Raw genomic sequence first — 69,274 nt, 5'->3', positions numbered from 1 at the left:
AATAGGCAAAGGCAAGCACTTTCATATAGTTTCTCATAAATTTTCAATAGCAGTAGACGGAATAATTGGAATAGACTTCTTAAATTTAATTGTCTATTGGTTTTCAATCAAGACAAAGATATTTTCATTTTAAGACCTGATAATTTAAATTTTCTCATTAAAATTCCAATTCTTCAAAAATGTAGACTTATTTAGCAAACTGAAGAGTTTATTGCCGACATATTATGAATAAGGCAGGGATAATAAGTAGGAATATAGGCCCTCATTAAATCGTTTTAATATTTTAGAATTGCCGGTTAGGCCCATGCTCCTAAATTTCTTTAGAACTTTTAATGGGGTCCTTAAAAAATAATTCTGTGTCCTTAAATCCGAATAAATAAATGAATTGTGGGAAAAATTAGAAAATATAGGGTGGTGTGCCACTAATGACCAATTTTGTTACAATCTGAAAATTTAGTTGCGTCTTTAGAGATCTGCGGGCGTAAATACTGATTAATACCACTAAATATATAACAAATACTATTACAATTTAAAAAATTGAAAAAAACAATCAGATCTGCTACGTGCGCTTCATCTTTGACCTCGGCAAACAACAGTTACAGCAAAAACTTAAGTAAAAGCCTGGGAATCCACAAAGAAGCTTTCTCAACGAAAATAAAACTTATGAAATATCCGACCCTATAAAGGATATATGTTCTTGATCAGCATCACCGTTTCTACGCAAACTTGTCTCCCAGTTTTTGTCATATAAAGTGCCCGAAATAAGTAAGTAGGACACTACATTTTATTGGCTTACAAGAAAAGGGTTAAATATTTTAATATTAAACTTCAAACATTATAAACAAGAAAGGAAGCTAACTTCGTCAAGCCGAAGTTTGTATACACTTTTATTTTTTTAAAACATTTTAAACATATGCGTATATGTTTAAAAACTGTGATGATTTTCACCTCAATTATTCGATCGTTCGTATGGCAGCTATATGATATCATTTTCTGTCGGTTTTTTAACATTGTTTAATGTCGTTTAAACAACAACTTCTTTTCGCTGTCGTTTGCTGCATCTCGGTCACAAACACACGAACACAGTGCACGCGGCCGGCCGGCCGTTTGTCTTTTTTTGGAGCATTTCGCGCTGTGAAAGAAGCACATCTGCGTTGTGCTGCAAACATTAAACATAAAGTGAATCGCAATTAATTGTTGGTAATCGCGTATATTGCATACATATATGTATGTGCTACGAAAAAATTTCGGTAAAAAGAACAAGAACAAATTTAAAGGTTCCGTTACGTTGTTGGCGATGCTCGGTGTATTAGCATTAGCGCGGCAATAGGCATAGGGTGTTCCCTGCCCTCTGAATCCGGTCAGACATTTAAAAAAGGGTTAACCCAGGAGACGCGATTCAGCCTCAAAATGATGCTCCCAGTAACATCGAGTTTTACCGAGCCAAAGTGCGTTCCGTTTTGCGGTAGTTAAACTGCTGGAGCTAGTGAGCAGTTTGATGAAGCTGATGTCCTCGCGCGGCTGGAATGGGTGAACTCCACGAACTTGGAATTCGATTCGGCACAGACTTCGATGGAACAACTGGTCTTTTCGGAGATTAGTAAAGATACGCCGTTTGAATTTTCCGCAGTCTTAATGGACTTAAAGGGAGAGACAAAATCGGGCCTTAGCAGTTCTTTGCAAACTGCATTTGCCGAGTTCCACAGCGGCCAATTCTACATGATTTGATATTATAAACAATGCGGATCTTTCTTTCAGATTTAGGAAACCTCGATTGCCAAATCTAGAGATTGCTCGTTTTCAAGGATCGTACTCAGAATGTCTGGACTTTCTTGCAACTTTTACCACGGTCATTGGAAATGATGACGAGCTAACTGATATTGAAAAATTACAATATTTGAGGTCCTCTTTAGGCGGCGTGGCTCTGGAAACCATACGATCGAACCCTCAAATGAAAATTATCAAAAGGCTTTAAATTTACTTATTAAACGATTTGATAATAAAGTTTTACACTTTCAGGCACACGTTCAGGGAATATTCGATTTAAAAGGTGTCGATATCAGCTAAGGGTCGTCGGGAGCTCAGCGATTGGATGAATTCGCATCTTCGGGCAATCCGTACCCTGGCCGCTACTCAACAAATTCTGATGATTTCTCATTCAAGGGATCAAAGGACCCGTGAAAAATGGGAAGAAGATTTGGCAATCGCTGAGCCAAACCATCTGGTGTGAAATAGCATGCATAGATATAACCCAAGTGTACTGATTACTTCTGATACTTACTCAAAACATACAATTTGCCTATTCAGCTAGGGATCATTATTTGTCAAAATGATCCCGATTTTTTAGATTGAGTTCCAATCTTCGACATAGAGAAGTAAAGCAAATCGACCTTTGCGTCAACTGTTTTCGCAAGGGCCATAGCTTGCAGCAATGTAAGTCAACTCATTGTAAACATTGTCGCATGAAGCTCCACTCATTACTGCACGATATTCCAGAGGCATCCATACCATGGACCTCAGTTCCATCTCCATCATCCGACCCATCTATAAGTTCTCAGCCATTACCATCAAACTCATCAGCACTAGTGTCACCATTTAACGCTTTCTCCACCACAAACCATAAATACAATGCCAATGGATAACGTGCTGCTTTCAACTGCTATAATCTGCTTAAAAAATAGAGTTGGTGCATTTATGCCTTCCCGAGCAATATTAGATTCAGCTTCTCAGTTAAATTTTATAACTTCGCGCCTAGCTAGCCAACTAAATTTGAAACTTAGACAATCGCAAACACTCATTTCTGGGATAGGGGAATATTCCATGAACTCTGATAAGGCAGTCCATATTCTGGCGCAATTACGGGATGCAAGCTATCATTCGTCATTCGCAGCTGTTGTGACCCATAGTATCACTGATTACCATCCAATTTTACAGGATGGAGAATGCCACAAAACATTTCGCTTGCTGACCCTTCTTTCAACCAATCACAACGAATTGATCTTTTAATTGGCGCTGGTCTGTTCTTCAAAATATCGGTAAAAATGAAAATTCAAAACACCAAGCTTGGTTGGATTGTTTCTGGAGGCATGTCAAGTAAATCGCAAAGCTCTCTGCTGCCATTGTCAAGGATCCTGCTGATCATTCAGAAGATGATGATGCTGCCGTAGTAAAGCGGTTTTGGGAGATTGAAGACTGCAGTTCAGCAAAACCATCGATGCTGGCCGAGGACTTACGTTAGGGTGGAGAATGGTCAATATTCGGTTCGCCTTTTATCCACTTCAGGGTTCCAATCTTGAGGTGATTCCTACTGTCTGGCCCGTCGTCGTTTCAAAAGTTTGGAATCAAAACTAAATAAAAACCGCAATCTGAATGCGCAGTATTCGCCATTTCTACAGGAATACATCAACTTAGGCCACATGTCTCTCGCATTAAGGGATCCAGTGGTACTTGAAAGCAATGCCACTAAACTTTGAGTCGTCTTTGATGGTTCTGCTAAAACTATATCTGGATAGACTACTTGCTTCTAGCAGGACCAACAATTTACAAAAAATCTTTAATATTTTGATTCGGTTTAAATTTTTTTAAAGTAGCTCTTTGTGAAGACATCTGCAAAATGTCTGCGTTTTCAGACCCTGATGACTTTTTGCAATGTATCATTTGGCGAGAAAACTCCACAGATAAATTGAGTGTTTATAAACTAAACACGGTAACGTATGGAATCATGCATCAGCTCTCAGTTGGCTAAAAGAGCGATGCATCAGCTCTTCTATGATGAAGAGGAATCATTTCCAGTTGAAGCAAAAATCGTTCGTAGAGATTTCTATGTGGGCGATCTAGCGGCGGCAATTCAGTTGAAGAGGTGAAAAAAATCGTCATCAGGTAAAGAAGCTACTGGCGCGCGGCCACTTTCCGATCCGAAAATGGTGTTCCAATAAAGCGAGCGCTCTTGAAGGAGAGTCTGATCTCGATAAAGAGCAACTGCTTAAATTTCACGATGCGAAATTTTATGACCCGATTAGTTTAATAGCACCCATTGTTACAAAATCCAAAATTTTTTTGCAAACTATTTGGAACACCAGCATGGACACATACACTTCTCCTTGTCGTTGTCGGACGTGTATTTTTATCGCTCCTCCATCTGATCAAATTTTACCCGTGTAAACTACATCGATCAAAGCCAAGTTTGGTCATTTTGACTAGTTTTCGGTGATCGTAATCACAACGAAATGTTTTGATCTCAAAAACACAGTGACTTATACGTAATTTGCATAATTACATTATCTGAAAACATTTTGCGTGTTTGCTTTGTTGCTCTACACTATTCTTGAGTTTACCGCCAACTTTTACACTTGTGTTTTGTAGTCGGTGCACTTGCTTGCTCATGGTTTCGTCGCGAACACTCACATCGCGCCTAAAGCTTATCGCCGACCCAACTGCAAGTTGCGTTTTCTACATTCTACGCGGTTTCTCTACGCGTATATATCAGACTGCAAAATAACATTTTACTATGTCTGCCTGCTGCATCTCTTTTAAAAATCGGGCAGGCTGAAAGCCCACCTAGAAGAGTTCTCTGCAGTCAGGTGCTGCAGAAACTGAAAATGAAGGATATGGAGGAAACCCCGGCCCTTCTTGGTCCACCTTCAAGGACCTGATGCCCTCCAAGCACCGGTGTACGATGTTCCATGATGAGCTGTGAGCTATCGCTCCTGTTCTTGTTGTTTGTGCTGTTTTAATAAAGTTCTCTTAGCCTCCTGCAACTTAATCTCCGCCTGCAATGCACTTTGGAAAATGCTTTCGATAATAGTAAAAACACTATACAACACAACACAAACCACAACTAACCAAAGATTGCAAAAGTTAAACTTATTTAAAAAATGTTAAACCTTATCTTTACCTTAGGTTACAAGTTAAAGGCGAGTTATTTTAAATGGTAAAATCTCCTCTCTACATCCACCAATTGGTTACTGGCTGTGTGACAACATTGCTCACCCTAAATGTGCCGACCCTGGGCACAGTGCTGGAATTATTGCTAACCGGACTAAATCAAATTCTAACCTGGAATGGACCTGCCCCAGTTGCCATCATATTAAAGTTGATATTATGGTTTTCAAAAGGCAAACCGATCTGAAGTACCAGTCTTTATTGGCCGGTTTTAAGCACTTACTCACTCGGTTTTAAAAAGCTGAATCCAACTTTAAAAACCGTTTGGCTACCAGGATGGCCTCTACTGATGTTGTTGACGGCCGCTTCACTCGCCGCTGCCTATTCTGAACCGCCCGATCGACTTGCACCTTCTGATCCGCAACTCGTCAATATTGACCAGGAGTCTACGTCTTGTGCTGCTGCAGTTGGTTCTGGACCTTCTGCGGGACCACCGCAGTCAAACTTATCTGGAGTCGCTCATCTGGAAACTAAGCCCTTATCGGGCGTTGCACTAAAAAGGCATATTTTTGTCTCCCGCCTTAATCCTGGTGCTTCTGAAGATGACGTCAAAAACTACCTGAGCAGCAAACTGAATGTTTCTCGTGCCGAACTAACCGTCTTGAAGTTCAAGTTTAGGCAAAGACGTGGACTATCTGAGGAACATCTTAATAAGGCTCTCGATGTTTCTATATGGCCTGAAAATGTTATTGTTCACGAGTACGTAAACATGCTTAATCCTCGGGTCCATGGGCCTCAGATTCCTTCAACCAACGTTTTTTAAAAAACTAAATAATTATTTTTCCTTACACTACGAGAATGCTCGCAGCTTATTGGGCAAACTTATTAAACTGCACGTCACCAGAGTCTCCTTCGATGCCAATGTGATTGCTTTAACCGAAACGTGGTTTACTTCCTCTGTGTCTGAATGCGAAATATTTGCTGGAAACTATGTTATATATTGCCGTCTTGTCTCTGAACGCATTCCGATAATTGGTACGGACAGCATATTAGAGTTTTTTGCAGTTCGGATTTCGAATCATGCTCGTATATTCCCCCTTGTTCTGATCTTAGACTCTACCTTCAGCATTTGGTTTAAGTACAGAGTATTCATTCAAGCCGCGGCTATAATGCTCATCTTATTGTTATAGGCGACTTTAACCTCCCTGCCATATCTTGAATGCCATCAACTGATTCAATTGTTCTCGTTCCCACCACGGCCCAAGAGTTTGTTCACGGTCTTATTGATCTTTCATTATGAAAAATCAACTTTATTCTATAATACTTTATTCAGCTTTCCTTCGTTCCATCATTTCCCTCTGCAAATCCTCATAAGCCCCCTTGGTTCTCTCGTAGACTCTGATTCCTGAAAAACTCCATGTCCAGACTTTTTAAAAAATTTAAGAGAACTGGACTGCAACCTGACCATTCGAGGTATCTAACTGCTCGTTCAAATTTCTTAGTCCACAATTCCGAATGTTACAATAATTATCTAAACCGTTGCAGAATAGAATTCCAAGACAACCCAAAGCAGATCTACGCATTTGTTAATTCGAAACGAAAATCGCAAAAATTTCCATCTTGCCTTCACCTTGATACGACATTGACTCCGACATTGCGAACTGATGTTCTTTTTACGGACTTCAGTAAGACTTTCGATTCCGTGAACCATCAGTTATTATTGAAAAAACTAATACTCTTAGGATTCCCGGTCCCATTGACAAAGTGGATTTCAACATACCTGTCGAACCGGACTCAGAGAGTAGCTTTTAATAGCACATTCTCTAACTTTGTTCACGTGTTCAGGTGTACCGCAAGGAAGCCACCTAGAACCCCTACTGTTTGGAATTTTCATAAATGACTTGCCTCAAGTAGTTCTCTATTCTCATGTAATGATTTATGCTGACGACGTAAAACTATGTTTGCCGTTATATAACCCCAATTCTCATGAACTTTTGCAAGCCGATCTGAACAATCTGCTGAACAATCTGTTTTTAAACAACTCGAAATGTAACTTTATGTCCTTTTATCGAAAGAGGCTTCTCCTCACTTCATTGGGTCGAATGATCTTGAACGCATAAATTTCGTAACAGACCTTGGAGTGTTATTCAACCACAACTTCTAATGGTTTATGGTCACTTTCAACCATAAATTCTCGTCCATACCCATAGTAGTGGAACCTTTCACAGGCAAAACGATTGCCAACAGTTATTTTTAAATTTGAGCCCATTTTTGCTCACTTTTCGTAAGCGTGCGTGATGCAAAACTAATTGGATGCCCATCTTTGTCCATCTTTGTAGGCATCGGTTTGAATTACAACTGGCTTTGAACTATCGGACACTGCTAAGACTGGTTCACCTGATATTATTTTAAGCAAGTCTTCAAGCTCGTTTTGATGTTCTTTTATCCCCTCAACGGGGGTATCTATTCTAGAAAGGTTTCTAAGCTTTGCTGTTCTTGAAGACAAATCTGAAATAAATTTAGCTTAATATTTAAACAGACCTAGAATTCTTAAAACACATTTTTTGTCATCAGGGGTTTTTATGTTGCGAATTGCATCTAGATGTTTTTGATGCGGCTTGATTTGACCCTCCGAAAGAATATGACCCATAAACTCAACTTCATGTTTTCTATACTGAACCTTGTCAGGGCTAAAACGTACTCCATTGGTCTTTGCGCGATCTAATACCTTCAACAATGTGTCTCCCAATATTCCAATGTCATCAAAGTATACGATTTCATTGGGAATGTCTCCAAAAATTAGTATCATATTTCGTTGAAACATCTCGAGGCACTATTGATTCCAAACGGAACATGATTAAACTTGTATCGCCCAAAAGGGGTCAAAAAGGTCGTTAATTCATAACTTGTTTCTTCTGCTGTTTCTATCTTTTGCCGTATCTGCCAGCATATTTAGTATATTATGATCCCATCATCCGACTGCTCAAAAAAAATTAAATTCAACCAAAATTAGTAAATTTGTCAATGCCCTGCACTAAATTGAGCTGATGCTGCTGCTGCTCGGCGGCAGCCAAAAAAAAGCCACATCCAATACAATTTTCATTTTTTTTTACTAATTTTTGGCTAAATTCGATTTGTTTTCAGTACTCGGAAGCAAAAGACGTTGACGGTAGACCGTCTTCTCATCGTTCCTTCAAAAAATACTGTTATGTGAATTGGCTATAAACCACACTATAAACGTTAATTCAAGCTGCTTGTCAGAAAGTTTCACTAATAGGAAACCGACAGTTTTTAAGAAAATCGCCGCCCAAAAAAATGGCTCCAGAAAGTTTTTAAAACCGATAATTAACTAGCGAATACACAGATACAAAAAAAAATTCGTTGTGGGGACAGGCATTAAAATATTTTTTAAAATCTTAATTTGTTTTTAGTTGAATTAAAAAAATGTTTGGTGGTGGAATAAGTTATTTAGAAGTAAATGCAACAGAAATGAAGCCGCTATAGCCGAAGATACAAAATTTCATTCAAAGGGTATTTTACGCTGTGTGTTTTTTTTTTTCAAAATTTTGTGCTGTTCTAACTAAAAATTAATTTTTTTTTACAAAACTCTGGTACACGTGTTTACTTATTTGTATATGCTAAAACATTTTCAGGCAAATCAAATAAGTGAAAATTAATTTTTTTTCAAAATGTGACATACTAAAAATTTTGTTATGTGGTGTTCTTGAGCCCGGGTTGTTAAAATATTCCACTTTTTTTAGCAAAGTTTAAATTTTGTTCAAAAGACGCGTCGAATGACACATAAGTTACTTGGATCCGAAGCTCCGTTCAAAAGGTATTCATAAAATCCTTTTGCTTTTTACGCATATCGCCCTTAAGATTCCTCAACTTTTTTTTTATAACAGTTTTTTCTCCATGAATGTTTTCGAAAGGGTTTAAGCAAAAAAAACTGCACCCTTTTTCTCAGTTCAGAGCAGTTAGTGAGATAAATGTATTAAGAAAATGGTTTCAGGTTAAAAGACAAAAAACTTATTCACTAAAAGTTTGTTAAATTGTAATTAATTTCTAATTAATAATTTCCTAATCCTATTCCTAATTTAAGCACACTTATCTTAAAAACAGCGAATATTCTATTAGGTGCCAGACAATTTAATAATATATTTTTATATCCTTTCAAAAAAAGCATACATATCCAACCCTAGCAGCATCACTAGAAGAGACGATCTAGCTATATTCGTCATTTTGGCCAATTAGTTTTAAAGCTATTAGTAGTAGTTAAAACGAGTAGGATCGGGCGACTATATGATACAGCTTCCGAAGGAAAGACCGGGAAAATATTATTTTTGAAAGTGGGAATAAGAAATTTGAACCCTTTACTATTTTCATTCATTCATTTGCAACTGAATAGAGCGGACGTGTTGAAGAATGTGGATGTTTTAAAGACAAATGAAATAAAAAAAAAAATTAAATTGGTGAATTAAAAAATAAGCGAAAAGATAAAACAGAAAACAATTTATCAACTCAAAAAATCAGTGATATGATTAAAACACGGATTAAAAAAGCTCAAGCACGATCTTACTCACCCTCTCTATTTACCCTCAGTGTAAAACCCCCCCACCATCAGATCCGACCATTGGCGCACCAACAACATGCAGCGATATCGTCGACCACAGCGCCAAACAAAAAAAAGTTTAGTTCGTAAATAACCTCGGTTGGTAACAAACCAAAAATAAACCGTGTCCAAAGAGACAATGAATTACGCGGGAGATCTAACGACAACAGATTTGCCCTCCTAGCTGAAAATGAACCAAAGCACCCACCAATTTACTTTAGGCAGAATAGCTCAGCAAAATTGTTGCGCTGGTCGCGGACGGAAATTTTCGTCTAAGCTAGCAGTGGAGTGGTCAGCGCCGACGTGTCAGTTAACTGTGGCCAGCCAAACCAAAGTCGTTGACCACAGTTTACGTAAACAACATCGCTCCGACCAAATTGCTGACCATGCAATGAGCCGGATGCTCGTGCGCAGACGGCAAACACTACATAGCCTCTGTTAGCTTTAAGTCAATCCCTTAGTTCTGATTTAAATTCATTAAGAGCACATCGCTCATAAAACAAACTCCGGCAACCGCCGTTAAACAATTAATCATTTGAACACTGACTGAGTCTCTAGGCCAGCAGTGAACGGAGGGCAGTTATTCTCCCAACGTAATCTTCCTTAATCATCATTTGAAGTCTTAGGCCAGCCGACTAAGAGCCAGCAGCCAACAACCAGCAGCCTGCAGTCAGCAGCCAGCAACCAACAACCAGCAGCCTGCAGCCAGCAACCAGCAACCTACAGGCAGCAGTACACCTGACGTCTACCCACACCGAGAGGACAGGAGAAGCTACCGTTCATCTCACTAATATTCTAATTGGCGCTCAACTAGTGGTAACTAGTTACCCACTGGATAAATCAAAAATTTGGAAGAAATATAAATTTATGCAGCGGCCGCACATTCTGTCACCCTGCAAACTTTGTTGTTGTTTTGATTGTCCCGCATATTGAAAGGAAATACGACCCCAAAGTCTATCGACTTTGTCTTTGTTTGTGCAGCGCTTTGGCTTATGCGCGCGAATTTCTCTGCGATTAAATCCAGCTGCCCATGAGTAATCCGTTTCTCGAATATAGAAACAATAAGCAATACTCGAGCGACTCAGAGTCCGAGAGTGAGGGACAGCTTCACACCTCAACACCAATACTCAGACCCCCAGCCCCCCCTACAGAAATGGATCCCGAGCAGCTCCGAGCTGTTATACAGGCCGTCGTTAGCAATGCCCTTGCAGAACAGACCGCCCCAAGCCAGCTGTGGGAGCAAATTGAGGAATTGGCCGGGCGAGTGGCGGCAGTCAACACCACGTCAGCTCCAGCCCAGGCCACTCAGATAAGAACATATAAAGCGAGCGATAGAGGACACCGTTAAATGCAACGAACCTCTGGACGCCGTAAAGTGCTTGCCCGAATTCGAGGGAGCACAGGAGACTTACGTCTCCCGGCGGCAGGCGGCCGTCGCGCCACTACCAAGCAGTAATAATCATCACAGGCAAGGTTAGGGAACCCACCGACACGGTACTGTAGCAGCAGGAGATGGGCACCCTCAGGCAGGGAAATCTTTCACTGCTGCACTATTATGACGAGGTGGAGAAAAAACTGACCCTCCTCACAAACAAGGCACCCATGTCGCACGACGCTTTGGCGGCCGAAGTCCTGTGCGAAAAATTCCGGGATGATGCCCTTCGAGTATTCATCTCGGGATTAAAACGCAGCCTCACAGATGTCCTCTTCTATAAATTAAAAAATTCCAAGTGCGTGAAAATAATTCCGAGCCCATGGATATTGACGTACAAAAGGCAGACGTCGCGCAGAGCGCGGGCGAAACTGAGGAAAAATACACCGCCGCAGCTTCCAGTGCAACGGCCAAAATCGATGATGACGCCATCTCAGAGTATGACTCAGATGTCATAAATTTTTTAGGGGAAGATCCCTGCTGCCCGTCATCAGACGAAGAGTAGCGGGGACTGACATGAGATTCCTTATCGACACGTGCGCGTCGAAAAATTTCATCCGACCTCACAAAGAATTGAAAGGCGTTCTCCCAGTAGACTCCCCATTTACCATTCATTCAATTCATGGGGTACAACTATCACGAAAAAATGCTTCGTCTCAATATTCAATTTTAAGGCTACTTTTTTCATACTACCAGACTTTACTACCTTTAATGAAATAAACGGCCTTGACCTATTAAAACAAGCAGGGGCTTCACTCTGCCTTGCTTCTTAAATGGGGCACCGCAGTAGAGCAGATTGATTTCCATACGTGCGCTGATGTAAACTTCACCAACGTGGATTGCTCAGATGCACCGCCATTGGCAAAAAACGCTTTCTAAGAAATGCTAAATACCAGGAAAAAGGATTTTGCTAATGAGGCTTCACCTTACAACAATCGGTGGTAGCTACAATCAGAAGGCTAGCCCATATACGCGAAATTATACCCGTACCCCATGGGATTTCGTCAACAAAGAGATTGAAGATCTGCTAAAAAATTCCGAAGACGGTATTCTCTTACAACAATCCGATATGGGTTGTGGATAAAAAAGGGACCGATGAGCTTGGAAATCGAAAAATGCGACTAGTTATGGACTTCCGCAAATTAAACGAAAGAACCGTGTCCGACAAATATCCCATGCCAAGAATAAGCATGATATTAAGCAACCTAGCTAATGCTAAATATTTCTCAACGCTGGACCTCAAGTCTGGCTATCACCAAATCATACTCGCAGAACGCGACAGAGAAAAAACTGCTTTCTCAGTAAATGGGGGGAAATACGAATTCCCCAGATAACTGTTTGGCCACAAAAATGAAGGCAGCATTTTTCAGAGAACCATCGACGACATCCTACGGGAACAGATCGACAAGTTCTGCTATGTTTACGTTGACGACGTAATCATTTTTTCAGAAGATGAAAACTCTCACATCAAGCACGTAGAGTGGGTTCTTAAGAGCCTGTACGATGCGAACATGAGAGTATCGGGAGAAAAATACAGCTTTTTTAAGAAAAGTGTAAGCTTCTTTGCGTTTATAGTCAATTGTAACGGTGCTTTAACGCACCCAGAAAAGGTAAAGGTCATAAAAGAATTTCCGGAACCCAAAAGTGTTTTTGAGGTACGATCATTTCAAGGCCTAGCCAGCTACTATAGATGCTTCATTAAGGACTTCGCAGCAATAGCGAGGCCTATATCGGACATCCTGAAAAGGGAAAACGGAACAGTTTGTAGACACAGGTCACGAAACATTCCGGTTCAGTTCTCTGAGGCGCAATAACAAGCGTTTCCGTCTAAACGAAGCTTCGTGCTCTTTGGAAATAAGAGACGTCACATGCATGGATTCGCTGCTTGAGGAGCTCGCGGACACCAAAGTCCCCAAGGGCGTAAATGCCATTCATTGCGATCTGCATACGCTAGCAATGATACAGAATAAATTGGTCCGGCAATTCCCAGCCACCAAATTCTGGCATTGCAAAAACCGAGTGACAGACATTTTTGCAATTACGGAGAGACGGGAAATCATTACTGTCGAGCACAATAAGGCACACATATCGGCACAATTGAATGTCAAGCAGGTGCTCCCCGAATATTATTTTCCTAAAATGACTAAACTTGCCAACGAAGTTGTCCAAAACTGCAAAACCTGCGCGAGGGCCAAATATGGTAGGCACCCCAAAAACACGAAATCAGCGAGTCACCAATCCCGTCCCATGCAGGGGAGATGTTACACATTGATATCTTCTCAACGGACAAGAAATACTTCCTGACGTGCATCGACAAATTCTCAAAGTTCGCAATCGTGCAACCCATTCCCTATAAAACAATTGAGGACCTGAAAGCAGCACTGTTGCAGCTAATGAACTATTTTCCAAAAGCCAAAATGATCTATTGCGACAATGAACCTTCATTGAATTCGCATACGATCTTGACCATGCTGACTAACCACTTTGGGGTTGGTATCCCAAATGCAGGTTGAACGCTTTCACAGCACCCTGATAGAACTCGCTAGATTCATTCAGATTGACAAAGGTTTAACCGATACCATAGAGTTGATTTTACTAGCCACTGCCAAGTACAACAAATCAGTTCACTCGGTCATTAACAAAAGCTGACCAGCTGATGTTGTACAGACGAACTCAAAGGACTTACAGATGAAAAGAAGAAGCCGGGAGAACGCATCCCGGCAGAATAGAGTCTGTGAGGTTTGGGGAAAGGTATTGGTAAAATCCAACAGAAGGCTAGGAAATAAACTTACACCCTTGTGAGAGGAGAGAGCCGAAGAAGCGGACCTGGAGACCACTTTCCCCATTAAGGGGAGGGTGGTTCACAAGGACAATCTCAAATAATACATCCAACAATGTCCTTCTACAACCATTTTTATTACACTTTTAAGCCACTTGGCATAAATTCTTACTAGCTATGAGTTTCATTGCCACCGACATACTTTTTGGTTTAAGTTTATTTCATTGGTGGTGGGATACCTCTCTATGAGCAAAAAATAGCTAAAGTTCAATTCCACAGGATCAGACTCATATTTTATCTCTTCCTATCCTTGGCGTCCACTCACATAACTGATTATTCGCAGGCCAAGTATATTCCCATCATTGACGGCCAAATACTAGTGTGGGAGGAGTTCGCGTTCGTCACTCATACAGAGAACCTCTCGGAACATGCACGTGTAGTGGAGGAAACAGACAATATGATCAGCATGTTTCCACTGTCCCATATGAAGAAGCTTCTAAGCGTAGATACCGCCCACCTCCAGGACTTGTTGGAGTCGCTGGGCATTCATCATCGAGTAGCTAGGAGTTTAGATTTCTTAGGATCAGTGCTAAAGGTTGTAGCAGGGACACCGGACGCCAGCGATTTAGAAAAAATCAGATTTACCGAAATGAAGTTAGTTGAGTCAAGTAATAGGCAAATTCAAAATCAAAGTCGGTACCCGACAAAGCCAATATTCCAACATGACTTGAACTGAGCTTTTTCCTGACTGAGCGTCACCGGACACTAGAGGCAATTGATGACGTGCGATCGTCAGGTTCTAGTCAGTCTCAGTCGAAGGCGCCCACATCTAATACTGTGACATGTTCAAGAGGGAAAACCACCCAGTACGCACATACGCTCGTTTTCTCCAGATGTCGGTCGACGATCGGTCGGCGTACATAAAAGCCATAAAGCTGTGTTTGAATTGTTTTGCACGAGGACATCAGCTGCGTGATTGCGAAAGTACACATTATTGCTTCACGAGCCGGGGCCGCCATCACACACTACTACACCGAGGCAACTTATCCCCAGCGCTTTCAATTCCCACTCCGACACCTAGAACAAGACCAAATACACCCGTTCCCGCCGTGGCGACCGATTCCATAGAGCAAAATTACTTTGTGACAGGGTATAGATCCGTCTTGCTGGGTACCGCCATAATAGACATTTGTCACCTGGGTTCGAATTTCACAGCCCGCGCACTGATAGATTCACGTTCTAAGGCAACCATTATCACTGAGCGGCTTTTCAACCTTATTCAGTTGCCTCACCAAAATATCCATGCGCAAGTGTCAGGCTTAAACCAGACAGTATCCGCTGAATCAAAAATGCTCTGTCAGTTTACCATTCGATCGCCGAACAGGCCTAGCCTACAGTTAAACACGACTGCCTATCTTCTTCCACAGTTCGCTGGAAATCTCCCATCCTGTCCGATTCCGCAACATTTTCTACGGGACCTCCCCGACCTTCCACTGGCGGATTCAAAGTTTCATGAGAGCGCACAAATAGATGTTTTGATCGGGCCGATATATTGACATCCTCCTTCTAATCGGCACCCGTACGAATATCTGTGGTTCACTTCTTGGCCAAGAAACCATTTTCGGATGTATTCTAACTCGACCAGTTCCGGCTTCAAGGCAAAATAAGATTTCCGCCTTTTCTACGCGAATTTCTCACTGCCCTTGACAAATGACTCACCAAATTTTGGGAGGTGGAGGATCTGCCACTAAAAGTGGCAAAAGCGTCAGATTTGACATGTATGGAAAACTTCCTCCGGACTGCTATGAGAGACGATAGCGGCAGGTACATAGTAAGCCTTCCGTTTCGTGATCTTGAAAACGTAAAGTTCGCCCTGGGACACTCCAGATCCTGCGCGTTGGCTCAATTCCTAAGAAACGAGCAACGACTAACAAGGGACAGCCAACTGAAAACCAAATATAACGGCGTGATTCAAGAATATCTCGATCTCAACCATTTGAGAGAGGTGCTTCCTACCCATGATGCGACCTACTATCTTCCGCATAATGCCGTGCTCAAGCCGGAAAGCACAACCAGCCTTTCAGAGAATGGGGTCAGTTTAAATGATATCCTTCATGCTGGCCCAGTCTTACAATCCGACCTAACCATCCAGATACTGAAGTGGCGATATTTCCGATACGTCTATAGTGCCGATATCGAGAAGATGTATCGACAGATCCATTTTAACGCATCTTATTCCGAGGGGTACATTCGGGATTATGAATTAAAAACCGTGACTTTTGGAATCAATTGTGCGCCCTTCCTGGCGATTCGAGTTCTTCAGTTCAGTCATCCAAAAGCAAGCAATGTCATTCGCAATTATTTGTATGTAGATGATGTCCTTTCGGGAGCTGACTCCGCATAGGACGCGCAGCTCATTGTACGAGAGCTACAAAGTACCCTAGATTCCGCGGGCTTTCCGATAAGAAAGTGTACCTCAAACAACAAAGAAATTCTAGCTCACATTCAAAGCGATCATCTTTTGAACACAGATTTCCTCGAGATCGACACCGAAAGTACAGCTAAAACTCTCGGAGTGCGTTGGATAGCGACGTTCGACGAATTTTTCTTCGTCCCACCACAACCATCAACTGAGAATTCCCACACAAAACGCCAGGTCCTTTCCCAAATCGCCAAGCTGTTTGACCCAGCGGGCTGGCTCGCTCCATTTGTTGTGTGTGCCAATTTCTTTATGCAAGATATTTGGCTTCAGCAGTTAGGGCGGGACGATGAACTTCCAGCTGAGTTATGCCAAAAGTGGCGCAGCTTTCTCCAGAGCTATTCGCTCCTAGAGCAGGTTCAAATTCCGAGATGGGTCTCCTTTCGCCCAGAGTTTCGCGTAGAGCATAATGGATTCTGTGACGCCTCGCAAAAAGCATGGGGCTGCAATTTATGTGCGTGTAGGGATGGGGAATACTATAGTAGTTAACCTGCTCACGGCCAAGACGCGCGTTGCGCAAGTCAAAACTGTGTCGCTCCACTGGCTAGAGCTGTGTGGAGCCCTACTGCTGGTCGATATGGCCGAAGCTGTCCTTCCTGACATGCTGATGCTTACTTCGAACCTCCACTGCTGGACCGACTCCACCATTGTGCTGGCACGGTTAGCCAAGCCCACGTGTCATTGGACGACGTTCGTGGCCAACAGAGTGACAAAGATAACCCAATCCACAGATGCAGCTGATTTGGCTAGTCGAGGAGTACCCCTCCAAGAGCTGGTTGACAACCCACTTTGGTGGCATGGACCAACTTGGTTGCAACAGCCACGCAATCAATGGCCTAGCCAGGGCACCGACTTACCGGTGACCGGGATAGAAAAGCGGGCAGTCAAAGTCCATGTGGCGTGCATGCTTCTCCAAATTATATAGGGCATTGCGAGTTCTCGCTTTGTCTTATGTATGTAGAAAACAATCGCCGCTCTCAGGTTCCGAGAGTAAAGAACTTGGTGAAGGCAGTTATCAACTCCTGCAAGGTCTGCGTTATTTACAAGAAAAGATTTCAAGTCCAGATGATGATTTTTCCACTAAGGCTATCCATCTAGAGCCTACATCCGACTGAACAACAGAGATGTTTCTTGCCGCCTTCGCACGTTTCGTGTCCAGTAGAGGGTGTCCGCGCCAAGTTCAGTCCGACAACGGGAAGACCTTCGTTGGCGCTGCCACCTTGCTCTCCCGAGACTTTCAAGAGTCTGTGACTGATGCGTATAGCAACCAGTTGCTCAGTTGGCAATTTATTCATCCGGGGGCGCCCCATATGGGAGGCCTTTGGGAAGCGGGTGTCAAATGCTTCAAGACTATTTTATAAATCCACAGCTACGCGAAAGTACACCTTTCAACCCTCCTAGCGAAAATCGAAGCTTGTCTAAATTCCAGACCGCTATCTCCCATGTCTGAGGATCCGACCGATCTAATAGCGTTGACACCAGGGCACTTTCTTGTCGGCGGACCTCTTCTGTCCTTATAGGAACCCGAAGTGAAGGGGGAGTCCAAATCCATTATAAACCGTTTGCAGCACATAAAGGCTCTCCATCAGCAATTCCGTGCTAGATGGAAGAAAGAGTATCTTAAAAAGCTCCACAAACGTAACAAGTGGCAACTTCCCACCGAAAATCCTGCGTCGGCGATATGGTAGTCATCAAGGACGACAATCTTCCATCGAATGAGTGGCGACTCAATAGAATCGACACCGTCTTTCCAGGAGCCGATGGCAACGTCCGTGTAGTCGACATTCGGAATGCGCGAGTTACCGTACCGGTACCATCGACTATGCCACCGCCTAAACCTCCCCGTGTTACCCTCTTCCAAGTGGACAGTGACCGACAGCTAGCCGTTCGTTGTCCCACATAAGATGCACATAAGAAATGCAACATCAGCACAAGGCAGGATGTTGCTAAACGACACCCACTCAGCAGAGCTCCAGAAAATACCTTGTTAGCATTTACTCACCCACACATACATAATTGTAAACACATAAAATTCTTTGGCGGAGGTTTGATTTGAATCTCAAGCCACAATAAAAAATATTCCGTTTGGAACAACCAAACCTTAACTGAATATTGGATGAATAAGAATCACCGTTAACTATTTCATACTATAACTGGCGCAGCCGGACCTATCAGCCGGAACGAAAAAAAAAAAAAAAAGGACACACATACCCGGAGAACTGAGAAGGACCGAAATGATGAAAACAATTATTTGTATAATTTATATACAACAGTAAGTTAAAATAGTGATGTGATGGAAGTGAGGTGTGTGGTGTAAATAGAAAAAGAAAGGGTGCACAGATATAATAATGATAAAATTGAAAGGCATAAAATGAAAGAACAACAAAGAACATTGGCAAGAATAAATTAAATCAAATAATGTGTTGACTGGGAATCTGGTGCGACGCAACCTGGCGACCTGCAACGTCATCGAACCATTTAGTTCGACGGATTGAGTTGCAAGTAAGACGTTCGAAAGTTCGATGTTGGACGCGAACATCAAACATGCAGCTTGGGAAAAGAAACCCAGGTCGCTGGGTGGATACTCTGCCTGTCAATAAATAAAAAAAAAAAAAAAAAGGAAAAGATTGTAAAATAAATATCTATTGCAAGTGACTGTCCGCTCGTGGCTGGAATAAATGCATCGAGCAGGATTTCCAGTTAGCTTCAGCACCGTGAAAAAAAAAAAATAGTAAACAGACAAGGAAATCCCAAAGACCACTGCATCGCGCAAGGGTATTTGGTGAATCTCAAAGTTAAATATAATAAATTATAACACCTACAAGAAGAAATTTTGCCATATCAGAAACCACTGCATCGCGCAAGGGTGACGATTATGCAATAATAATAGAATATATATATATGTTACAAAAATACAAGGGAACCTGATACCACTGCATCGCGCAAGGGTATAGAAGGGTGAAAAGAAAATTAAAAAAAAATAAAAGAAACACATACACAACAATTCCAACACAGTACAAAAAATTTTTAGTAATAAAACAATTGAACAAATGATAATAACAAAATTTTACAGATAAAAGACACCGACACACACCTCACTTCTAAGGAAAAGGAATTATTAAAGACACATCAAGAAAAAGCTAAGAAAATACATAATACAATATATACATATATATCAAGATACACATATACTATATAATAAGCATAAGCAAAAAAAAAAAAAAAAAATAATAGTTGAAAGAGTAAACAAAAGAGAATTGTAAATGTCAAAAATTAACAAAGTCAAAGAGTCACTTAGACCTCTGACTAGAAGTAAAGTTATAAAAAAGGCTACCAGTTTGCCAACGATAGTTGAACAGTTAAATTTTGAGCCCTCAACTTCTAGAGCAGTGCAGAACAGGGAAGCTAATACAATGACGCATCAGGACAATTTAGGAATGCAACAGGCAACATTTGAGATGTTAGGTACTGTGAAAATTTCCGACGTGATCCGGTCGATGCATGTTTTTATGGGGGAAAAAGAAAGGATAAACGAGTTCATCTTAAACGCAGAGGAGATCCTTTTAATGATTAGAGGGATGGATCAAACACCTATGGGACTAATGATCCTTAGGCAAATAAGGAATAAAATCCAAGGAAAGGCCGATGACATTTTGGTAAAATCAAATTGTGGATTAAATTGGGATGTAATTAAAAGAATTTTGATAGCCCATTTTGCAGACAAGAGGTCAGAACCTGATTTACTGAGGGAATTAAACCAGTTGGAAAATAAAAAACTAACAGTAGAATTATTTTACTCAGAGGTATCTGATGTACATAAGGCATTGTGTAATGTTATAGACAGGACAGATACGAACCCCATCGCAATTCAGGCGAAGAAAAAGTTATATGAGGAAACGTGTCTGGAGGCGTTCGTAACAGGTCTTAAAGGCAATTTAGGTAGTGCCGTGAGGGGAAGAGTTCCGAAGACGCTCTTGGAAGCATACGAGATAGCGGTTAAGGAGAGAGACATTTATTACCGGTCTAAAGAGGTACCCAGGAGCAATAATTTTAGTATGGCAGGGGGTTATAACAGGCAGATTTTTGGGTATAATAGAAACAGAGGATACAATAACAACTTTAACAGAGATAATGAAGGATATAGGCAACAAGGAGGATATAATAGGAACCCCAGGTGGAATAAGGAAGGAATTAGGAATAGAGGATATGACAATCAGTCGACCTCTAACTCTTCAGGGTATAATAAAAAGGCAATAATGCCAAAACAAGAAATTGCAGAATGATCATCAACTGGGCCTAGAGGTGCCAAACGATGGCAGTCAGGGCAATTAAATACAGTAGAAAGAGAAGAGGAGCAGGAGTTGAATAACATTGAGGACGAGGGAAATTTTTGCCAGAATGCCTCAAAAAACAGACAGGGTATATAAGGAAGAATACCCATCAGGCGACATTACCATACGTGGTAGTTAAAGTAAATAACGAAAAAGAACTAAAATTATTAATAGATTCGGGAGCTACAAATTCGTATTTAAATCCCGCAATGGTTAGTAAAGATCAACAGCAAAAATTGAAAGAAAACCTTGTAGTTAAAACTCCAATAGGGAGTCATAAAATAAACAGTTATATAAAAGATGTCGAGCTGCAGAAAATTGCAAAAGGGGAATCGTTTGATTTCTTTTTATTCCATTTTCATTCCTGGTTTGATGGATTATTGGGAATGGACATATTAATTAAGTTAGGTGCAAGTTTAGATTTAAAAAATCTCGTATTAAGAACCAAGATAGGGACAGTTAAAGTCCATTTGAAGCCCAATAGGACCACTGACATACATATCCTGGAGGAGGCGACTAAAACAATTGTCACCTTACCAGTTTCAGTAAACAATGGTTCATTTTTGATACAAACGACACTAGTGGAAGAAGGGTTAGAAATAACCGGTGGAATTTATTATGCAAAGAAGGGACAGGCCGACCTAGAAGTTGTCAACTTCACAGGAAAAGAAAAGAAATTATACCTAGAAAAGCCGTTGGCTGTCACTGCATATGATTCCAAAGATTATGTAGAAATCGAAATGCTAAGACCATTTAAACAGGAGTATGTATGCAGGGAAATGAACACAACGGAATTAGCTGGGGGTGATGCAAGCCATGCAAAATTGGATATGTCCCATCTAAATACAGAAGAGGCGGCAAGCCTTAAAAAACTGTGTTCGGAATTTCCAAGTATTTTTCACACAAAGGGAAATCAACTGACATTTACCAATGCGGTAACTCACTCAATTCCAACAACGGACGATATTCCTATCTATAAAAAGCCATATAGATATGGATTTAAACAAAGAGAAGAAATGAAGAATCAGATACAGGAATTGTTAGAACAGGAAGTTATTAGGCACAGTCACTCACCTTGGAGTGCACCAGTTTGGCTAGTACCAAAGAAGATGGACCTGTCAGGAAAACAAAAGTGGAGATTGGTGGTAGATTTTAGGAAGTTGAATGAGAAGACAGTGAAGGATAGGTAGCCGATGCCAGTAATTGGCGAAGTACTCGATAAACTGGGAAAAGCCATGTATTTCTCGGTATTAGATTTGGCTAGCGGATACCATCAGATTGAGATGGAAAAACAGGACATTCCAAAAACAGCATTTACAATGGATAACGGGCATTTTGAATATGTAAGGATGCCATTTGGACTGACGAATGCTCCAGCGACGTTTCAAAGAGTGATGAATAACCTGATGGGAGAGTTGGTGGGCAAGATTTGTCTAGTCTACATGGATGACATAATTGTGTATTCCCCGTCCCTACAAAGTCACATGCAAGATTTGAGGACAGTTTTTAAAAGGATAAGTGGAGCAAATTTTAAACTTCAAACAGACAAATCAGAATTTTTAAAGAAGGAGATAGAGTATTTAGGGCATGTAGTGACACAAGAAGGAGTCAGACCAAACCCAAAGAAGATTGAAGCCATAAAGCTTTTTCCTTAGCCCAAAACACCAAAGGAAATAAAGTCATTTCTTGGACTTATTGGCTATTACAGGAAATTCATAAAAGATTTTGCAAAAATAACGAAACCATTAACTAAGAGACTAAAAGGAAAACAACAGATAATCATAGATGAGGAGTATACAAAAACTTTTGAATATTGCAAGACGTTGTTATGCAATGATCCATTGTTGAGATATCCAGATTTTACAAAACCCTTCATTTTGACCACAGATGCTAGCAATTTTGCTATTGGTGCAGTGTTATCACAAGGAGCAATGGGAGGTGATCGACCAATCGCATTTGCAAGCAGAACGTTAAATGAGGCTGAAGTAAATTATTCCACAGAAGAAAAGGAAATGCTTGCCATAGTTTGGGGCATAAAACACTTCAGACCGTACTTGTTTGGTCACAAATTCACAATAGTCACAGATCATCGCCCACTAACTTGGCTCATGGGATTTAAAGAACCAAATTCCAAGTTGGTGAGGTGGAAGCTGCAACTGTTGGAATATGACTACGAGGTGACCTACAAAAAGGGGTCACAAAACGTCGTGGCAGACGCCTTGAGCAGAATTGAACTACAAGTTCACAACAGTGAACTAGAGTCAACTCAGGCTACTTGTGCGGCCCATACAAGTGAACTGGAATTAAGTTGCATTCATGTGGCAGAAAAGCCACTGAATGACTTTAATATCCAGTTAATATTTGAGGTTGGGTCGACACCAAGCAGAACAGTGGTGACACCTTTTAAGAACAAGACAAGAAGGACGATAACAGAAAAGGAGTTCACAAAAGAGGAAATTGCAAAAATTCTTAGGCAGGTGCTTAAACCATACAGGTTGTGTGCGATATACACGTCAGATGAAGTTTTTAAAAAGGTAGAAGAAGCGTTTCAGAGTTATTTTTGCAGGAGCAAACTGTATAAAGCAGTACGATGTCTTACCTTCATGCGGGAAATAACAGATATTAGTGAACAAAGAGAAGAAATAGAAAGGTATCACACCTCAGGTAATCATAGGGGAATAGATGAAACGTTTTGGAAGATGAGACGGGACATTTATTTTCCAATTATGAAAAACCGAGTAACACAGGTCATTAATGCGTGTGAAACTTGCCAGACATTGAAATATGATCGGCAACCGCAAAAGGTGGTATTTCAAAATACGGAAACCCCGTGCAAGCCACTTGATATCGTTCATACGGACTTATATACAATCAACAAAAACTATGTAATAACAGTAATAGACAAGTTTTCAAGGTTTGCCGTGGGATACACTATACCGGCAAGGGACAGTTTAAATATTGTTAAATCAATAAAGAAGTTCATAGGTCAGTACGGCGTTCCTAAAAAGATCATATGTGACCAAGGCGCAGAGTATGCCTCGGTACTATTCAAGGATTTCTGTAGGCAGTACGGAATTGAATTGCATGTGACGTCATTTCAACAATCGTCCAGCAATTCACCGGTTGAAAGGCTTCATTCAACACTGACAGAAATTTATAGGATAATTATGAAAACAAGGAAGGACTTAAAACTAGAAAATGAGCATGAGGAAGTTTTAGATGAAGTTTTCCTAACTTATAATAACTCAATACACTCCAGTACGAAATTGAAGCCGTTCGAATTGTTCTCGGGGAGAACACACGTTTTTGAACGGGAAATTAATTTCGATACAGAGCACGAGTACTTAAGGAAGTTAAATGCATATCAGGAGGAAATTTATAAGGAAGTTAAGAACAGGTTGGAAAGACAAAAACAGGAAAGGACGCGAAAACTCAATGAATGAAGAGAAGAACCCATGGAGTTAGAAAAAGAGGATGTAGTTTATAGGAAGGAGAATAGAAGAAATAAGTTAACACCTAGGTTTACGGAACACACAGTAGATGAGGATAATGGGGTTACATTCGTTACAAAAAAGAAACAGAAGATACATAAATCAAAAATTAAAAAAAGAATTAAACAAAATAAAAACTAATCAATCACGGTTACAGGTGCATATTAGTCCATGGACAGACAATGGAGGTGCAAGCACTAAAACGAGAAGAGGCGATCGTAAAAATGGAACTGGGAAAGGCAAGAGTAATGGTCGGAGCGAAGATGTTTGACCATATAATAAACTTTAAGGACTATGAAGGTAATATTGCACAGATTGAGAACGCGTTGTTAGACATAGAGAAGGTTAGATTCTCAGGTGAGGCAGTTCCAGGTGGTTAAGGAAAAATTGTATCAGGTGAAGGAGAAGCTAGAAGTACTTAAACCAAGAAATAGGGTCAAAAGAGGAATTTTTAATGGATTAGGGAGCATGATAAAAATAGTTTCGGGAAATATGGACGCATATGATGAGGAGAAAATAGGAAATAGAATAAAAGAATTGAGAAATTAAACAAGGTTTCTTACAAAAGAAGCGGCCGAGCAAAGAACCTTTTATCAGGAAACCTTGAGTAGGTTTACGAAAATTACTAAGCATATAAATAAGGAGCAGGAAGATATAAATTTGTTTATAAAGAATTATAAGAATAACGTATTTAGGGAACTAACACAAGAGCACAATGAAATACATATGCTCCAGCATTTGAATAGGATTAGTTACAGTATTGATTTGTTAACAGTACACTTAAACAATATTGCGGAAAGCATATTGTTAGCGAAACTTCGCATTGTGCCTAAATTCATTTTAGCAGAGACAGAATTAGAGAGGATTATACAGTTTGTAGAGAGTCAAGGGCTCAAAATTGTTTCAAATGAACAAGTTTACGAACTAATAAATATACAGACACAAATAAATGAGACAGACATAATATTTAGGGTAAGAGCTCCAATTTTTGAGCCAAATGTTTATCAGCTATATCATGTTATACCAATTCCAATTAATGGAACTCATTTATTAATAATACCAAATTATGTAGCAATTAATAAGTATAAAATAAGTTTCTTTAACAACCAATGTTCAAAAGTTCATGAAACTTTTATTTGTGAGAGCGAAGAGTTGGGTGTTGAGACAAAAGGAAAGGAGTGCTTGAGGAAGATTTTAACGAACAAACCACCAATATGCGATTCAGTAAACCTAGAGGGAAGAGAAATGGTTTTGGCACCTGAGGATGGACACATATTCATTTTCAATGCTTTGAACTTACCTGTAAACAACACGTGTGGAGAGGATATTACAATATCAGGGGCGTTAGCAATCAAATATGCAAACTGTTCGATCGAAATAAATGGCATAAAGTATGATGGTCAAGTTATGGAACATAAAGAGGACCATATAGTACTTACCACTACAATAAGTAAGCAGATACTTATAAATAACACTAAACAGGAGTTAAACCTAGAAGTTTAACATCTTGAATATATGAGAAACCTCAAAAAAGTAGTGTACATGGGAAAAGTACAGGAAACACATTTTTCCGTAATATATGGTATGCTGGTGCTTCTAGCCATAACGGTACTGGCAATATGGAGAATTAGAAAAACAAAAACAATCTTCACCCCCAATGCTTTTCTGCACAATGTCGCTCTGGATATACCACAGATGTGGCCATCGCTCCATTCTAGGGGGGGAGGAGTTACCGTACCGGTACCATCGACTATGCCACCGCCAAAACCTCCCCCAAAACCTCCCCGTGTTCTTTGGCGGAGGTTTGATTTGAATCTCAAGCCACAATAAAAAATATTCCGTTTGGAACAACCAAAGCGAACACATCAACTGTCTATATATAAACCTTAACTGAATATTGGATGAATAAGAATCACCGTTAACTATTTCATACTATAACTCGCGCGTTGTTATCCGGCGTCCAGTAACCAAAGTGGTTCTCAATAACCCAATAAATCCACATTCCGTCATCCATAGTCCATAAGCACGTGCCACTCCAGTCTGAATCATCTTCATTCGCTTGAGATGGCCCCACGTCCACGCAGCGCCCAGGCTCTGGATATATTGTCCTACCGATGCCGACTCTGCCGGTGTATCCACCCTCGGAGAAGCGGCTCCGAGCAGTTCTAATAAACAAGTACTGCGCGAATTGCCTCGCTCGCGAGCATTCGCAAATTTAATTTTGTATTAAAGTACCCCATGACCAGGCGGCGACAATACATTACGTGGACATTAGAAAAAACAGAAGAACACAGTTCTGACCTGTGATCATAAAAAATTACTTTTGTCTAAAATACCAATATCCTTATGTTTCCATTTTACCTAAAAAAGCTGTAACAAGAATTTTTCATCATCATATTGGCTTATCATAGATTTCTTCTCATTCAAGCATAAAATGCTAATTAAAATTAACATTCCAAAAATGTGTTATATATATTACAAAAATATGTATAGGAAACGTAAATAGCCGTTAGCTATTTCGAGCAGCCGAAGAGAGCAGACGTCTACAAAACGCTCCGTCAAGCCTTTCATCTAAGCCGTGTAAACAAAACAACCTATAAGACAATTCGAGTGATACTGTGTTTGTGAAATTAGTCGCCACGCGAATAACTTGCAACACTTGCAATTGACCTGCTACCTACGGCATTAAAAAACAATTTTAATTAACCTAAAACCCTTGGGTTGTTGTTTGTGCAACTGTTTGGTGAGAGATTATATCTAGTTGCATCTTCGGAGTTAATGAGAGTTTAGCGCTGCCGGATTACAACCAATCGTAATCAATCAGTTGTACCCCTTCGAATGCAAGCAGTTCAACACAGTTAAAGCAGTGCTTCTATTAACCGCCTTACTATGTAAAAAAAGTTAAAATAGAAGCTGAAACTACAAACTACAAGGCGACACTTCGGCGAGGGATCGGTGCATATCGTCGTGCTTATAAACAACCCTAAATCTCCAGCTTTTGGGCTTTGAAGTTGCTACGCCGTCAATGAGCAGCTTACTCCTCAAAACTACTCCATTCTCAAAGAAGCGATGCGTCTGAAAAAACTTCGGCGGCTAGAAGCAGTCTTTTGCCGTAGGGGTTTGGTGCACATTAAACATCAAGCCGGAGGGGGAGCGATACCCGTCGGAAGTCTTCAAAAACTTATCGATATTGCTCCACAACAGAGTTCTATCTCCAACCAGTCTAATGCTGCTACTCAGCAAGACGCAGAACCTGAAAACTCATACCGCGACATGTAATCGTATATAAACTATGCGTATGTTCTTTAATTTTTTTTAATTAGTAGTAAATTTCACGAATGTGAAATTTAGTTAGTTACGCTTTACTTTATGTGGAGCGCTTCAGTTTGAGTATGCTATACTAGTTTTAAGATGGGCGATGAACCCAACTTAGAATTATCAGAGACTAGCAGCCATGCAATGATTAATATCCTTGGTAATCGCCATAACGGGCTTAATGTATGTCACATCAATGCCCAAAGTAACTAAAAAAAATTGATATAATTAGGAATATGTTTGTTTAATCTTATGTGGATGTCATCTGTGTTTCAGAAACATGGTTTGTCCCGGGTGTGTCTGAGCTTATTGTTGAGTGTTGTGGATATAATTTATTTAGATCTGATCCTGTTGGCCATAAAGGGGGATTTGCAATTTATCTTCAAAAAAGACTGAACACAAAGTTTATATGTAGCCAACAGGATGGCAGCGCTATTGAATACATATTCCTTCAAATTATAAGTGCCAAAACTGCATCAAAAATCTTAATTTGCTGTACCAAATAGAACTGTTCCCTACTCTGATGAAATTGATCTGTTGGCAAATTTAAGTCTGCAATACCCTAATATAATTCTAGCAGGTGATTTAAACAGCTATCAGCTATCGAGCATCACCTCTCGGATAACATGGCAGCACTAAGACTGCATTTAGTTATCTCAAGACACGCGACCCATTTCTCAAGTACCACTGACACATTATTGGACGTATTTTTGTTAATGACAACTCCAAGATCCTTTTATATGACCAAATTTCAGTTCCGGTATTTTCAAAATATGACTTCATATTTCTAATCTACAATCTTGACATTCATTATAATGACCTTTCCATAGTTTATAGGAACTTTAAAAACATAGATATAACCAATATTTCAACTGAGTTTTATTCGTATGATTGGAACTCAATATACTCAATGCCCACGCTCGACTTTCAGCTTGACAAATTCCAATCCAAAATTTTACAAAGTTTTAATAGTTTAGTTCCTTTACGTAAGAAGTCCTTCATACCTAACCCACAATCCTGGTTTTACGAAAGAATAAATAATATCATAAATATGAGAAACTTAACATACAAAAAGTGGAAGCCATATACAATAGGACAAATGATTTATATGAAAAATTCAGGAAGTTACGTACGAAAGTTCAGACGTCAATACTCACTCTAAAAAATCCGTTAATTTTTCTGATACCTCTATTAAACATATATAGTCCTACTTAAGTAATCGTCATCAATGTATAGTTTCGTCTTCGTTTTTACGGACTACGGGGTGTACCGCAAGGATCTGTTCTGGGACCAATCTTGTTTTCAATGTATATACATGATCTTTCGACTTTAGTATCCCATTTTAAAGTCCACATGTATGCTGACGATGTGCAATTATACGTTAGTAGTTCTCTTTGTCGTATTAATAACTGTGTCGGTGCTTGTAGCTCTGACCTTCAAGTGCTAATGGCCTAGCATTAACCCTCAAAAAGTCAAAATGCCTGATAATTTTGAAGAAAGGATGTATCTAGTTTCGACCACTCCTTGACAACAGCTTCTTTAAGTTCTTTTAATGTTGAAAATGGCGGTCTATGAATGTAAACTTTGCTAGAGAGTATGCCCAAAGGTTCTCTTTTTGCTGGCCAGATCAAACCCGGAACTTTTCGCTTCTAAAAAAAATCGTTTGGAGTACCTTCACACATGAATCGGAGCATAATCCTATTAAAAAGTCCAGCAGTTTTTAAAATGTTGTTCTCCAATATTAATAGGAACGTCGTCCAAGAGTTTGATGTAGTATTCTGAATTCATTTTGTGACTTACGAAGCATATTTCACTATTCCCAGCGAACCCAAATACAGCACCCACCATTGGGAAGCCTCCTTGATGTACCCAATTCGCGTCAAATTTGGGCAGCACTCTGGTTTTCTTTAACGGCAAGGACCTTTATGCGTCGTTTATACGAGTATGACATTACATTGTTCGCCTCATCCATTGACGGATTCATTGAAGCTCAGAGACAGAGACAACTGTAAGGATACTGCTTGAGATACTGCTGTCATTTTAAGGTTAAATTCAAATTATATTCTTTTGTTATATTTAACGTTTAAAGGTTTTCAGTAGTTACTTTTAAATCGTAAAAAATATTACTTATACATTTAAGCCTCGCTTTTTCATTCCGCTTTGTCTTCAATATAGCATATAGCTCCTATAGGAGCAATCGAAAAAAAAATTTTAAAAATTATAACTTTGCTGTTTTTTAATTTTTGTTTTAGTTCTTCGACATATAGTAAGGGTTAAATATTTCAGAATTACGGTTTTAATTTCATCAAAATCGGACGAGTATATCATATAGCTCCCATAGGAGCAATCGGAAAAAAAAATACAAAAAAAAATATCATATAGCTCTCATAGAAATAATAAAAATATATAAAAAATTATCTAATAATTGAGCTGCAAATCATCATAGCTTCAATGTTTTTAAACACATACGCAAGTAAATCATAATTTTAAGGTTTTATAAAATATTTAATTCTTGCAATAGCTGCAAGGGTATATGAACTTCGGCTTTCCTAAGTTTGCTTTCTTTCTTGTAAGATACAATGTTGCTTATTGATGTACCGGCCCCGGTGGTATTTTATCGAATGGTATTTTTTTTACCCAATTCCTTCTAGTATTTAACTATCGGGTATCGGGTTCTGTCAATTTTCTCATTGCTCATTGCGAAGTGCGGTCCGGGCGCGTTTTTTCTCAGGGTGAGCTGAAATTTTTACTAGCTCTTCATTGGACAGATATCGACTTTGTTGCGGTTTGAGTTGATAACAGCAAGGCTATCTATAGTAGTGAGGTCACGGGCCCGGTTCGCTCCAGGTTTTCGATAAAGTGGCCTTGAACTTGTTTGATGACCCAGTTTGGGAGAGCGGGATTGAAAAGTCGTGAACGACTTTGGCGTAGGTCAGGGTTTTACTTCAGTAGCTGCAAAAAGTCGTAGGCGAACTGTCGGAAAAAAAGTAGTCATTTATTCGGGTTTATTTTGAGTAGTTACTTTAACTGAGTAGTGGTTTAGTGGACTTAAGCTTATAAATAGCAGTGATTTTTAAAAAATTAACGGACACCGGGGACCCTATCTAAAGAGCCCCGTAAATTTAGGAGACTCGTGCCCAGAAGATACTTACCCGGCGGACCTAGCCTGGTCGGAAAGACCACGTCGCCAGTAGAGGATAAAGTCACCTACACCTGCCAGAGGGCAGCGAACCGCAGCAGTATCAGCAGCAACCCAGTCAGCGGCAGTTGCAGCAGGATCTGCAGATTTTTGCGCGAACAGCTGCAGACTTCAACAGCGGAATCAGCGCTACAAGCAGGTATATCAGCAGCAATTATACGTAGCAGCAGCCAGGGACGACTACGAAGGCCACATATGGTGATTCCCTCGGTAAGTCCGGTCCGGGAACGCATACCCGCGCTGACCACTTTGTCATCCCTGGGGCCACGAAGCACTGTTTCAGGCACTCACTGGCCAACGGCTGTCCTTCGTCCGAGCCGACTCGTGCTGGTTTTCGCCGTAAGTCGACCATGACCAAGCGTTTTTTACTGCATTAAATAAATTGTGAAATCATTAGTTCATAAAGTCATCCAGTCAACCTTTTTGTTTTATACTCACTGTGAAATCTAATCTAGAATTAGAAGCCCTTTTCCGCACCTTACCCGCGCGTCCAACTATACCTAAATTGGGTCGCGATATTTAACGAAGGATGGGATTTGTTTAGCATTACTTACCTTTTTCAGCACGTCCCTTCTTTTCTCCTACTCACGATTAGGTGACCAGTTGGCAAACGCTTCCGAATTGGTGCCGAATTTTTTTTTTATTGGCCATTTTGCCAAACATTTTTTTTGTGTCTTAATATTTCCCTCGAGTTAATGCCGCGACGGTCAATGATCGGCATTGACCACTTCTCAGCACTTCTCTTGGCGACGGTCTAAGATCGGCCTTTAGTGTTGCTAACGAAGAGAATAGTTCATGAGTAAGAATAAAATCTGAATGTATGTATGTTATAATTAATCTTGCCCGAAATTAAATGTAAAGAAGAAAGCAGGCAAGCAAGCTTTGACAAGCCGAAGCTCATTTACCCCTGCAGCTATTGCAAAAATGTTTGCTGAAATGTTTGTGTTAGTTAACTTGGGCGGGGAGATGAGCCGGTCGTAATCCACTTAGAATAGACTCCGGTTTGCCGCAGATGGGGTGTGCCTCCATAATTATAAGGAAAGGTGAGTGCGTTGTGGCAATAACACCAAAGCCACCAATTTCGCCCAATTTTAAATTTAATAAGTATAAAAACACTTATTATGAAAATTAACTAACCATAAATGGTATTTTAAACTTAGCTAGAAAATACAAATTTTATATTTTGATAGTAATCATTTTAAAACAGCCAATCTACATATGTATGCTCAATTTATTCGTTCAGCAACATTTGGCGCTCGAACATATGATCTAATATTACGGAACCTTTTTCGTTTTCGCACCTATGCATCTTTTTTATGGAGTAAGTATAACTGTAATACTAAAATCAGTGTAACCAGAAGTGGACCAAACCTGACCAAAAAATTTTGACAGCACATACCAAGTAGAGTAAGGTGACTTTTTTCGCTCACCTTACATATGTAGTAGTCTCCTTGCGCACGCTTTCCGGTGCTCATCGTCAACCCATTGCAGATCTTTATAATAAGCTTATTTGCATGCTCAAATAGCCATGCCAAGCCAATTTGAAAATAAAAAATTCTTATAAGAGCTTTAACTAAAATGGTAACAAAAAATCCGGTAAATTGAAAAAATTTTTAAATAGTTAACAAATTCGAAATGTTTAAAATTATATGAAAAACATTTTTAAAATATTATACTAAAACTAAAAAAAAAAATAAAATACTATAATTTAAAAAATTAAATAAAAACAAAATTTTTCTTAGCCGTACAATTTTTATTAATCTAAGAGCAGAGTAGATCATGCCTACCCGACTGTATAGGCCGGTATAGGATTTGGGCAAATTTTCTAATACATTTCTGACTGTACATACATAAGATTTGTTTTATCGAGGCCAATTTTCTGTAGGCGAAGTAAGCCGATGTTTTGCCTGTTCCAATGCAGTCTATCCCTGAAAAACCGTTCAGATTTTTAAAAAAAAGTGAAACTCCGATTTTCACAGAGCACATCTACCTTCCACCATCCGATTTCAGCTGATCTGAACAGCGGTGGCTCATGAAAAAATAAACAAAGATGGTTGACCTGTTGATTTTGTTTACGTTTTGACGAGCCACAGGTGCTCAGATCAGCTGAAATCAAAAGGTGGAAGGTGGATGTGCTCTATGGAAATCGGAGTTTCACATTTGTTTAAAATTCCAACCGTTTCCATCGAATGGTCCGTGTGGAAAGAGGGCATTATGGACCATCCCTTCAACGGATGGTGGAAGGTGGATGGATCTCTGTGGAAATAGGCTATAAGCTGTTATAGAAATTTGGGAAGAACGTTCGTATGTATAGAAAATAAATACAAATGCGTGGCGTTAGCAGACTGCTGTATTGTAAACAAACAATTTTTTTTAACAAGTCTTTCAGTATTTGAAGTCATTGGAAGATGTACCTGGCGGTCATAGTATTCAAAATTCGTGTGAAACATATACTTAAATAGAGCAATGACCACAGGCACGGCACCTGGGGAGTCGGACTCAGAGCTTTTGCAGCCAGTGTGGAGGGCGCGGAGGCAACCCTCAATCTACCACTTAGCAGTTTTCTTTATCGCCGGCAGTCTTGCGGCCTGGTGTTTTCATTCATTGAATTTCTCGAGTCTGAGCTGGAAACTTCCCACCGCCCACTACCTGCAGACGCAACACGAGTTTGCACTTTACTCCGTGGAGGAGGTCAACACTTTTAAGGAGTTATATGATAAGAGCATTACCGACAGCATCTGGGCGAGTTACACGGAAGCGGAGCAGACAAACGTCAAGGAGGCGCTAGGAGCCCTTCGACTGGCTCATGAAATGTACCTGGCGGGGAAGGATGAAAAGGCAGCGCGTTTGTTCAAACACGCTTTGGCATTAGCCCCCCGACACCCTGAAGTCCTGCTTCGCTATGGCGAGTTCCTGGAGCACAACCAGCGCAACATTGTTCTGGCGGATCAGTACTACTTTCAGGCACTTACTATCAATCCGAGCAACTTGGAGGCGCTGGCCAACCGACGGCGTACTGCCGACGTGGTGCAGAATCTTGATGAGCGCCGCCTGGAGTCACTGGACTTCAAACGAAATGCTCTCTCCGCCATTCACGAGTCTAAACCCGCCCTGCGGCGTGCTAAAAAGGAAGCCTATTTTCAGCACATTTACCACTCAGTAGGCATAGAGGGGAACACTATGACGCTGGCCCAGACGCGGTCAATCCTAGAGACCCGCATGGCCGTAGACGGCAAATCCATCGATGAACACAACGAAATCTTGGGAATGGATTTGGCTATGAAGTACATCAATGCTAGCTTGGTGCAAAAGTATGTTTCTTGTGTCATGCGAGTAAGAACTTATTTTCACGTTTCTCAGGTTTTGTTTTTATTTTAAAACTGACCAGGAGTTTTTATGTTTATATGCATATAGGGTCGGAAACGCTGTATAACGCAATATATCCCTTAAACTCTATCCACTAGTGGCACGTTTGAAATACTTATTTTTAATTTATTTCAGAATAGAAATCACTATAAAGGATATCCTTGAGCTGCATCGTCGTGTTTTGGGTCATGTGGACCCACTTGAAGGTGGCGAGTTTCGGCGTAATCAGGTGTACGTTGGGGGACATATACCACCCGGTCCGGGGGACCTGTCGCTGTTAATGCAGCGCTTTCAGAGCTGGATAAACTCGGAGCGCAGCACATCACTACATCCCGTCAAGTAGGTGTAGAACACCTTTCTATACCCTAGCATAAAACTAAACAGTTTCATATTCAGCTATGCGGCTATCGCCCACTACAAGCTGGTCCACATTCATCCCTTTATTGATGGCAACGGACGCACCTCGCGTCTGCTAATGAACACGCTGCTGATGCGAGCAGGCTACCCACCTGTTATTATTCCAAAGCAGCAGCGTAGTAAGTACTACCACTTTCTAAAGCTTGCCAACGAGGGTGACATTCGGCCCTTTCTGCGATTCATCGCTGACTGCACGGAGAAGACTCTTGATCTGTATCTGTGGGCCACCAGCGAACTGCCTCAACAGATCCCCATCCTCATTCAGACGGAAAGTGAAGTCGGAGAGCGTCTGGCTAAAATGCAGTCTCCATACATGAATCACAAGTCGTCAATATCAGAGTTCAATGAATTCGGGTCAGGATCGCAGCCATGAATCTACTGAATGCATTAATTTTAGCTAATTCTTTTATGTGTTATTTAAACGTTATTGAAGTTTATGTATATTTGTCTATTGTAGATTGTTTTCTGAGCAAAAGAATGACGTTATACTGTGATCAATTTAAGCTAAAAGACAACCAAATGTATGCTGTAACTAAGGCACAAACCAACTATAGTGTTATATCTACTAAATAGGATTTTTTACCCACAGACCTCGTTTTTTCGCTAACTTGAAATAGTGTAACTATGCTGAACCTGCTTTTTGGCCAAAAATGTATATAAATCTGAGTTAAAACACAGAAAATCATAATCTTTAATTTATTTTTTTAAGGACCCTAACCAAAGTGGTGATTTTAAAATGTACTATAATTTTGTTTGATATTAGAAGTTTTTGTTAAACTAATGTCAAAGTACCCAAATATTATTAACAGGATTATTCCGTAACAAAAAAACAGTTCCAAAAAAAATTGTAAGTTTTTTATCTACAAAGGTAAAAACAATATATTTATTTAGTCGAATGCTTAATAACTTCGTCACAAAATTTGATATCACAAGTTTTTATACCCTTGCAGAGCGTTTTATAATTTCAGTCAGAAGTTTGCAACGCAGTGAAGGAGACATTTCCGACCCTATAAGGTATATATATTCTTGATCAGCATCACTAGGAGAGTCAATCTAGCCATGTCCATCTGTCCGTCCGTTTCTACGCAAATTAGTCTCTCAGTTTTATAGATATCTGCATGAAACTTTCCCAAACGTTGTCTTCCTGTTGCAGGTAAAATATATAGCATATAGCTCCCATAGAAACAATCGGAATTTTGGAATTACTGTTTAAGAATGATCACATTCGGACGATTATATCAGATATCTCCCATATGAAAAATCGGAATTTAAAAACAAAAAATAAAATAAATTGTAACTTTTCTATTATTAATTTTTTTGTAGTTGTTTTGGACATATCAAAATTTTGATAATTCAGAATTACGCTTTTGATTTTATTCCAATAGGGAAAAAATATCATCTAGCTGCCATAGGAACCATCGAATAGTTGGGGGAAAATCATCATAGCTTCAATGGGTTTTAACGGGTAAGATTTTTGTATTTTTGCAATGGCTACAGGGGTATCTATACGTCGGCTTGCCAAATTTCGCTTCTTTTCTTGTTTTTTTTTAATACTCAAATACCATGACCCGGAGCCGTCCCTACAAATATAAAAAAAATCAAAGCACACAGTTTCTGACCCCTGATCTGTAGTGTCAATGTAGTGTCATTACCAGTCGGCACCCTCGGGGACTTAAATTTTTGATTTAAGGTTTTTATTTTATTAATATGGGACAGCTATATAATATAGCTCCCAAAAAAACAACCGGACAAAATTAACAAAAGTGATAAGATTGCTGTTTTTAAATTAAATTATAATATTTTTATTAATATAGTTTGTTATTTTTGAATTACGGTTTTAATAAGCTTTTTTAAGATTTCCTAGAAACGATTGATTTATTTAGCGGAATTCAGTGTTTTTGAACAAATATCAATTATTTATTTTATTATTTATTTATTTTTTTGGCATGGCGAAGCTTGCTTTTATTTATCCGTTTTTGTTTCGTAAATGATTTTTTAGAACAAGTTGTAAATTTTTAAGGGCTCTAAACAGCTGTGGCTCTTCAAAACGTAAACAAAGTCAACAGGTCAGCCATCTTTGTTTATTTTTTCATGAGCTACAGCTGTTCAGATTAAGCCTATTAAGCCTAGAGTTTGATATTGGTGTGTTTTAAGTTTATGTTTATCAATGTTACAATTTCAAATGATTTTAATACAGAGCTCATGTATTCTGTCCCCATGTCTGCTAAAATTGCCCTTGCTAATTTTTTGCGCTTTTATTTATTGCTGGAATTCCAACTAAATACTTTTTTACATCACATATAATATCATATAATATAAATATTATATATTATATGATTGGTTTATCACAGGCTGTTGCAGGAGTTTGTGTACTCACTGGTTTTTACATATTTACATATCTTCTTATTTTTCAAAAGTTCTAGAAATAGGGATGTTTTCGTAAGAAAATATTTTTAATTTGTTAACTTTGTGATTACTGGCCCCTTGTTTTAGCCTTGGAATGAATATATCTAAATCCATCGATCTGTTAGTGATCATTTGGTCGACTTTACAGGTTACTTCTTTGGATTTTTTTTTTTTGTGTGATACAATTATTTTTATTTAAATTTAGGAGTGCATAGCTTTTTACTACTCTGGCGTTGTTTGCTTCATATACCGTTGGTTTTTTAATACGTCGATTTTCGATAGTTTTTATTATACCCGTTACTCGTAGAGTAAAAGGGTATATTGTAATCGTTTAAATGTATGTAACAGGTAGGAGGAAGTGTTTCCGACCCTATAAGTATATACATTCTTGATCAGGATCAGTAGCCGAGTCGATCTAGCCATGTCCCTCTGTCCGTCTGTATGAACGTCGAGATCTCAGAAACTACAAAAGCTAGGGATTTTGGACTTGGCACGCAGACCCTAGTTTTTCCTACGCAGCGCAAGTGTTGCACTCTCTTGGCCTAAACTACGATTGTTCTGTAGGGGAAAACTAATATTGAAATTTGTCATGGAACTCGACCATAGCATTCTTTCCTGTTGTTTTTATTATTTCTTTATGCATACAATCCTGGCACTACAAGTAAAAGCTCTTAATTTAATGTGCTAGTCACGTTATGTTAAGACAAGGGATTACAATATTCTAATTCTAAATAAAAAATTAACATTAATGTTAATGTATGTTACGTAGCTTTTGTAATTAGGTGTGCGGTTGGGCAAAATTTATATTTTGTGCGCTATTTATTGGTTTTATGAAGAGCCGAAGTTGACTCCAGAGTTGAGCAGAATTCACGAAAAAGTGATTCGCAATACTGAACAACTTGGTCCGGCTTACAATTAGATTATTAGTTCTTTGAGATGCACTAAAGCTGAACTTAGAAAATAGGTAAGACGGTTTCCTTGTGCGAATCATTTTGGGGAGGGTTGTCAAAGTTATGCGATTATATACATATGTATTTAAATGCCAATATATGTAATATTTTTTAGCGTGTTCAGAAATATGGTCACGGGTTCTCATCTTAATTACATATCGTGCGATATTTTTGAATACTATATTCATCTTTTTAAAGCTGGTAGCATCAAAACTTCCAAAAATAGATATGTCTTGGCAACCAACAATCTTATTTCAATTGGAAGATATTGCTGGCTTACGTCGAGTTGTCTTAAAAGTCTGTTCGTTTTTGCCATTACTCTATTAATGTGGTCGTTTCAGGTTAAGGTATTGTTGAGTGTGAACCCCTGGGTAATTGCGTTGTCGACATAAGGTAGTGTTGTATAATCCATTTGAACCGGTTGAAAATTTTCTGTTTTGATTTTCTTCTTGTAAATCACCATTTACTTCGACTTTTTGGGGTCTAAGGCTATAGACTATTTGCACTTTCCCATTGACTAATGCACTGAAGGTCAGAGTTACAAGCAAGAACACAGTCATTAGTACAACAAGGAGGATTACTAACATATAATGGCACATCATCAGCATACAAGTGAACTTTGCAATGGGACATAATAGTAGGAAGATCATTTACATACATACATTGAAGACAAGATTGGCCCCAAAACAGATCCTTGGTGTACACCCCGTGTAGACTATCAAAATGAAAACGATCTAGATGCTGAAAAACACATGATGGCGATTGCTTAGATAGGACGATAAAAAATTAATAGAGTGGTCAGAAAAACAAAAAAAAAAGTTCGTCAGTTTATTGTAGAGAACTGCGTGGTTAACTGTATCGAACGCTTTGCTAAAATCAAGAAGTGTTAGCAGTATAACTTGACTGTTGTCAACTTCTTTTGTGTATTACTGTGGCAGCTGTGCAGCTTCTGAGGGGACGAAATCTAGAATAAAAATTGAACATTAGATTGTTTTGTTGGATGAATTGTTTTGCCTGAAATTTCCATATTTGTTCCAAAGCTTTTGAGAGATAGGGAAGAATCGCTATAGGCCTATATTCTTTCATTCCTTTGGGTATAGTGATATTTTTTAAATTTTCCACAGTTCAGGAAAGGTAGAAGATGTAATGTCAGAGTTAAAAATATGTGTAACAAGTAGTAATATTTGTGGCAGTGAAATTTTTGTAAATTGTGGATTAAAATTGTCTAATGCCCTCTTTCCAAAAAGTCCATCCTTTGGAAACGGTTGGAATTTTTAACAAATGTGAAACTCCGATTTCCAAAGACAGCTATATGGATACTGCTTGAGATTTTTTTGGTAATAAGTTCACGGTCACACTGCCTTTTTAACGTCAAATTTCAAACTTCATTCTTTTATTACATTGTGATTATCCTTTACCTCTAAATAGTAAAAAATATATTGTATTTATTATTGTTTTGTCGCTAATAGATGAGCAAAATTGTAACCTTTAAATAAAATTTTGCTCATTGATATATCGGCCCGTTGGTATTTTATCGAACGGTTTGTCTTTTACCTAATTCCGTCTAGTATTTTACTATCGGGTATCGGGTTCTGTCAATTTTCTTTATTCATTGCTCATTGGAAACGTCACACGTTTGTCATGCGCGCAATTACGTAAAATCGTAAAATTAAATGAGCAATGAATGAGGTAAACAATGTCAAGAAGCCCATTAGTGCTTAACAAAGTTTTTTTCTCGAACTCTTTCACTTTTGCGTCTATACGCGTTCTTTTACTTCTGCGTTTTTGTGTTTATTATTTTGGGTTTATCATTTTGTGTTTTCATTTGGTTTCTGATCCCAGTGTCAAATCGACTAAGGTACTTATTAATTACTTCTATTTTTTGCGCAATAAATTACATTATTGTGTTTTGTGGTTCCTGACTACGAATAAATAGGTGAAAGCTTGCGACAAGACCGATTTCTTGGCAAATAACGGTAAAAACTGATATTTTTGTTTGCATCTGTCATCTTAAAATGACGGGCCGATCTGGCAACATCACCTGGACAGGGAGTTTATCGATATAATATCGCATTCGTGTATGTTATCGAAATATTATCGGAATGATTGTTTCAATGTGCAACATGTACATATATGCAGGAAAAATTAATTAATTTTAAACCAATTTTTGACTGCAGCACTTGCATTCCCATCGTCAATACCCTAACACCTTTCTGCCTTCCTGCACCATATCTGAATAAACTATATAAACAGAAAATAATACCATTAATTAATTAATACCATTATGTTTTGGTATCCCGACGATATAAGACTAAGTCTTTTCAGATGCATCGGTCACTTTGTGATTGTTACATTAAAACTTAAATACTTTGCGATTCGTACAACAAAACTTAAATACTAGAAGTACAATGACATTACCTTTCGTTACAATTACAATACTCATTTTAACATTTACAGATTAATACATTTAATAGGTTTTGGTGACACGAGTAACATAAAGAAATGAATTGAATTTGAAACAAAATGAGATTAACATTAAAAATAATAAATAAAAATTAAAATAAGAATAATAATTAGCTTGAGCCTTTTAAATAGTTTATAAGTTCGTTTTTAAAGTGCGTTTCATTTCTTATACATTTTATATTGTTTGGGAGGTTATTCAAATAGCGAACAGCATGTATGAAAAAGTGTTTTTCCTCATCGCCAATTTTAATCTTTTGCAGACAATGTTGTTTGTTCTAGTAGACGAAGCCAGTTGAACATGTTCAATAAAGTACTGCTGCTCTTTTTTAGTCAGGAGTTTATGCAGAAATAGGAGGGTTTTTAACTTAATCCATGACTCAAAGCTTACTTCAAAAATTTTATTTGAGTAACATGTTATGTGCTCCCTGCGGTTTAAATTAAAAACATATCGCGCAATTGAGTTGAAGGCAACTTTTAGTCTTCGCATGCTTATAGCGTTGCATGATCCAAATACTTCAATACCGTAAAACAAAGTTGGTTTTCGCTACAAGCATCCTGATATTCTGTGGAATAAGGTTTCTGGAAAAGGAAAGCTGCCTGAGCATGCCATATGCTTTTCCTGTGGCTTTGTTCACATGGTCATCCCACGTTAATGTGGAATTAAATTGTATTCCCAGGTTTGTGGCTCGTTTAACAAATTATATTTCAACATTTTTTACCTAAATCTTTGGAAGTCAGCTAAAGTCAATTGATTTTTTATGAATTAGAATGCATTTTGATTTGGATGGATTGAATCTTAACCCGTTCGCATCAGCCCAATCATTTATTTTTTTAATTTCATTGTTGCTAATTTTAATACACTCACTAATTTCACTTATTGGAAGGCTAACATATAACTGGATATCTGCATGTAGGTGCACATCAAAAACAGAAATTTTTGAAATCATTTGCATATAACGAGAAAAGCAGTGGACCTAAAACTGAGCCTTGTGGGACTCCTTGTGTGAGAGGCAGAAATGAAGATTTTTGCGACCCGGAGACGACGGCCTGCACCCTGTTTGTGAGGTATGTTCGGATGAGGTTTATTGCACTTGAAGAGAAATTGTACAAAGTGCGAATCTTTGTATAGAGTATTTCGTGGTTTATCGAGTCAAATGCTTTGCTAAAGTCAAGAAGTGTTAGGAGTGTTACTTTGCTGTCATCGATTTTTTGGCGAATGTCTTCGGATATCTTTAAAATGGCAGTTGTAAAACTTCTGTGCTTTTTGAATCCTGATTGCTTGCAACTTAGAAAATTATTGTTCTCCAGGTGAATTTGCATCTGCAGGGCAACTAATTGCTCAAAAGACTTTGCAAGGAAAGGCAAGATGGAAATTGGTCTAAATTCATTTTTTGGTTTCGGGACGGGCAAAATTTTATGTTTAGCTTACATATAGACTACTTACATAGACTACTTTTTGTGCCTCGGTAGACAGACAATAGTCCCGTTACTTCTCAAAATTTTTGTAAAACAAAATCTTAAACTAAAGTTGAAAGCTCACCTTATTATGTGCAAAAAATTTAGAAACATGCTTTTAAGTACTTTCATTAAAAAAATTTTAAAAGTGTGTTTTTTCGTGTGTAATACTGGTGAAGCCTCTTAAGCGATGGTTAAAAGAATTTGATCATCCTTTTTTAACTAACCTATTTTTTACTTCCCTTATACGTCCTAATTTAGAAAAACGCTCCCGTTTGGAGTCCCCAACTCGTATTGAGTCGGTACAAAAAAAACCATGCTTGGAACTATTTTAATGCACAATCTTGTCTTGACTCCAAAGAATTGGTAAGCCGCTTAACTTTTCATGAGCCTTTCAGATCAACCCGCATTTACCATCCTCTTAACTTGCCATTGGGTTCATACAATTTTCAACAGGTAACCCATTTATGTTTATGTTTTTATGAACCACAGCTGTAAGGATCAGCAATTATCGGAGGGTGGATGTGCTCTGTAAAAACCGGTGTTTCACTTTTTTCAAAGTAAAGGCATTAAACTTGGAATCTTTGTGGACTTCATCTGGGCTTACGAAGGATAACTCAAATCCACTACCATTCTACATACTTTGCATTATTGAAAAGGAAAAACAAGCGTTTTAAATATTTTCTTCAATAAAAATAATAAGTGAAATAAAAGAAAAGATACCAACGCCCAAAAGGATGGATGAAACACTTAAAACAGTAGTCGGCAATGGCATATCTCCGGAGTATATGCTAGGGCCAACTCGGCAGACAAGCAGCATAGCGGCGGCAGAGGCCGACACGAACATTTAAAAACCGCAGTTGGCACACACACTAACATGTTTCGCAGTGCAAATTATTTACACGATAGTATGTGTGCTGATCACTGCTCTAAGGGCCAAAACCCATTTTTTCAAAGTCGTAAATATCAAGATCTTATGACGTCATCGTTTTAACATAATATCTGGGAAGTCGCTATTGACGTGTGTGGTCTAGCGTTGTCCTGATGGAAAACAATTCATTTCCTATTGGTCAAAGCGGGGCGCTTCTGGTCAATTACTTCCTTCAGACGGTCCAATTGTTGACAGTACAAACCCGAATTAAGTGTTTGGACATAGGGAAGCAGCTCATAGTAGATAATTCCTTACCAATCCCACCAAACACACAGCAAAACCTTGCCTGGCCGGCTCATCCTTTTTCGAACACGACCGTTTTCGCCTCACGTTGTCGTAAGTGACTCTTTTATCATCACCAGTCTCCATCCGCTTCAAAAACGGGGCGGTGTTGTTTTGTTTTTGATAGCTTATGTGGCTCCCATACATCAAGTTTTTTTGTGTATCCAGCCTTTGTTAAATGGTTCCAAACTGGTTTTTGAGCAATGTTTAGCTCCTGGTCATTTGATTTACTGCTTGAATGACGGCCAGACTCAACGATTTCCATTATTTTGTCGGCATTTTGACGATTGGCCTTCCGCAGCGTGCCTCATCTTTAACATCAAAACTCCCAGAACGAAATCGACGAAACCAAAATTGTGCATGGTTGGAATTTACAGTGTACAGTATAATCCATTTACATTTTCAGCTGCCTGGCTTTCGTTTTTGCATTTGTCAAAGAAAAATTTTAAAATATAGCGAATTTTTTCTTTGCCGGTATCCATATTTATCTAGCTCTCAAAGCGTTTGTGTTGTCGATCACAAAACTTTTATAATAACATTTATAGTACGAATTCTCAACTTTCTAACGCTAATTAAATCGGATTTACAACGCGAGATACAGATCACTAAAGTCATCTTTGTTTAAATAATGGATTACTTTTTACTTGACCTTATATAACATTTTATGAAGAATTGTATAAATATATTAAAGAAAATTAATAAACCTTCAATTGTAATAACCTATTATGAGGAAGGCACGAGGAAAGCCGTCCAAAATGTGTATGCCACAGTCGGTTGTTGGTGCATATATCGCGAATTCATGTTATTCAAGGATTAGAAGAAATATGTGCAAAAGAAAACCCTTGCTACAATTTATCAGAAATTTAAAACTGGCCAACGCAAATTTTCACAAAATACTGGCCTTACTATGACACAGTGGTTTTTTTTAACTGTTTTTGGCATAAGGTCAAATTTTGTATGTCCTTATATATTAAAATAGGATTGATTTTTATGTGTAGTACACTTTAATCAAGCAGAAAACATTGTTTAGCAAACTTTCTAAATTTTATGGCTGCATTTTGACCGAGTTGCCACCGATACTTTTGACTGTTTCAAATCAAACATGCAATGAGGCTTAAAAATGGCATTGAAGTCCCGATTAGAGAAAATAGTAGAAAAATAATACTAGGTGCGTACTAGTAAAGTACGAGAAAGCTGATTGCCGTTTCAAGCGTAAATTGGCTACCGATATTTCAGAAGAAAATAATAACTTGCTTACTCTTCTCTTATTCGATACTTAAGTTGCAGCCAAAAAATTTGATATTTCAGAAGAAAATAATAACTTGCTTGCTCTTCTCTTATTCGATACTTAAGTTGCACCCAAAAAATCCGAAAAAAAGATATGTCTCCTGCTTTGAATGCAATTGGAAGCAGGGAAGATATAAGTGATGTCAAAACTTTATTTGAATGAGCCGATGCCAATGTCGGCTGAGAATGCCTTGGCATTTCTATTTTAAAATGGCATCACAAAAGATCAGCACAATGATATAAAACGGAACGCAAATAGACACGGCTGCGATATATACCCGACATATCCAAATTAACTGTCGTTAAATCAGCAACTAAGACCGCAGCTCATCAATTATTTTGAAGATAAGGCAATTGTTCATTTACAAGACCTCTTAGATCACACAGCATCGCGAATTCTGGATTTACACCATTATGTCTTAGATGTACTTTCTAGGGTAATTAGGTGCCAGATGATTTTTAGTTACGGATTTAATGGCTCGAGCGGCTACTGTATATACAAACAAATTTTGCAGCGTGGTAACAATGTTTTGCGAATTTGAAATTGACTCTAAAAAGTTTAAGACATTTTGTGAATGTGTGTTTAAAGGGTATCAGGATAAATATCCTTGATATCCCATGTCGCCTACTGTACACAAAGTATAAGAACATGGGCATCATGTATTATAAAATAGCTTGGTTCCTGTTGACTGTTTTGGGGATCATTAATCTGAATCCGGAATCAAGAAAATGCAGTAGGGTTAATAACATGACAGAAGTTTTAGTCGAGCATTAGACTTATCCGATCCTTTATTATCGAAAACTAATTTACAATAGCGACGCTCTAAAAAAACCTACCTTAAGAAGTTATAGCACTCTTGAAATCAACAAATGTTTTAATATTTATAAAGATGACAATTCGGGGAGCAAAGGAGAGGAGGAGGACGAAGAGAATGCCGAAGTCCTCGAGCTGATGTTACAGCTTCGACAAAAAAAAAGGTCCCCAAGAAAAAGACTAAAAAGACTAATAATTTATATTGTAACAAAATGTAATATAATAAATTTTTTATTGTTTATAAGACTTGAAAGCTGCTAAATTATTTGATTATTATTTCGTATTAAAATTAATATTTAAACAAATTTTTACAAACTTCACAATATATTTTTTATTTAAATTATTTTGTAGTCAAGAAGTTTAACTTAAATTATAACATACATTTTTAAGGTTATGTCAGCGGCGGGAAAGCGAGCATGGTTAAATTTAAAAAATTAGAAAAACCGCAACTCGAACATCATGTACCAACTTTACTTTTGTTCTACTCATAAAAGTCGAAAGACAACATTGAAAAAGATAAGAAGATGATGAAGCAACACTGCTTTTGGAGCACGGAAAGCTAAGAGCGGCTTCCTTCCTTTCTCTGATGGTCTACAAGGATAAAGAAATTTGCACCTACATAATGCCAAAGAAAACATTTTTGACGAATAAGATGCTGATTGCGCTGACGAAAATTCAGTTGTTGGAGAACCGGTTATCAATTTGATACCAACAACTGGCGATCAAAATATATGATTTGCTTGGGCTTGATGTCAAATATTTTAATTTTTCCATGCAAACACGAAGCGACCCTATACATTTATATACTCTTGATCATTATCAAAAGCCGATTCGTTCTAGCCATCTCCGTCTGTTTGAATTTAGTAGAATTCTATAAAAGATATTGGCTTGGGATTTTACATGGAGACTCAAGTCATGCCTACGCAGCGCAAGTTTAAATTAAAATATGGCAACGCCTATTCTAACGCCTACAATTTATGTTAATATTCTGAGATATGGCAGATGCCAATTTTTTGCCAATACATGATTATTCGGGCCATATCCATTGGCACACCTAAAAAACAATTTTCAAAATCAAACTTGTATTTTATTGTTATTTTTAAAACGAACGGGCTAGGTCGACTCTCCTTGTGATGCTGAAGCTATAGGACACTCTGCAAAAATAAAAACATCGCTAAATATGTGATTTAACCTACAGCAGCAGTGTTGAACATCGTTCAAAAGTCTTCAAGTGCTACGAATGTCCATGACGTCAAAGCGCTGAAAATAAATCATTTAATCTGAATTTGTTAATAACTTTGAAAATAATTTTTCGATTTGATACATTTTTGATGACGATGAATAAAATTACACGTCCAAAAATTTTTCTCTACCATGTTTCGACAGACTTTTGCTATTAAAGAGGATGTGGCGTACGTACGACCATGATCTTTAGGTTAAATCCTAAATCTCTAAGTTGAACAGTTTCCGTGATTTCGATCTTCATACTGCTGCTCGCTCTTTGCTTATACATATGTACATAAAACCCGATTTGTTTCTGGGAGAGTAACGGGTATCTAATAGTCGGGGAACTCGACTATAGCGTTATATCTGTTTTTATTTTAAATTGCTTACCTTCACGATTCCCGTTTCCTATTTTTGCTAAGATATTTCTTGAAAGTAACGTCCTGCCACTAATGGGAGCGCAAAAGTATAAAAATCAATAATTATGATTTTTTACCTACAGCAGCAGTGTTGAACACCGTTCGAGAGACTTCCAGTGCTACGAAAGTCTATGACGAAAGAGCGCTGAAAATAATTAATTTAATCTGAATTTTTTAATAACTTTTAAAATAATGGTTCGATTTGATACATTTTTGGTTTCGATGATATGGACAAAAAATTGTTTACGTCCAAAAATGTTGCTCTGCCATGTCTCAACAGAGCTTGGTGATTTGTGTGTTAAAATGGATGTGGCAAAATTTTGCGCTGCGTAGACACAACTAAAATCTGCGGGTTAAATCCTTAATCTCCAGATTCTACAGTTTCCGTGATCCCGATCTTCATGCTCACGAACAGTGATGCATGACTTCCGTTTTTCAAATATGCAATGACGTCATAACCAAACATAATTGCTAATTACTTCTAAAATTAAAGCTCGATTTTAAAATTTATTTGTGTCTACCGATAGATTTGGCCGACACAAATACACAAAGTCAAATACCTATGATCTTACATGTCTCAGAGTGACATGATAAACTTTTGCGATTTGTGGGCGTTGTTTCCATTTTGAAATAATCTTGCGCTGCCTAAGAAATACTAGAATCTGTGTGCCAAATCCTAAACCGCTTTTATAGTTTCCGAGACCTTGACGTTCATATAGACGGACAGATGGACATGGCTAGATCGAATCAGCTACTGATCTTGATCAAGAATATATATACTTTATAGGGTCAGAAACCTGTTACACACTTTTCAACGAATACAATATACTCTTTTACTCTACGAGTCACGAGTATATCGGGTTTTAAGCTTAGCAAGAGTTCAAAGTATTTAAGATAACAACTCCGACACTCTACCAGTTTTGTTATGGCTTAATGCCTAATGTACTTTTGTCCGTTCCGCTCAAACTAATAAATGTTATTAAAAAACAATTTTATTTCAATTTTAAAACTACGAAGAAGCTTCGAATTGATTGCTCTCCTTCCATATATACACACTCTTCAATGAAAGTCAAAGATATATATTAGTTTTTACAACAAAATATAATTCTGGTAAAAACCGCAATCGAAACACATTAATATCAAAATTCAATTTAGCAGAACAAATTTTAAGAACTTAATCTTAATATTCCACAAGCGCAAATGTAAGCGCTGTAGGTTTTTATAAAACTACAATTTGGCGCGCTTAAGATAATCCTTGAAAGTAACGTCCCGCCACCAATGTGGACGCTCGTATACACCCGGTGTGGACAAAATCGTGCGTTGAAGATGCTGGTAAACCTGCAAAAAAAAAAAACAAATGTTGGCAAGAAAAGGCATATGATGCAAGAGACTACTTACATTTCCATCGCTCATGCCCAGGGGGGAGTTTAGAATGAAGTCGGTGGGAGCAATAGCATCCACCAGAGCAATGGCTTCATCTTTTAGTAAGGGAAGCAGCTCCAAGATGCCCTGCTCGTACAAGTCTAGTTGCTGGGAGTTTTCGCGAAAGTAGCCACCGCGGTAAAAAACAGCAGAGTACTTGGTCACCAGATGCGCACCATAAAAAGAGAGAACCTGCTGCAGCACATGCTTCTCGGCAGACGCGGGGAGTCTGCTTACAAACATATAAAACACGTAGAAGGTGGTACGCTAAAAAAAATTTCGAGCCAGGTTAATATTATTCTTAAGTCTAGGCTATGGCTAGGCATCTCACTTCGCCATAAATTATAGAGAGCTTCTGGGCAGCAAAGACTTGAATATTGTTTCGTGTTTTAAACGCATCTTTTCCCTCACGCTGCTGTTGCTCGACCCGCTTGACAGTCGTCTCCAGCTGCCAGGCGGTCAGCCAGTTAAGCGCCTTTAGAAGATCTACAAAAGGGTAAAGTGTAATCTATAGAGTGTAACATATTTTAAAGTAACAGCAAGCTATAAAAACTTAAATATAATTGATAGCCCTTTGTCGAAGGGTAAAACGGGTATTGGGTAAATATTGTAAAGTCCTGCAGCAAGTAAATTATGTCGGGCACGTTTTTGATTTAAGTCACTCAACTCATAACTCGCTTTAATGATATACCTAGTCCTATCTATATCAGCAAAAAAACAAGAGGTAACACAGTAGTCGAGTTCTCCGATTATTAGGTACCCGTTACTCAGGTTACAAATTTAAAAGTAAATATTCCCCCAGAAAACAATCGGGGTTAAGTTGGCGCCATCTGCATGGAGCAATTACGTAAGGTGATTACAACGCAAAAGCTGATAACTTATGAGGTCATAAACTTTGCCAGTCGTTTGTCAAACATGCAAAAGTAAAACGATTGCTATCGTTCTGAAAAATTCATCGTCCCCGACAGAGCTGCTGAGACTTGCATCCTGATCTAATGCTGATCAGCAGCAGAATACCAAACGAACAGTATAAGACCGCTGCCAACATACACACATTGTCAAGTTTCCCCGTTCAAATTACTCAAAAATATTATTTGCGAGAATTGTAAGTATAAGATATCGTGTGCAGAAGCTTTTTCAAACGCTCCACAAACTGATGGAATTTTCAGGAAAAATAACATTTCTAAATTTTAAGATAGTGTGAAACCGTTTAAAGTGATACCTGCTCTACTCGCGGGTAACACAACCTGGTGCTGATAAACAAAGAAAACGTCGTAAATCTGAAACTAAAAAATTCTTGAAATTAACAACTAGTGCGAGCACCCTTAGTGAGAGTCAATCTCTGCGGCATCATATTCGGAGTCTAAGAGAGTTCAAGGTTGCCCCAACAGTAACGCTACCGTTGATATAACCTAAACTAAAAGATACTACCTTAAGATACAATATTTTCTAAATGGCACCACCGACGTGCGCGAAAACTTTCTGGACATGATCTGAGGCATAATACCAGATTGTCCGATACACCACTCCTTAGCTTATTAAACCTGAGATTCATTGAGAAGACAAAATTAATAAATGATAACCTGAGCCAGTCAGAAAAACGCATCCTGGACAATATATTAAGCCGGATTGAAGAAGTTACCGGAATTGTTAATGAGCTCACTGGGAAAGTGCAGGCTCTAGAAGATCAAGTTGCAAATCTACAGGCACTTGGCGGTCGTGTTGCGGCATTGGAGATGAAACTGGCGGCCGTTTTGCGGCATTGGAGATGAAACTGGCGGCGCGTCAGCGCGCTGATACTGATTGTGAGCCGCGGTTTCACGGCGTCATCACGGAAAACTTCAAACTTATTTTCAACACAAACACACACGAACAGCTCATAAAAGAAAACTACAATATATTTAAAGAGGCGATGAAGTTAAAAAAAAAGTAAGCAGGCAATTGACTTATGACATGATGACATCTTATGTGTCGAGCGTATTGAACAGCAATTCGATTCATCGCACTTTGCTATGGACAATGGAATCGCTTCTTTCAGAACTTTCAGAAATATCTTATACTTTAATTATATTTATGTTAATCTTTTGTGGTTCCGTGTCCTTTTTTCTAAAAAAAATTACGTTGCTTGTGTGTTTTCGGTATTTGTAGTTTTTTGTGATGACAAATATTCTCAACAGCATCACGGCAAATAGCATGTTACGGGTTCTTAAAAATTATAAATTACAAATGCACAAAGCTTGTTAAAAAAAATTGATGAATTTAGGTATATCTTTTTGAGATTGATTGTGATGGCTATAAACTGTTTCGCTCTGATCGCGCTGGTTATGCTGGAGGAGTAGCGATATAAATTTTCAACAAACTATGGTATAGGTTGGTTAAAAAGCATGATACAGAAGAAGAGGAAGAAAACTATAATTGATTGCATTTATAAAAAAAATGCAAAAATATTGATTACTCAGACATAATTACTGTGGTTTCTGAATTATCAATGACGTATAAAGACGAAATAATCAGAGGTTACCTCAATGAAAATATTTTAAAAGAAAAAAGTCTTAAAGAAATCTTTGAATGTATTGATTTTGCTTATGTAAACTTATCTCAACCAACATATTTGTCCAATTCTTGTGACACTCTTTAAGGTGTATTTCTGGTTACTGAAAGAAAATTGTAGTATACACTTATATGCAGATGATTTGTGTTAGCGAACTGTCAAATGTTTTTAAATGGTCTAGTGATAATTGCCTCAGTCTTAATTCTAGAAAATGTAAGTGTGTCGTTATCTACAAGAAATTGATTGAAATAAGAACATGGCCTTATTTAGTGATTAACGGTGTTCCCATTGAATACGTTTACAATGCAAACAATTTAGGCATTACCCTCAACAACACACTGACATGGAACAATCACATAATTAAAGCAACTGGCGAAAGTCTTGAGCCAATTTATTTGCTTGAAAAATTAACCTAGCTTCTTCCCGACGAACTGACAATATTATTTGTCCACGAATCAAGACCCTAGTTTCTGAACGTCAATTCTTCGTATCGGCTATTCGTCTATGGAATAGTCTTCCAAACACATTAAAGAATAACACAAGCACACGTACTTTTACGAACGAAATTATTAAATATCTATAAGGACACTAAACTAAACTAAAATGGCAAAACCAAAAAAAAAAAAAAGTAAATAAAAAAAATAATAAAAATACTAATTTGACTACTAAAAAAAATAAAAATAACATAAATAAGTATATTTTTACTATTATAAGGAAATCTAATCAATTGTTCAAACTTATTTAGGATAAAAAAAGGTAATTACCAATTTTTTCCTCTCTGTGAATGTAGCTAAGTAGAGTGACTAGTCCATCATTTTATAAGACTTGTCTTGTAGCGCTAGGATAAGAATTACAATAAATAAATTAATAAAAAGTGTGCTCTTCTCTGCTCTTAATGGAAGAACTCCGTTTTTCAAATATGCAGTAAAGTCAAGAAAACATACTTGCCAACTACTTTAAAATTATTAGCTTGATAAATATAAATATAATCGATAAACACATATCCACCTCATAAGCTCAAGTCTAAATGTCAGAGTTTACTATTAATGTTCGTCAGGCAAATTATTTTAAATTGGTAAGAAAAAAATTTCAGATCAAATCGGCGTAAAAAAATTCTTAGTTGCTTCTAGAAAAGGGGGTAACATAAAAGAGAGATAATAACATATAAATGAACAAAATTATTAATCAGTGGTCAAGTATCTCGACACCGGATAAATAGATTACCAACCAACCATATTAAAAGTAGCAAAGGATTACAAGTGATTAGTAAATGAATAGAATAAACAGTCCCTATGGACGAGATATAGCCGGGCTTTATGAAAAGGGCTTTGATGTCAAAGTTGCTATGAACATAATAAATATAAATAAAATCCCTATGTTCGAGGTAGAATTTACTTCTGAAAATATGCCCTTAAAAAAATGAAGTTCCCAAAATCTACAAGCTGCAATATCTACTGCACCGTAGAATCACCGTTGAGAAGCCCCACAAACGGAATGGACCCGTCCATTCTAGATCTAGAATCGCATTACACTGTCCACCGCGCTCCTCCATTTCCTAAGAATTTGTAAAATTATTAAACCTATTAGGTGAACGCTTTATAGGAACTGGTGACAATAATGCAAAACACAAGCACTGGGAATCTCGGCTCACACACCAAAAAGGAAGACAATTTTACAACGCTATAACACCACGAAAAAAGATTGACTTCATTTCTCCCGGCAAGGCTACATACTGGCCTAAAAAGAAGTCTGCTGCTTCTTCATAGTTTGGAGCCAAATGTACAAAAGTTATTTAATGATAGATGATATTTAAACGATAGTGAAGGGCAAGCTGTTTAGAGTAGAAGAGACGCGTTTGTACTTTTTCTCGTTTACATGTATGCGCCAATCGGCATTTTCCAAAAGTTTTGCGTTTTGCGTTGCTGTTGCAGGGAACTTAGATCGACCTAGAATGACAGTATCATCAGCGAATGTTGATGTTGTTGTAAGACTGTTTGTCAGTAGATCTACAGTGTCGGTACAAGCACGTTACCTTTGGGTAGTCCAGATTCAATTGAATGATATTCAAAAAGAAATTCTTTGCATCGTACTGCAAAATTTCTTTCCTGTATATATGACGTAAATTTTTTTGGGTGTTCTGTGGAAGTTTATTTTTAATTTTATGAATTCCCACCAAACGCTGTCGAAAGCCTGGGCGACATCCCGTTGGTGCATTGGGATTGCATGGGCATGAAGGTGTTGCTTGAAAAGATTCTTGATCAGCTTTTGTAATATCTTTGATACACACGACAGGAGGCTGATTGGTCTATATAACGATGGTTGGGAATTGTCCTTTTCGGCTTTATGAATCTTTGTAATGACAGACTTCCTCCATTGCTTAGGAGCCCCATTTCATCATGATGTTTAATATTGTAGTGAGAAAACATGCTGCACAGCACGGCCATTCTATGATCATTTTAGGGGAGATGAAATCGTGGCCCGGCGCTTTTTTAGTCTTTTTTGACTTTTTGACTCTTGTAATTTCTTCTGATTGAAATACGATAGCTTTAGGATTGTTTATTATAGAAGCACAAAGATATTCGTTGCTGGAAGTGCTTTGTATACGTTTTCTAGATGGGCGGCAAATGGTTTTGCCCTCTTTTCGTTGCTGCGAGCCCAATCATATGTCTGTGTATGTAAAGGCGATTCACTTTCGATATGTAGACATATGCCTAGTTTAGTTTTCCACAGTGGATATCGTTTGCTGTTTGGAGACAGTTGCTCCATATAGGATACTTGAGCTCGATTTCTCTCATCTTCTTGGGCTTGCCCAGTGCCATAACAGACAATAACGCGTTTTATCCCAGTTTCCAAAGTTTCTAACAAAACGCAAAGTGAATCAAGGGCTCACAACAAATTGTTTTTTACAATATAAAAAATATATTCCTTAATTTTTACCGATTAATTTTAACTAATCATTATAATTAGAAAACGGTCAAAAAATCCATCAGTGCGTCAGTGTGAGCATATATACTGATCACTTCCCCACTAGTCAATCAATAAATTATTTTGGGTCCCTTCTACAATATTCATGCTAGAAATTTTCTAGAAATAATAAACTACGACTACGTAAAAATCCACCCAAAAATTCCAATGTGGTTGTTATCCGTACGAATTCATCCTCAAACTCTAGTGTATATTTTTGTTCCGTATGTACCACGGTGCCCCACTTATAATTCTCAATTCTTTGATAGCTAATGCGCCCCAGAGCAGAGCGGAGACTTGGGGGCAGAGTTGGAGCGGGAGAGCGACAGTTGATGGAGACATCTGGATGAACTGGCGCTCTACACTGCCATAGAAAAATTTTGCATAGCCAAAAATAGATGATAATCACTTGGGGCGGGGTCTGAACTATGAGGTGGATGTATTAAAACATCCCAAAAAGGTTCCGAAGCTTTTGATGAGTTACCAAAGATGGGCTCTGACGTTGTCATGCTGGAACACAATTCATCTACGATTCACCATGGCTGGTCTCTTCTGTTTAAGTGCAATCTTCAACCGCTCTATTTGCTGAAGAAATTATAAATATATTTACAACAAAGAAAATTGGATTCATATACCGGCCACGTTGCAATATTAATAATTACGACATAATGCATTTGCTATCTCGTACCTTCTATCGCCTTCGATGCAATGCCCTTATGTGCAGATATCGCATGAAGCCGAACTGCATGGGTGACAGGTCCCCGGCTGCTGAAATTGCTGCTTGCAGTCTGTGACTGATGCATCGTTCCAGTGCCTTGCCTGTGTGGTCAATCAGGCATATTTGCCTGTATGAAGACGGGTCCGGCCGTGCTTTGTTTGGCTTATGTAGCAGAAGCATCTTTTGAACCGCTCCGGGAAGGTATTTTCCGCTAGACTATGGTTAAAGGCGTTGGCGAAAACTTCTGGGTGCTCGATCATGGCTAGCTTCACAGCAGTATCTGGGATTCCGTCCGGATCTGGTGCTTTCCTTGAGGGAATATCCCTGGCTACCTTCCTGATTTCATCCGGCTGGATTCTGATCGGTGGTGTGGTTGGCGCGCTGTGGAACGTTTGTCACTGTTGGAAATAGGTTCTCTACGATCGTCTTTATGTGGGAAGCTTCTCCAGCTCAGCTGAGTCGCAAAGTTCCAGAAAGCACTTCTTCTTGGATTGCTTAATAAGTTTTTTTTAGAGTCCTGCGGCTCTCGGCGTACTCCTGCCTCCTAAGCTCGAGATTTGGACGACCTCTCGCCCTATGCTGCCGACTTCTGGCACTCAGGCAGTCGCTACGCGCTTCCGCTATTTCCCCAGTCCACAAGAAGACTGGTTCTAGATTCCGATGGTGGCTCCTTGTTTCCCTCATGCTGGCTCTGCATGCCGTCACCATGGCTCCCATAAGCCTCGCCGAGCTGCTTTCCGCGTGCTCACCAGTTTCAGGATCTCTCCATCCTCTGAGAAACGCGTCCTCCTGGAACGTCTTTGGATTAAAGCGTCTGTTTGTTGGGGCAGCTGTAGCTAGCCGACCGCATGCCATGTCGCAGATGATGGCCTTGTGGTCGCTTGCAGTGTGGGTTTCACTGAGGCGCCAAAAAAGTGAGCTTCTGCAGAATGTAAGGTCCACAACGGAGCCGGCTCCTACTCTGCTAAATGTGTGCTCCGATCCGGAATTTAGTAGATCTACGTCAAGTGACGCAATGGCTTTAAGCAGTGTTCTCCCACTACTGATCGTGCAGACCCCACTCCACGGTCCACGCGTTACGTGATTACGTTTCGCCTTCCCCTCGTTCACCGTAGCTCGAATGAATGACCCAATCGTCAAGATAGCCGCAGACTTCGTAATATCCAGTACGTAGTCCGGCCCGGGAGTCTTTTTGTAATCAGCGAGCCGATTATCGCCACATCGGCTTGGATTTCACGCACAGTCTGCTTTAGTTGATCACGAGCGGCACCGCAGTGGTTTATGCAATTTCTTCACTTTTCTGACGGTTTTTTACTCATAGGGCATCTTGCGATGCGTCGCTGCGTTCTACTCCACTCTTGCACCGCTATATGCCCAAACTCCAGACACTTATAACAGCGCCGTTCGCCCGATCTTTCCCGAACCCGGCAGTTGGAACAACCCACCACAACTAGCTTGGAGTGTGAAAATAAAGCGCCTTTCCACAATGGGATCTTTGCGGCTGTGATTTGGTGGATCTCACCCTGTGCTGGTTGCGTAAGTTGTCAGATCGGGGAAAACTTCACAGCTTTTTGAAAAAACGTTCACTCACTTGACCCACTCTCACTGTGTCTCATATGATAAAAGGTTTAGATGTTTGTGTGTCAGTCAGTGAAAAATGCTTGTCAGTTGAACTTGACGATATAACCCTAAATTTATAAAATAATTGCTTGCGAAAATTCTGCGATTTATTACTCACATTTTCAACACTGCCTTTACAACGTCTAAGTTTCCAAACTATTGGAAAATCGCTAAAATTGTCCCCATTCTTAAGGCAAATAAAGAATATAGGCCCATTTCTATCCTGCCTTATTTAACAAAGGCCTTTGAAAACATAATGGCAGCCCAAATTATTTTGTTTGTGCATAAAAATGGACCTCTAAATAATTGTCAATTCGGATTCGGAAAAAATCGAATATGCTGATAAGTCCTATGTGACGTTTTAAGTACTACTTGACTACAGGACTCTAGGACGTGGTATGCCTAAAGGTTCCGTTCTTGGTCCGTTGTTGTTCACTCTTTATGTAAATGACCTTGCCTCCGTGTTTTCTATTTGTAAAGTTCATATGTACGCAGATCATGTACTGAACAGGATAAATAAACTTGCCTATTGAATACCTCGAAAAAGCTGTTGGAAAGACCAATGTTAAAAAATTTCTGCTCACAAACATATGTCAATTGCTTGCCATATCCTGCCTGATCCAAACGCTTTTCTATGGAATGAAAATATTTGCAAACTGTTATTTAATCAGCCAACACAAAGTTAAAGTGGTCTACAACAGTGTTAAAAGATTTATTTTCAATCTGCACCGATTGGAGGAAAATGAGAGTGTTAGTTTACTTATAAAAAGTAATTTTCACTAGAGAACAAAACTATTCTAGCTTCGCGAAGAGCAAATATTATTATTTAAAAAAGGAACAGATCCCATATTTTTGAACGGTAATAATTTATTCACGCAATAAGGTTATGGAACCAACTTCCAGACGATTTAAAAAGTATTAACAGTGCCACGCAGTTTAAGACAAAACTAATTGCACACATACAAGAATTAACTTTAACTATATTATAATTATAATTAAAATGTTTATTCATTGTTTCTAAAAACTTGTCGTTTGTAAAGTATAAGTGTTATAACTGTAGCGTTAGGAAGAACTTTTACAAGCTTAAGTTTTAATACCTCTGAACTCATACGGAAAATTGATAATAACAGTACGTAAATCAGAAATACGAAAGCTATGGGATAAAGACAACATACTGGATCTAAATCTTATCAAAAAAGCATAGCATAGAACATAAGACAAAAAAAGCGAGAATTAAAAAAATGTCTATAAAAATAGCAAACCCTACATTGACCTGATCGCTTATGTCATAAAAGACGTCCGATCAACAGCGTTTTTAAACAAGATCTGCGTTCACATATATTAAGACACTTGCGGGTGTTTCTAGCTTTTAAACTAAGCTTGCATTATGTTTTGGAAGAATCCAAATCAATAAATTTTTAAGTAGCTATTTTGTGTGGTCCGCGAAATCGCTGTCATTATAAACGTTGTACTCAACTGTATCAATATTTGTATTATGTTTAACAACTTAAGCAATACTCACTAAGCGCATTCATGCATTCGGCAGGCGTGCGCTCCTGGGCCTTGCTTTGCAGTAGGTCATCCATATCCTTGAGAAAGGAAACTGTTTCCAACGGAGAGACGGCCACGAAATCGGCGTTATTGCGTCTTAGACTGATTAACCAATTGGATGCTTGCTGGATAAGCGTATTGTTCTCGCCCTCATAAGTGCAGTTTGCATCGTTGTCGTTTCGGAGGTCTCCTAAGCCAGAGGACTTTAGGTAGCCATGTCCCCCACAGGCCTCACGGCACTCCTGAACATAAGATTGTCAAAAATAAATATAATTTTTAAAAAATATGTTTGAGGTTTTGCAATATATATTTAAATATGATATTAATAAGTTATTACTAAATATAAAGGCAATAATAATAGTTTCCCTGAATACCCTTTTAATAATGCCTTCTATAACCAACCAAACTTTGTTAGCTACCTTGGCACCAGTATTAAATAACCGTTCTGGCTTTGTTTTGTTTGTCTAAACAGAAATTGTTTCACCAGCTGTGAGTTTTTCAAGTCAAAAATCACTTCACAAGTGTAAAGCATCAAGGGTTTTTGCTTGTGTTTGATTAGTCAAAACCAATACCTTTTCCAATTCGCTAGCCTTTTAAAACGTTTAGTTAAAATAACCACAGTACGAAAATGCTTTGGAAAAACTTATGCAACAGCGAGATTTTTTTTCGGCAAGCCCAAGTTTATGTACCCCTGGAGCTATTCCAAAAATGAAATATACTTCAAAACAACAATATCCTATTCCGATATGTTTAACTGTGAAACTGTAATGATGTTCCCATAATTTACTTGATCGTTCCTATGACAGCTATATTACCTCGTTGTCCGATTTTAATAAAATTAAAATCCTAATTCTGAATTCGTATAGAAATATATTCAAATCAATTGAAAAAATGTTTAATTGTTATAAATAAGTACAATTATTTTATTTTTTCCCCATAAGCCTCATAGTTGTCCGATTTTAATGAAACTAAAACCTTTAAAATAATATCTAAAGAATATCAAAAAAATTGAAAAACAACAAAGATATAATTTAAGATAATTTTTTCTCATAATTTTTTTTATTTTTAATACCAATACAAAAATTGATTGTGAAGTTTGCTCCAATATTTCGTTTACTGTTTTAACCCGACCCCATCAATGAGCTAGTATTCGCTAAAACTAACAATTAAATCGCAAAGAAAGCAAACTTTTAAGGAGGTAAGGTATTATTTACAAAAGATACAGGTCATAAATTGGATGATAAAGATAATAGTTAATAGCAAGATTAAGGGACAAAAAGTTCATAAAAATAGGCTACAACTTATTTTAGTCTAATAAAGTTTTAAAATAATAAAACGGGGCATGGCATACCATAAGAAATGATTTAAAAAAAAAAAAAAACAAGAAAAGAAGCAAACTTTGGCAAGCCGAAGCTTGTATACCCTTGCAGCTATTCCAAAAATTAAATTTTCTTCAAAGTAAAAATATTGTAGCAGCCCTAAGCAATCATTAGTATATTATATTGAAGCCCTACCCAGTAGACACAAATACGATAAAAAAAACAAAACTTTCGTAAACTGTTTGTAAACGGACTTAAAATGATACAAATCAACGAGCGTAGACTGAAGTCTCGCTAAATGTTAGCAAACGGACTTAGAAAAGAACGTTTAGTGAACACAAACCGGGTCATATTATTTCACCTTTATGTCCAGCTGATGCTCACATTTTACCTATCTAGCATGATTGCAACCCGTGACAAACGAGCTACATATTTACCAAAAAACCTTTTTTAATTTAAGGGTGCCATAAGACTGACGTTATTACATTAAATGATTTAAATAAAAGTTAAAATAAACTTGCATAAACAGTAATATTTATACTCTTGCAGAGGGTATTATAATTTCAGTCAGAAGTTGGCAACGCAGTGAAGGAGACGTTACCGACCCTATAATGTATATGTATTCTCGATCAGCATCACTAGAAGAGTCGATCTAGCCATGTTCATGTGACCGTCTGTCCGTCCGTTTCTACGTAAACTAGTCTCTCAGTTTTAAAGCTATCTGCATGAAACTTTCCCAAAAGTTGTCTTTCTATTGCAGTTTGTATATAAGTCGAATCGGACGACTATAGTATATAGCTCCCATAGGAACAATCATAAAAAATAAATAAAAAAAAATTATAACCTTGCTGTATTTTAATTAAAAAAAAAAAAATTGACGAAACGTCATTACAAAATGATAGTTAAAAAGTTGTAAATATATAGTTATCACATAAAAGATATATATCGACTTGGTTATTAAAACCTGTCTGTCGGTCTCGGCTTTCCTAAAGTCGAATCTGGTCAAATTTTTTAGCGAAACAATATTAATAAAGGGTAATAAATGAAAAACATTTTTTGTTTTCAAGTCAAAGCCGTTTTGCTATTTAAATTTTTTTTTTTAAGTGTCTAACCCGATAACGGCACTTTTACTAATAAAGAATTTGTTTGATTTTTTTTATCTCTACCAGGGTTGAAGTCATGTCAACCAGGACGCAGCGATTTTTTTTAAGGCCTCATTTCACAGTCCTGTATCTCGGCCAATATTGAGTTTTTTTTTATTCTTTAAATGTCAATAAAAACCATATAAAAATGTATTTTAAACATGTTTTTTTTTTACTTGAAAAAATTACTAAAATTCAGGCTTGTATACCAGATTAGGATAGAGTATATCCATGAAAATTTAGCATAATATTCTTTATATGTCTTACTTTGAGGTATCGTTGATTTTTAAGGATAGATTCTAACTGTTTCGCCAAAAAAAAAAAAAAAAAAGTTAACTTCGGCAAATCGAGTTTAAAACGACTAAATTTCGGTGCTTTTATTTATAAAAAAAAAAACATACATATGTATGTCAATTTTCTGCTGAATTTTTCGATCGTTCCTATGACAGCTTTATTATATCGTTGTCAGATCTTACAAAAATTAAATTGAAATTTTAAAATATTTAATACTACTATATTCATATATATTGAAAAACAAAGAAGTCATGTTTTTACACTCTTGCAGAGGGTTTTAAAATTTATTATAATGAAAGATTTTTCAATACATATGAGCCCTTTTTCTGAAACGTTTCATATTTTTCTTTATGTTTTTTACACTTAAAAATGTTCCCATTCAGCCTGCTTCAACCAGGTATTTACATTTTTGTGTTTTCATATAGTTGAATACTAATTAATTTTCGTCACGAAAATTGATATCAGAAATTTTGAATGTTGAAGGTGCTATCGTCATCGTTTTTGTCTGATATCAGAAGTTTTTTTTTCAAATATAGTCAAAGTGCCCCAATATTATTACCAAAACTTAAAAAAAAAAACCGCTGTAACACACATATTAAACTTTTTAACACAGGCATTTTCAGTACGTTTTCGTACCGAATAAGAATTTTTATATTTTACCACTGCAGAGGGAATTATTATTCAGTCAAAAGATTGCAACGTAATGAAGGAGACATTTCGAACTCAAAAAAAAGTATATAGAGCCCTGTTCCAGTTTTCACTTGCAAAAGATTCACACGGATTCGAATTTCCCAGATCTGTTCCAGTTTTTACTTCCGAAAAATCCTCACGGAAACGATTTTCCCTCTGGTAATTCTCTGTTAGCATCCGAAAAAAACCGCACGGAAACTTTCCGCCAGAAATTTGGCTGGTGGATTCAGATCCGCCGTGAAAAGTTCACAAAACTGACACCGGTAATTTCTAGCACTGGCTGAAAAGCGGCATACAAAATTTTGCAAATTTGTCTTTAAATTTTCAATACATACGAGCCCTTTTTTCTGAAACGTTTCATATTTTTCTTTATGTTTTTTTACACTTAAAAATGTTCCCATTCATTCCCATTAACACACACATTAAACTTTTTAACACAGGCATTTTCAGTACGTTTTCGTACCGAATAAGAATTTTTTATATTTTACCACTGCAGAGGGAATTATTATTCAGTCAAAAGATTGCAACGTAATGAAGGAGACATTTCCAACTCAAAAAAAAAGTATATAGGGCCCTGTTCCAGTTTTCTCTTGCGAAAGATTCACACGGATTCGAATTTCCCAGATCTGTTCCAGTTTTTACTTCCGAAAAATCCTCACGGAAACGATTTTCCCTCTGGTAATTCTCTGTTAGCATCCGAAAAAAAACGCACGGAAACTTTCCGCCAGAAATTTGGCTGGTGGATTCAGATCCGCCGTGAAAAGTTCACAAAACTGACACCAGAAATTTCTGGCCGCCAATGCCAGTTCCTTCGGTTGTATGTATTAAACTAGTATACCATTAATGCCATTAGCTGAAGGACACCAGCGGGCCATAATCTAATCAGCCCTGAGGCAGCAAACCTCTGACAAATCAAACGCGTTTGTCAATAGGGGACAGCTGCCAGTCAGCTGGTTTTGTTTGGAAACAAAAGTGTCCAGAAGGAGGATAATTTTCCTATGTTAAAGGGAAATCCGAAAATGCAATCAAATTCACTTCCGATTGAAATTGGAACAGGCCTGATATTCTTGATCAGAATCCCTAGGGGATTTGATCTAGCCATGTCCGTCCGTTCATCCTTCGGATTCAACGCAAACTAGTAGTCTCTTAGTTTTAATGCTATTTGATGAATCTTTCCCAAAAGTCTTTATTCTATTACAAGTATTATATAAGTCGAAGCGGACTGAATCGAACGACTATATTATACATTTTCAAACTAAGTCTTCGGTGTACAGAGTTTCAACCTTATTTTTTTAAGGACCTATAAACGATATAAAATTTAAACTTTGCTATTTTTCCATTTTTTTAAATATTAAATTAGGTACATTAAATATTTAGTATTTCTGAAACTACAGTTTTTATTTTGTTAAGATCGGACGACTATATCATATCGCTCCCATTGGTTGCTGTTAAAAAAAATAAATTAAAGCTTTTATAATTATTACCATTACTACTAACCATTACTAGTTTATTATTTTAGAATAAGGATTTTAATATTATTAAAATTGGACAACAAAATCATAAAGCTTCCAAATAATACTGTGTGATTTACTAGTTTAGAAGTTGTAGCAGAGCTAGTTTTTCAAAAAGTCGTTAAATTAACTTTTTTTCTAACAACCCGGCCAAAACAAAACAACATTTGTCCAGGATTCTAAAACAAGTCCGTCCAATTTTGTAAAACCGACAGATGCTCAAAAATGTTCGTTTTAAGACATACTAAAAAAACAACAGCTTTTCAACGGCGCTTCGGATTCAAGCAAGTAAGTAACTCGACGAGTATTTTACCAACCCGAGTCAAGAGATCCAATTAAAAAAATAATAGTATGTAACTTTCTAAGGCCGAAAAAAGATTTTTAAGAATATTTTTGGAGAAAACTTTTAAGTTTAAGGTATTTTTTAACTAAATATTAAGACTTAGTATCAGTAAAAATATTTATTTTGAATGAAGCTACAGCTGATCTCCGAGAATTTCTCTGTAAAAAGACTTAAATGTAGTAAAAGAATAAGCAAAATACAATTTTTTTACAAAATTAAAGTTTTTCAAAAAAAATTGATTTTTAGACTTTAAATTGTTTATAAAAAAATATTTAACAGTGAGAAAAATCTTCGATTAATTACTAAAAATATATTTAAGAAACAGGTGATAAAATTTCAGAGCAATCGATTGAGCTGTTATCAAGTAATTGGGCTTACCGACTTTAAAAACACCATTTTGACAAAAAAAAAAGCGCTTAAAGTTTTCATTCCTTTACAAATTTTTGTATAACTTCGAAACTATTCACCGAAACGATATGAAATTTTCTGTGTGTATTCTTAAATATATGTACATTAAAAAAATTAAATATTTTTTTTTTGTTTTTAATTTTAAGTGTATATAACCCCTTAAGTCTGTGTATGCAATCTCCTCTCTTTTAACGATACCATTTGATTGGTGTATTATTACTCCTTACGAACGGCTATATATAGTAGTCTCCTATGCACATAGTGATCTAACTCCCATAGGAACAATCGAAAATAACAATTGGAAAATAAACCTTAGTTTTTTTAAAAATAAACGAATTACTTTTTTAAGAATTTTTTTTTTTTTAATCAGACAACCATATCTTATAGCTGCATAGGAACGTAAAAAAATAGTTCGGAAGATCGACATAGCTTTGTTGTTTTTAAACATTATATTTTGTTTTTTGAATATCTGCAATATAAGCTTCGGCTACCTTTTTTGTTTGTTCGGTGTAAAATCCCAGCACAGAGCAACAGAAATTTTTCAAAAACACCACAAAACAGCTACTACTACAAATCATTTTACTTTCGAATTAAAGAGGTATTTTGGCCTAGAAACCTGATAAAAAAAATATTTTAAAAAAATTTAATGTTCGCCGAGATACAAGCCTGTAGATCGGGGTACTTAAAAGAATCGTTGCGTGATTGACATAATTTCAGCCCTTTTAAAGATCGGGAAAAAACTGCCGTTATCGGGATGAACCACAGAATAAAGAAAAAATATCATCTGCACTTTAACTTATTTTAAATCAATTAATTGCTGTGCTTGCGGAATTGAATCCGCCAGCCAATTGCTTGGCGCAAAGTTTTCGTGAGATTTTTACGTAAGTTAACAGAGGGAATTTAGATTCCGGGTGAATCTTTCGGAAGTGAAAACTGGAACTGGTCTGGGAAATTCGAATTCGTGTAAATCTTTCGGAAGTGAAACGTGACAACGCTTGGAAAGTATCGATGAACACCCGAAAAATTTAAGAGTGGATGAAGCAGATATGAAAAAGGAACATGAAACTAACTTGGAACGAAATCATGAATAAACAATTATTATATATCTCCCCGATATTTCCGTAAAACCGGCTAGTTTAAAAACATTTGACCAGCTTACCTGGATGCCATCCCTCGCTGCCCATGTAGCCACCGGCTTAAGAGCAGAAGAAATGGCGTGGATCTCCATGCCCGCCTGCGACGTGTCCTCACCGGTGAAGCCCTTCATGGTCAAATCTACGTTTTCCTTGCCTACCCAGAGCGTAACAACACGCAGTGCGATCGCGGTGGCCAAGTGGGGAATAAGCCGGTATTGCTGTGATTGGTACTCGATTACGGGCCACTCCGCAGGGCTATTAGAAGGGCCAAACTGCCGCCTGCTGGCCCCATAGCGGGTGGCGATTGTTACCGCCTTGCTCAAAGCAACGTACGTAATAGCAGTGATGTTGACCCTACCTGCGGAGAGGGCACCTAGAGAGGCTCCAAGTCGCTTACGCTCGTCCTTAATTTGACTGGTGTAGTTGCCCTGCGCATCGATGTCGCCGGTTTTGGAAAGCAGATTAGCTTTTGGGATACGATACTGGTTAAACATTACAAAGCTGCAATGACAGAAGCCGAATTTATTTCTGCTCTTTAATACATATAAAAGAGGTAACTTGCCCGTTGTCGATGCCGTTTAGACCGATCTTCTCGCCCATGTCACCAACTGTAACGCCGGGAAAGGGCAGCAAAGTACGCTCGTCCCTTATGGGAATAAGGAAGGCCTGCAAGCCCTGATGCTTGTTGTCAGGAACGAACAACTGTGCGTAAACAATGGCGTGGGTGCAGGTCTTGCCCAGGTTGCCGACCCAACACTTGGCCGCTTCAAAGTCCGGCGTGTGGATAATGAACTCCTTGCTTTTTATGTCGTAGGTGGCCCGGGTGCGCATGCCAAGTGCATTGGTGCCGTGAGATATCTCAGTAAGGGCGTAGGCTCCTAGAATGCGGTTGTCGGCAATTTTGGCCACATACTTTCCAAGGCGGCCAGATCCGTTGGAGACCAGGGTGCTTGGGAACATGCCCGTTGACAGGCCAAACTTAACCGAGGTGCTGAAGTCATAGCTAAAGATGGCCTGACCGAAAGCCAAAAGTAGGTGCGGCGATCCCAAGTACTAAAAGTACAACAAGATTAAATAGCTTCGTCTCTTAGCTGTATCTGACGCATCCCACCTCGTTGACGCCGTAAAACTGTTGCTCCCAAAGAAGATGCTGGCGCTTGTTGGCCAGCTCGCGGACGCGTTCCAGGCTTGAGTCCTCTGGCTCCCTCTGGAAGTCGGGGTGCTGCTCCATCCACTGCCAAACTTTGTGCTAAGGGCGAAGCGACATGTAAACGAATTACTTAAGGCGCAGATAAGCGCTGCGCGATTAGATTGTTGCGTGCAACACTAATGGCAGTAACCAAAGATGTCTGCACTTCGAACCCACCGCCCGCGCTGCTTACTGAAATTGGCGATTACCTTCAGCCGGATGTGCTCCTCGCCCTCGAGCAGAACACTCATGCGCTTGTAGCAGAAACTCGCCCGCTGACGGTACTCGTCCAAAGGTCCGCCGCGGAACTCTGGAAAGATCCGCTTGTCATCGAGGATGTTAGTTACTGGCTGGTCCTCCCGGCGGCTGCTATAATTAAAGCCCAGAGCGGTCAGCATTTGATTCAGACCGCCTTGATCACTTTCAGTGCCGTTTTTACTTGCCATCGCATTGGCTACTGACATTTGGTAGAAGACGAAGTGAGGGACGGGCAGAAGTACTTACTTTGTGCTCAATGCAACCATGTTTGAATACGATTCTACCTACTGTTGTGGTTATTTCGAACGCCAGGCTCGAACTGCTCAAAAGTCCAGCAACTTTCATTATTGTATAACTAGCCAATGTCCAATTGCCAGAGATAAGTAATCCCCTTATCCATACTTCATGGTCCACCCCTGCATCGGCAGCGGATAAGATACGATTCTGTCCACTTGCCCTGGGAGTGCTGCTTCGCTTAAAATTTCACCGACAGCATACATGCATAAACACAAGAGTGTTATGGATTTAATAGCCTGATTCCATTGGCGCATTAAAACGGATTTAGCCTAATGCGCATTTATTTACACAGGGAATATCATAAGGCTAAATGCCGCATTTAAAATAAATGCGATTTTTAAATGCGATTCAAAACCATTCGCCCCGAACATTTTTAGAAAAAATACCGGAAATTACCGATTTTGAACGATATTTTGTTCGTGCCACCACTACAACAGCTGTTTTCTATATGCAAGGTTGGCGCAATTTTTGATGTCTTTTGAGTATAGAATCTATTTTGTATAAAAATGACTGAAAACTAAAGCGCACGCTGCAAATTTTGCTCGCAGTCCCACAATGCGTTACTAGTGGAACTCTGTCATAAAGTAACTCTCATATATATATTGGCGGTAACACGGCATTAAAAAAAAATTAGATTAAAAATGGGAAAAAAAAATCCGAAAAAGTACTGATACCCAACGATATTTTATTAGTGCCACCAAAACAACAGCTTGTTTTTACATGCTAGGATGGCGTAATTTTTGATTTATTTCGAATATAAATACATCGCGAGATTTTTGTCATATTTTTTTTTTGTAATTTTTCTTGCATATTTATATTGCATTTTGATAAAATTTACGAAAACGATCATATATCGATACCAATCACTAATATTTCGATAAGCGTTGAGTATGTTTCCTCATACCTAACTATGTGATGTTGCCAGATCGGCGCTCGATTCAAAATTATGGCTTATGGCGTATTCAGATAGGTGGCTTTTCTGCTGCAGCGACAAAATTCCTCCTCAGCGGCTTTTTCTTGCATAAGCCTAGTACTCAGATCGACAAACTTTAATCTTTCCAGTGAGACCGAAGTTTTCCGATTCACCCGAGATCGTGTGCTTCGCTCATACTGTCAATCAGCTGCACTTGTAGACAAACAACTTAATTTGAGAAAACCACATCGAATATGTTGAATATAAACGACGCTAGAGTAAAATTTGGTATTGGAATGGTGGCAGATACGCGGCTTTTTCGTGTTTTTGTCGTTTTTCCCTCCATATCGCTTGCAAGTTCAAATCCAACAACACCAAAAAATATAAATTTTGTATTCTTTTCGCCAGGTTCTCACAAACATTCATCGAGAAACGTCTGGCAAGTAGTATTTTTCCGACGATCTTAGTACCGACGTGCAAAAAGGCACTGTCTAAAAGTGACCGCCGGTTATTTGCCTCTCGTTTTCTCTCATAGGCGGCTAACGGTTTTCGTCGATAGCCTAGTGGCTATAAAAAAAACATGTGCTAGAAAGTAACTGAACAAAGTCGCTAGAACTCGCTGTTGTGCTTCTGTATTTTTTAAGTATTTAGATAATTTTTCTTCGCAAATTTGAGATTTTAAGGAGATAGAAATGCATTTTGGTCAAGTCTGCACATTTAAGCAAAAAATGTAATTAAATTAACAAGTGCCATACGAAAATATGAAATATTGACTTCAATTTGACAATACATACAGGGTGCGCCATCTCGAGCTTCGGTATAGAAACACTGAATAGCTTTGACGTTTGTGAAGCGATTGGCTTGTGTAGGTACGTTTTGGAAACGTCAATTCAGTACAATTTGAATCATGGATAACTTAACACCAAAAGAACGTGTCGAAGTGGTGACTTTGTTGATCGAAAATGGGCGTTTAATAGTGAGAACGCAGCGTGCGTATCGACGAAAGTACAAAGGCAAAAAAGCGCCTTCCGACAATACTATTCGACATTTGGCAAAATAATTTTTTGAACACGGTTCAGTGGCGAACCGTGAGCCACACAACCAACCACGGCATAGTGTCGAGGACGACCCCACCGTATTGTACCGGCAACGTTCGCAGCTTTTAAACGATAGAGGTACCACAATGCGGCGTATTTTGAAGGATATGGGAATGTTCCCGTACAAAATACATGTAACCCAACGATTTTTGCCCGAAGACCAGCCGCGGCGGTTGGGGAAACAGTCAAAGGCAAGCGATATCGGTGGATGCTGGCGCACATTGTGTGCCCGGAGATGCGTCGAAAGGGTATAGATAACTTCTGGTTTCAGCAGGACGGGGCCTTGTCACACAGCAAACGAAACCATGGAGTTTTTGCCATCAAGAACAAAAGTAGTAACTTAGTCGATATTGTGTTCAAAAACTAACTTAAATTAATTGTAAATGATCAATCTAAATAAACATAAAACATTTTCCATGAATTTTTGTTTTTTCCAAAGTTATTCAATATTTTCATACCTAAGCTCGAGATCGGGTGGTCACCATAGGTCATCATAGGCCAACATCTGTGAATGAATTATAAGCAGATGAAGAACTTTCCTCTTGCGAATGTTAAAATTGTATTTAGTTTTCTTCTTTTTAGGGTTGTTTACTTCTACAGGGTGGCCCACGAAAGAATTGCGTTTTGAAATCGCTATAAATAAACAACGAGCATACATTTTGCTAATTTTTTGTTTTTATTGGATAGCTTCAACACTGCGGTTTAGGTATCAAACACCACTTCGTTCATATAGCTGCCTCGGCTGGCTTTACAGTAGCCCATTCGGTCGACCCAATTTTTAAACACATTTTTATCGAAAAAATGTGTAAAATAACCACCTCGGTGGTTATGTTAATAAGTAAAACTGGGTTCAGAAAGTCCACGTCATCTTGGAGAAGCCAATGCATCCAATGCTGTATGCAGACGCTATAAAAAGCAAACTATTTTGGTCAATATCTCGTTAAATATAAGGTTGTCAAATATCTCCCTTCAGCTTTTTTACTTTCTTGTTCTAATCTGTTTTCATATAGATGCTTGTGACGAGTCATCAAAGAAGTGTGTGGTCTGTCGTTGTCCTGGTGGAATACTACACCCTTCTTCTTGGCCAATTCTAGACGCTTCTGGTCGATCGCCAGCTTTAAGCGGTCCAGTTGTTCGCAGTGGATGGTAAAACAAAGCTCCTGGCCATATGGGAGCAGCTCATAGTGGATGATTCCCTTCCAATCCCACCAAACATACAGCAAAAACTTGCTGGCCGTCAATCCCGGCTCGGCCACTGTTTGGCACGGTTCACCGGCCTTCGACCACGACCGTTTTCGCTTGATATTGTTAATTTTTC

The 69,274-nt window shown here is 38.4% G+C and overlaps 2 protein-coding genes and 1 long non-coding RNA gene across 7 annotated transcripts; 1 reads left to right on the top strand and 2 right to left on the bottom strand.

Annotated features, from left to right (window-relative positions):
• Window positions 1–30,402: 30,402 nt before the first annotated feature.
• On the bottom strand, window positions 30,403–31,265 carry LOC128253250 (uncharacterized). The gene is made up of 3 exons (XR_008267417.1): window positions 31,074–31,265; window positions 30,958–31,019; window positions 30,403–30,887 (listed from the first exon to the last, which is right to left on the bottom strand). It is a non-coding gene; the product is annotated as an uncharacterized LOC128253250 (long non-coding RNA).
• A 1,538-nt stretch (window positions 31,266–32,803) lies between these two features.
• LOC128253227 (protein adenylyltransferase Fic) lies at window positions 32,804–35,099 on the top strand. Of its 2 annotated transcripts, XM_052981485.1 has the most exons (3): window positions 32,810–33,830; window positions 34,021–34,224; window positions 34,282–35,099. In XM_052981485.1, exons 1-3 carry the CDS (start codon window positions 32,986–32,988, stop codon window positions 34,673–34,675), a joined length of 1,443 nt encoding a protein of 480 aa, XP_052837445.1. In that variant the 5' UTR covers window positions 32,810–32,985; the 3' UTR covers window positions 34,676–35,099. The 2 variants fall into 2 exon arrangements, with proteins under 2 accessions (XP_052837446.1, XP_052837445.1); XM_052981486.1 differs by lacking the exon at window positions 34,282–35,099 and having other exon boundaries at window positions 32,804–33,830; window positions 34,026–34,159.
• A 12,410-nt stretch (window positions 35,100–47,509) lies between these two features.
• Window positions 47,510–66,145, bottom strand: LOC128253222 (peroxisomal acyl-coenzyme A oxidase 3). 4 transcript variants are annotated; one of them, XM_052981462.1, is made up of 9 exons: window positions 65,934–66,145; window positions 65,601–65,848; window positions 65,314–65,451; window positions 64,765–65,255; window positions 64,226–64,703; window positions 57,331–57,601; window positions 48,287–48,441; window positions 47,932–48,222; window positions 47,510–47,871 (listed from the first exon to the last, which is right to left on the bottom strand). In XM_052981462.1, exons 1-9 carry the CDS (start codon window positions 65,992–65,994, stop codon window positions 47,761–47,763), a joined length of 2,244 nt encoding a protein of 747 aa, XP_052837422.1. In that variant the 5' UTR covers window positions 65,995–66,145; the 3' UTR covers window positions 47,510–47,760. The 4 variants fall into 4 exon arrangements, with proteins under 4 accessions (XP_052837422.1, XP_052837423.1, XP_052837424.1 ...); XM_052981463.1 differs by having other exon boundaries at window positions 65,938–66,068; XM_052981464.1 differs by having other exon boundaries at window positions 65,601–65,760; window positions 65,896–66,055.
• Window positions 66,146–69,274: the final 3,129 nt, after the last annotated feature.

The sequence above is a fragment of the Drosophila gunungcola genome, assembly GCF_025200985.1.
Source record: "Drosophila gunungcola strain Sukarami chromosome 2L unlocalized genomic scaffold, Dgunungcola_SK_2 000007F, whole genome shotgun sequence".
NCBI classification, from domain to species: domain Eukaryota; kingdom Metazoa; phylum Arthropoda; class Insecta; order Diptera; family Drosophilidae; genus Drosophila; species Drosophila gunungcola.
Note: the sequence above shows the minus strand (reverse complement) of the source record. Positions and strands in the feature narration are given on the sequence as shown.

Coding starts and splice junctions, on each gene's coding strand:
- LOC128253222 (XM_052981462.1), bottom strand. CDS start 65,994: ATGAAAGTTGCTGGACTTTTGAGCAGTTCGAGCCTGGCGTTCGAAATA. Junction 57,602..64,225: donor CAGCGAGGGATGGCATCCAG/GTAAGCTGGTCA, acceptor TCTTATGTTCAG/GAGTGCCGTGAGGCCTGTGG. Junction 48,442..57,330: donor CGAATGCATGAATGCGCTTA/GTGAGTATTGCT, acceptor ACCCTTTTGTAG/ATCTTCTAAAGGCGCTTAAC.
- LOC128253227 (XM_052981485.1), top strand. CDS start 32,986: ATGACCACAGGCACGGCACCTGGGGAGTCGGACTCAGAGCTTTTGCAG. Junction 33,831..34,020: donor AATGCTAGCTTGGTGCAAAA/GTATGTTTCTTG, acceptor AATTTATTTCAG/AATAGAAATCACTATAAAGG. Junction 34,225..34,281: donor ACATCACTACATCCCGTCAA/GTAGGTGTAGAA, acceptor TTTCATATTCAG/CTATGCGGCTATCGCCCACT.